We start from the raw sequence: 71,059 nt of genomic DNA, 5'->3' as shown, positions 1-71,059 counted from the left end.
GCCAGCTGAGGACCTGTGCCCGGATGGGGGGGGGGGGTTTCCCAGCTGAGAAGGAAAGGGCATCTGGAAGCGGGGGCCTGGGCAGCAGGTGTTTTGACAGCGGGGTCCCCCTGGAGCCATAATTACGGCCCAGGAGGCATCCCACAGTGGTTCAAGGGGAGAGTGGCGAGGGGACCGGGAGCTGGGTCTTTAGTGCGGAGGAAACGATGGGTCCCCTGGATCCAGGGTAAGGGGGTGGACCCCACCCTGGAAGAACCCACAGAAGCAGATGACAATGGTGGTGTCTTCCGAGAGACTTCTCCAGAGAACCACTCAGCTGATGCTGCCTGTGTACCATTTAGCAGCTGAAGGGTATAAATAGTAAACAAAATATCAAGTGCACCCTAGATGCCAGAAACTTTACGTTAAACTCCCCACATTTGAGAAGGCACTGTTATTATTGATCCTAATTCAGCAATGAGCAAACTGAGGCCCAGGAAGTTTGAGTAACTTCCCCAAGATCACACAGCTTTTAGCCAGTCTCAGCCAAAAAAACAAGGAAACAGTCATGGAATTCCCTTTTGAGGGTTCCATCCTCTGTTAACTGAGTTTCTATAGTATCCACTTGAGGGCTGATGCGCTTCATCATTTATTCATTCAACCAAACATTTTTGAGTGCCAATGATGTTCTGGGGCCTGTTTCATAGGTCAGTTGCAGAAATAGAAGACATGCCCTGCTCCCTGCTGTTGCTACTGCTGCTAAGTCGCTTTAGTCGTGTCCGACTCTGTACGACCCCATAGACGGCAGCCCACCAGGCTCCGCCATCCCCAGGATTCTCCAGGCAAGAACACTGGAGTGGGGTGCCATTTCCTTCTCCAATGCATGAAAATGAAAAGTGAAAGTGAAGTCGCTCAGTCGTGTCCGACTCTTCGCGACCCCATGGACTGCAGCCCACCAGGCTCCTCCATCCATGGGATTTCCCAGGCAAGAGTACTGGAGTGGGGTGCCATTGCCTTCTCTGGCCCTGCTCCCTAGGGGCTCACAAATAGTAGGAGGCAATGTCTCAGCAGAAGGGTATTCCAAGTACCTCGATGGCCCAGCAGGGATGGGAAGGCCACCATTCCATATCTGGGTAGGAGGCTGGGGGTCCGGGGGTGGTAAGAACTCAGAAGCACTTTCCTCGAAGCGAGAACCTCATGTATTAGGAGACAACCAGCAGTGGAGATGGTCTTAGCAGAGGAACAGAGGAGAGGGAACGCGCGAACTTTCCAAAGCTTGGAACGACCGATGCAGGTTACGGGTGGTGGTGGGCTCAGATGCTCCGGAGGCCACGGGGTTCTGGAAGCCTTTTGGGGACACACCAGGGGTCTCTCCCGAGGGTGGTGAGAATGGTTGGTGCCCCCATTCAGCCTGGAAATGAGGATAAAGAAATCTTCCTGGGGAGGTTTCCCTTCCTGCGAGAAAGGGAGGCAGCTCCCCAGGACGTGTGGCCCATCCGTTCAGGTTAGTGGGAGAAGGGTCTGAACATCAATCCCTGACCTTGCAGAGGGAGACCTCGCCAGGCCTCCTCCTGACACCCAGGAAACCCCAGGAGGGACCCACGATGTCCCGGGGCTAAGTCGCTCCGTGTTCTGTATGTTCTCAGGACTGAGAACAGACCATAAATATTCATGGCTGGAAACACGAGCGAGATCTGCCTGCTCCGGGAGAAACCGCCGAGGGCTCCTGGCTTCCCTCCTCCCGCCTTTAAATACCAGGTCAGAGCCCAGGAAGAACTACACCTTCTGAAACCCAGCTTCCTTCATTTGTTTAACAAAAGACATCTCCATGCTCTGTGGCCTCTTAATTTCCGCAGATGTTAAAGTGCAGAGAATTAAAGAATCAATGGGCAATTAAGGAGGCACTGGCAGGTTCTGGCCAAGAGCATATTATTTATTTATTCAGCCAGCCACGCTCGTTTTTAAAGCGCCAACTTTCCATTTTGTTTCTGACATCAAAAATAAATCAAACTAAACTGTACACGTCACAGCTGAAAAAAAATTATTTGCATGATGCATTGCTCCTTTGAAAGAGCAGGAACCACCTGCGAGAGGAATTTTTGTCTGTGTTCGAAAAAAAAAAGAAGATATGAATTAATTCTGGCACTGGCCTCCCCTTAGGATACAGATAGGCTTGATAGAAGCACGATTTTAATACACTAGTGATATTTCCCCCTAGTCTCAAGGTTCTTTTTGATTTCTGAGCATCTATCTTCGTGGATCATCTTGGGAGGGTTCCAAGATTTTAGTTCATTAACAGTGGTTGCTTTGGTGAAATTTCAGAATGGGCAGGAACAAATAACCATCCATAGTGGAGACCTGGGCTGACCAGCCTCTGTGTTTCTTTTCCTGATTCAGGACCTTTCAGATAAGGTGGGGGTTCCCTAGTGACTCTCCCTTTCTACCCCCATCCAGCTGACACCATTTGACATGCCTAACCTGAAAAGAAAGATATAAAATCTCCCCCCACTCCCTTTTCCTTAACTGTTCCCCTATTTGGACCAGCCCTGTCCAAATATGGACAGTGTGGACTTGTCCCTGCACCAGCGACCTTCACTGTCTCCCCAGCCTCCCCACTCTCCCAACTCACCTCACCCTTCTCCAGCAAGGCTTCTATCCACTTCCACTCACCTTCATTCACCCAAGCTACCCCAAAGGTCATGTACTGTTGAAGCCTGGCTTGGAGAGTTTTGAGCATAACTTTGCTAGTGTGTAGTCTTCTCTTGTGTTGTTGAAAGAGGGTGCTTGCTATGACCAGTGCGTTCTCTTGGCAAAACTCTGTTAGCCTCTGACCTGCTTCATTTTGTACTCCAAGGCCAAATATGCCTGTTACTCCAGGTGTCTCTTGACTTCCTACTTTTGCATTCCAGTCCCCTATGATGAAAAGGACATCTTGTTTGGGTGTTAGTTCTAGAAGGTCTCGTAGGTCTTCATAGAATCGTTCAACTTCAGCTTCTTCAGCATGACTGGGAGCTGACTGTCACTCATATCATGAACTCCTTATTACCAAATTCAGACTTAAATTGAAGAAAGTAGGGAAAACCGCTAGACCATTCAGGTATGACCTAAGTCAAATCCCTTGCAAGTACACAACAGAAGCGACAAATAGATTCAAGGGATTAGATCTGATAGACAGATTGTCTGAAGAAATATGGATGGAAGTTTGTGACATTGTACAGGAGGCAGTGATCAAGACCATCCCCAAGGAAAAGAAATGCAAAAACGCAAAATGGCTGTCTGATGAGGCCTTACAAATAGCTGAGAAAAGAAAAGATGCAAAAGGCAAAGGAGAAAGGAAAGATATACCCATTTGAATGCAGAGTTCCAAAGAATAGCAAGGAGAGATAAGAAAGCTTTCCCCAGTGATCAATGCAAAGAAATAGAGGAAAACAATAGAATGGGAAAGACTAGAGATCTCTTCAAGAAAATTAGAGATACCAAGGGAACATTTCATGCAAAGATGGGCATAATAATGGACAGAAAATATATGGACCTAACAGAAGCAGAAAATATTAAGAAGAGGTGGCAAGAATACACAGAAGAACTATACAAAAAAGATCTTCATGTCCCAGATAATAACGACCCACCTAAAGCCAGACATCCTGGAATGTGAAGTCAAGTGGGCCTTAGGAAGCATCACTACGAACAAAGCTAGTGGAGGGAATGGAATTCCAGTTGAACTATTTCAAGTTCTGAAAGATGATGCTGTGAAAGTCCTGCAGTCAATATGCCAGCAAATTTGGAAAACTCAGCAGTGGCCATAGGACTGGAAAAGATCAGTTTTCGTTCCAATCCCAAAGAAAGCAATGCCAAAGAATGCTCAAACTACTGCACAATTGCACTCATCTCACATGCTAGCAAAGTAATGCTCAAAATTCAAGCTAGGCTTCAACAGTACCTGAACTGTGAACTTCCAGATGTTCAAGCTGGATTTAGTAAAGGCAGAGGAACCAGAGATCAAATTCCCAACATCCATTGCATCATTGAAAAAGCAAGAAAATTCTAGAAAAACTTCTGCTTTATCAACTATGCCAAAGCCTTTGTGTGGATCACAACAAAGTGTGGAAAATTCTTAAAGAGATGGGAATACCAGACCACCTGACCTATCTCCTGAGAAATCTGTATGCAGGTCAAGAAGCAACAGTTAGAACTGGACATGGAACAATAGACTGGTTCCAAATTGAGGAAGGAGTACATCAAGGCTGTATCAATATACAACCTGCTTATTTAACTTATATGAAGAGTATCATGCAAAATGCCAGGCTGGATGAAGCACAAGCTGGAATCAAGATTGCCGGGAGAAATATCAATAACCTCAGATATGCAGATGACACCACCCTTATGGCAGACAGTGAAGAAGAACTAAAGAGCCTCTTGATGAAAGTGAAAGAGGAGAGTGAAAAAATTCGCTTAAAACTCAACATTCAGAAAACTAAGATCATGGCATCTGGTCCCATCACTTCATGGCAAATAGATGGGGAAATAGTGGAAACAGTGACGGACTTTATCTGGCGGTGGGGGGGGGGGTCCAAAATTACTGCAGATGGTGACTGCAGCCGTGAAATTAAAAGACACTTGCTCCTTGGAAGAAAAGTTATGACCAACCTAGACAGCATATTAAAAAAGAGAGATGTTATTTTGCCAACAAAGGTCCATCTAGTCAAAGCTATGGTTTTTTCAGTAGTCACGTATGGAAGTGAGTGTTGGACCATAAAGAAAGCTGAGCACCGAAGAATTGATGCTTTTGAACTGTGGTGTTGGAGAAGACTTTTGAGAGTCCCATGGACTGCAAGGAGATCCAACCCGTCCATCCTAAAGGAGGTCAGTCCTGAATATTCATTGGAAGGACTGATGCTGAAGTTGAACCTCTGATACTTTGGCCACCTGATGCAGAGAACTGACTCATTGGAAAAGACCCTGATGCTGGGAAAGATTGAGGGCAGGAGGAGAAGGGGACAACAGAGGATGAGACGGTTGGATGGCATCACCTACTCAATGGACATGAGTTTGAGTAAACTCTGGGAGTTGGTGATGGACAGGGAGGCCTGGCGTGCTGCGGTTCATGGGGTCACAAAGAGCCAGATACGACTGAGCGACTGAATTGAACTGAACCCCAGGGTAGATTCTAGGACAGTGAGTCTCAATCTTTAGCGCACAGCAGAGCTACCTGGATGGTACGTTAGAGCAGATTCTGACTCAATGGATCTGGGGTAGAACCTGAGAATTTGCGTTTCTGGTAAATTCTGAGATTGAGACTTTACTTGAAGAAGCACTGTTCAGAGACAATCAGTTGGTAGAGCAAGTAGGAGGGAGCTAACCCTTCCAGAAACTTGTGCTATGGTGCCATCTAGTGGTCTATGATCACAGTGGCTGCAATCTGTGCCGGGTGAATTGCAGACCCTTGTAAATGACTCAAGAAATTCATGACTTCCGTGGAGTTTATTTCCCTTGGTTAACTCTTCTTTCTTTCTTTCTTCCTTTTTTTTTTTTTTTTAAGGTAAACTTCTTATTGAAGTTAAATGATTCTTTTCATCCTCTGAACAACCACAGGCAGAAATACAACGGGAAGACAAGTCTTTTGAGGCCAGAAACTCAACAATACAAACTTTGGTGCTTGTCCCCCAGATGCTTCCAACCTAAGGCATGACAATTTTAACATACTGGCAGACAGCAAAACAGCCACCCAGGTTACACAGGAATTAATTACTGATTTAATTTAACCCAAAACAGTCCTTAGCACTTCCTGGTAGCCAAGTCAAAGTAGGAAATAAGAGTTCCATCTTTTCACAATCTGAAGCAAGGGAGCATACCTGTTAAAGAGGAATATTGAATACCCCAAGTTCTAGGAGAAGTAGATCTCATATTTAAGAGGGTAGGAGTTAGCTGAGGAGGTTGTTGAAAATGCAGATTCGCAGCCTTACTCTTAACAAGAGTTTCTGGTTAGGACCCCACACATTGCATTTTTAAGAGTCACTCCAGAAAAACACTGAAGCAAAAGACATGAGCCCCTGATTTGAGAAACACTGTATGAAAAAGTGACCTCCTGTAACGACGTGCTTCTCCCCAGCGCGGTCCAACAGGAACCTGTGATCCACGTGAGCCATCTTCACGTGCCCATCAGCCATTTAAAAGCACAAAGAAAGAAAGAAAAAAAGACAAAAAGAAAAAACAATTAATAAAAATTAAAAACACCAGGCCTTCCCTGGTGGTCCAGTGGTTAAGAAGCTGCCTTGAGGTGCAAGGAATGCAGGTTCGATCCCTGGTCTGGGAAGATTGTATACACTGCGGAGCAACGAAACCCATTCGCCATGACTACGGAGCCTGCGCACCCTGGAGCCCGCGGTCCACCACAACAGAAGCCACCACAAGGAGAAGGCCATGCACTGCGGCCGGAGAGCAGCCCCTCTCGCCGCAACGAGAGAGAGCCCGCATGCAGCAGCAAAGACCCAGCGCAGCCAAAGATAAAGAAACAAAAAATGTTTAGAAAGAATAAATCAAACAATTATCCAACTTAAAAAGAAAAAAAAATTAATTCTTTAAGAAAAAAATGTCCAGGGTGTGTATTTTCTTTAACCCACTATATTCAGAATATTATTTCAACAGGTAATCATTTTTCTCATAAAGTATATATTTTACAACACACCACTCAGTTTGGACAAGTCACTTTTCAAGAGCTCTTTGCCTGTGGTCAGAGGCTGCCCCATTGGACAGTGAGGCTCTCGACGCCATACTGTCCATCAAAACTTGGATTGAGGATGGAAATGTTCTGTTATCTGCATTTGGGCATCATTTATTGTCCACCAGGACCTGTGCCAAGTGCTTTATAGGCTTTATGCCTGCTCACCCTCTTGTCAACACAGTGTTAGGGCTCTCAAGACAGGGAGGGTGCTGGGAATCGACAGATACCACGTCCCCATGGTCGATTGCTGCTGTGTCCATGCCTAGAGGGCCCAGGAGGAACTGGGTCAAGAGTCTGAGCTAGGCTGCTGGCAGGGAGATACCCGAGTGAGGCTGGATAGAATCCTGTCAATAGGGGTGATGGGGAGAGACTTAAACCCTGAAGGGGATTCAGGGGTGGGGTGGGAACTGTCCAGTGTCTGGTAGACAGGGCTTCCTGGTGGCAAGAAACAGTGGTGGATGAGGAATTTATTGAAAGGTGACTAGGGAAACTGACAGAGCAGCAGCTGGAAGAAATCGACAGCAGGACATCAGAGTCACCCGCTGAGCATTTTAAAGTCCCAGTACACAGGTAACTCCTGAAGTTAAACCTTGTCCTCCCCCATGGCCCAGCAAGCCCCCTCCCAGGTGCGGGCTCAAGAGAAATGGATACAGGTAGCCACTAAAAACACGAGAAGGAATCACAGCGCTTTAATTCATTACAGCCTGAACGTGGAAACGGAAATGCCAATCGGCCAGAGGCTGGATCAGAGAGCTGTGGCGGGTTCATGAGGAGGAGTTCGCTCAGCAAGACACCACCGAGGCACATCACTGTCACACAGCCCCGTGAGCTCACACACCTCCTGGGTGATCCCGTCCATGCGAAGCCCCCACAACAGGTGGAACAAGGGTGACACAGGAGTGGTGATTACTTCGCAGGGGGGTCCCGACTAGAAAACGTCGTGAGAGGAACCCGGAAACGTTCCTCTTCCTTCACTGGATGATGGCCACCCTAGGTGTAATTATGCAAAAAAATGTGTACGTTCTCTACTCAAGATCTGTGGACGTTACACAAAAATACTCCAAAGGTAATCATTTATACATGTGTGTTTGTATATTACATATATTTACATGACAAGTGAAAGTAGTGAAAGTGTTAGTCACTCAGTCCTGTCCGGCTCTTTGCGACCCCATGGACTGTGGCCCGCCAGGCTCCTTTGTCCAAGGGATGTCCCAGGCAAGAATACTGGAGTGGGTTGCCATTCCCATCTCCAGGGAATCTTGCTGACGCAGGGATCGAACGTGTGTCTCCTGCATTGCAGGCAGATTTTTTACCAGCTGAGCCACCAGGGAAGATTTTACATATACATATATAAAATCGATGCCCAGGCTGTTGAAGTCAGTTAGATCTGCATCTCTGGGGACTGCCCTGGTGGTCCAGTGGTTGAGAATCCACCTGGCAATGCAGGGCATGAGGGTTCAATCCCTGGTCGGGGAACAAAGATCTCATACGTTGCAGAGCAACTAAACCCGCAAGCCACAACGGGAGAGTCTCCGTGCGCTGCATGGAAAGATTCCACGTGACGCAACTAAGAACCAGCGCAGCCAGATAAATAATTTCAAAAAATCTGCATCCCTGAGAACGGGTCCCAGGCATAGGTGGTTTTGGGGGTGATTCCAAGCACACAGCCAAGGTTGGACATGACTGACAACCCCTGGATCAGTGTTTCTCAGACCCTGCGATACACACAAATCACCAGGAGTCTTGCTAAGATGAAGACGTGGGTCAGTGGGGGGCCTGGGAGTCCCTTCAGCTGCTGCCAGCCCACTGGGCTTGGGGTCCACTCTTTGCTGCCCCCACAGGGCTTTCCTGCTTCACCCCAGGCTCCGGCCTGCTCACCTGCTCAGGAACAAGGCCTCCAGCAGGGGGCCGCCGCCTAGACACCAGCCCAAGGAACCTGAAGTTCTGGAATTGCCAACAAAGGAATTTCTGGTTGAAAGAGGCAGGACATACTGACGTTTAAATTTGGGGGAGGAGGGGAACAACGCACAAATGTTTACGGTGGGGGGTGGTCAGCCAACTTTTTCTATAAAGGACTGGGTATTTGGGGCTTTGCAGGGTGGCCTCTATCCAAGGTGCTCAACATACTGACGTTTAAATTTGGGGGAGGAGGGGAACAACGCACAAACGTTTACGGTGGGGGGTGGTCAGCCAACTTTTTCTATAAAGGACTGGGTATTTGGGGCTTTGCAGGGTGGCCTCTATCCAAGGTGCTCAACTGCATGGCTGCAGCACACACGCAACCCCAGACAGTATATACACACAGCTGCTGCTGTGTGCAAATAACACCGCTTACAGACTCAGGCCTGCTTCGTGACCGTGGTTTGCATCACACTATCACCCACGTGTGCTGAGCAGGAACAGGGGAACCTCATAACAGTCCCCCAGAAGAGGAAATATGTGTCTGGGGGACAGGAGAGGAGGTGGCCATGCCCTCTTCTCTTCGTTTTTCTTTGGGATCACGTGTTATGTTCATCACCTATTAAAGAACAAAATACAAAGAGACAAGACGTGCACACAGGACGTACTTGCAGACTGCCTATCGTGAGGCCTCATCTGCTCTCACTTCTACCACCTCTGTTCCACGTGCCAGGGAGCCAGTCCCGCAGGCCAAGCCCCATCTCAGCAGAATGCCTGGCTTCTCCCCCACCTCCCTGAGCCTCCTCTTCCTTCAGTGGAGCCCGCTGGAGGCTGCCTCCTGCTGGGGACAGGCAAGTTGACCTCATAAAGGGACCACATGCAGAGAAAAGCTCAGCCTGGAGTCCGGAAGGCCTGGGATCCAGTCCAGCTCTGCTGATTCTCAGCCCCCCGTGCCCACCTCACCAGCAGTTGCCAGGATCCCACAGGAAGTGCGGGAGGGCGGCTCCAGGCGAAGCACCAGCTGAGAGGACTCACCAAGCCCACCTCCCCAGGTAGAGATGCCTCCAAAGGGCCAGGATGTGCCCCATCTTCGCAGCCTCCCTTCAGGATGCTTGGGCTTATCTGGCAGCTCAGCTGGTAAAGAATCCGCCTGCAACTCAGGAGACCCCAGTTTGATTCCTGGGTGGGGAAGATCCCCTGGAGAAGGGATAGGCTACCCACTCCAGTATTCTTGGGCTTCCCTGGTGATTCAGTCAGTAAAGAACCTGCCCACAATGCGGGAGACCTGGCTTCAATCCCTGGGTGGGAAGATCCCCTGGAGGAGGGCATGGCAACCCACTCCAGTATTCTTGCCTAGAGAATCCCCAAGGGCAGAGCAGCCTGGAAGGCTCGCAAAGAGTCAGACACAACTGAGCGACGAAGCACAGCACAGCACAGCAGGACGCTTGGTATACAGCAGGCGCTCAATGGAGAGGAGAGACCAGTGGGAGCTGGCAGAGCTTTTGTCCATCACCGAGCCAGGGGTGGGGCAAGATGAGACAGCCATCCCAGGTCGAGATAGGAGGGGGCCATCTGTCCCCACCCTGTTAGCTGGGCCTATTGCTAGCAACAAACAGCCGAGATCTGTCCTAGATAATGTGCTTTGTAAAAATACAAAATAAGTTAGCCTCCTAAGAGGAATCGCCAGGAAGGCCCTCAGAGATCAGTGTAAAGTCAAACCTGGCAGACACCTCTGTGCTCACCTAATTCACTGGTTCACAGACGGGGGCTGGGGAGTAAGGAACTTGCCCCTAAGGCCATGGCCAGAACTCGGGGTCCTCAAAGGAAAGTCTGGGGCCCAGAACGACACCATTGATCAGGATAAGCCACATGTAGCCCCCAGACCTCATGACTCACGACAGGCCTGCTTGGGATACCCCACACCCCTCTCCGGGTGACTGCAGCTCTGTTCTGCGCCGTCTTCCCGTGGGGACCTGGGCACACAGTCTAATCTCCACCCGGAACTCAGCGGATGCTGGGCCAGCAGGGCACACGCTGCCTCCTGAAGCTTCAGCCTTAGGACCAAGGGCCCTTCACTAACGGTGCCTGGTGTCAGAATGTGTGATCCTGCTGTGTGGAGGGGGAGGGAGGGCAGTTTTTTGGCAGGTGTCTGCTCCAACAGACACACTAAGCCTGACCTCAGGTCAAAAAGACCAGGTTCTAGATGGCCAACGGTTCATACGTGTTCTGAAAACACAGAAAAGTCAGAAGAAATACAACAAAAAGAGGTGAATCAAAAGCACTTCCCCGGTGCAGGGGAACATGTTCCATCCCTGGTCTGGGAGGACCCCACGAGCCTGGGTACCAGCAGCTGTGCTGCAACTGCTGAGGCCCACGCACCCTGGAGCCTGGGCATTGCAGAACAGGCGAGCCCCACTCTGCAACTGGAGAGCCCAGTCACCCCAGCCAAGAGCCAGCACAACCCAAAATAACTTTAAAACTGAACCCAAGTAACTCAGGAACAAGTATGTAAGAAATAGCATTCTGCCTGTTTTCCTCTGATTATTTCTGATCCTACATTTAGGTCTTCAATCCATTTTCTCTTTGTGTGTGGTGTTACGAAGTGTTCTGATTTCAGTCTTTTACAGGTAGCTGTCCAGTTTTCCCAGCACCACTTAATGAAGAGACTATCTTTGCCCCATTGCATATTCTTGCCTCCTTTGTCAAAGATAAGGGGCCCATGTGTCTGTACGAATGAGGTGGATGAACCTACAGCCTATTATACAGTGAAGTCAGAAAGTGAAAACCAAATACCTTACATTAACCCATATATATGGAATCTAGAAAAGACGGTACTGATGACCTACTTGCAGGGCTGCAACGCGGAGGAGGGTAAAACGTGGGACGAGTGGAGCGCGCAGCTGGAAACACACACTGACGTTTACGACGGCAGCGGGAACTTGCTCTGTGACTCAGGGAACTGAAACGGGGGCTGCGACAACCTAGAGGGCTGAGGGGGAGGCTCAAGAGGGAGGGGACACGTGTACACTCGTGGCTGATCCGTGCTGGCACAGGGCAGAACACCACAATGTTGTAATCATCCTTCAACTGGTAACACATTTTTATTTTTGGTAATAAAATTTTAAAAAAAGAAACAGATGAGCAATAAAGCTCCGAACAGTGAGTGGGCAAAAATCTTTGATAACATGGCTGAAGTTCAATGTCACCGTTAAACCATTCTTGAGATAGAGGCATATGTGAGAAGTTTATAATTCTGAACTGTCTTCTAGATAATTTCAACACAACTCAGGGGACATAGAGTGTGTGTGTGTGTGTGTGCGCGTGCATGCACGTACTTGTAGGAAGGGCAGAAATCTGACATTCTGCTGAGTTTCTTCTTGTTCAGGGAGAAAAGTGCGTAACTTAAACTCACTGATAGCACAGAATCAGGATGTTGAATACTCAATTTACTACAGGGAAAATTTTTGACCAAGCAAATAATGATGAAAGCAAAAAAAAGAGCCAATTAGAAAGCAACAGGAAAATGAACTAAACACCAAATAATATTACAACAGGGATCACAATCAACAAGTCAAATTCACCTGCTGACTTTCCAGATTTCACCAAAAAGGAAAGACAGGAAAACACAATGCCAATACATACAAAATCCTTTAATGTAATTCTCTTAGAAATGGGTAGTACAGGCAAAAAAGAAAAAAACTGGGGGAGGGGGTGGAGGCAGACAGCAAAAAAGGAAAACAGATTTAATTTACAAGCTGAATTTAATAATTACATAAAATTTTATACCAAATCAACAATAATGCATTATTTTCAGGTGTGGCAGAACATTTTCCACAATCCCCTCCCCCCAAAAAAATCATTCTAGTTTATCTGGAGAAATAAATGCACCAGAGAACCCAGAATTTCTGAGTAAGAGTTTACGCATGAGGCTGTCGTTACTGGAGTGATGGTGATGAAGGCAACAGTCCAGCCCTGAGCTGCCCAGACCAGCAGCCGCCAGCCCCCCGTGACTGCGGAGCACCTGAGGTGCTGTGAGTGCACACACATGGGATCCCAAAGACCCAATACAAAAACATAAATACCTCAGCACTTCTAACACCCATTACACATGGCAATAGGTTAAATAAACTTAATTTCATCTGCTCTTTCCTTTTAACTGAGACCCCTAGAAAATGTCAGACTATACTAAAATGTTTCACACTCCATGTCACTGGACAGAGCCGGTCTAGAGACGGGTCTGGGTTTTCAATTTTCTGTCCACATTCTTTGACGCCCACGGAGACTGTTTTCCTTTTAGATCAGATTTTAAATGTTTCCTGTCTGGCCTAGGTGCCATGAGTTTCTCCTGGGTTTGTTTACATAAATTTTAATTTTTCTAAGCGGTAAAGTGATGGATCTCTCCCATCTGTGTTTTTCCAATTCTCAGTTCTGACTCTCCTAGAGGCAGGTCAGTGAGCCACTGTGGTGTCTAGGGACACAGGAGGACGAATGATCCTTCTCACACTGCCATAGAGGAGTTGGGGTTGAGAACCTGGCTTTCAGCCTCAATCCGCTCCACCTGCAAAGCGAAGTCCCCACTGTCTATCTCTGTGGTCAGGCCCTGGCTCACCCCAGAGGTTGTCAAGAGGACCAAGTGTTGTTTAGTCACAAAGTCATGTCCAGCTTTTTTGTGACCCCGTGGACTGTAGCCCACCAGGCTCCTCTGTCCATGGGATTCTCCAGGTAAGAACACTGGAGTGGGTTGCCATTTTTTCTCTCCAGGGAATCTTTCCAAGACAGGGATGGAACCTGGGTCTCCTGCATTGGCAGGCAGATTTTTTACCAGTGAGCCTTTTGAGGACCAAGGATTACTGTAAAGCAGCACGGCATCTGACAGTAAGTTCTCCATAACTCCAGCTCAACCCTGACCTGAAGCCTACAGTGGTGCAGCAGTAACCCCAGAACTCTGACACCGACAGCCTACGAGGCCCCAAGGACCAGGGGGCTACAGCCCACACAAGCAGCTGCAGTGAGAACAGGCTAGCTCTCCGGCTCCTGCGCTCAGCCATCCACTCTTCCCCACACCCCGGGAGATCATCCCTGTCCTCTCCAGCCCCAGCTTCTCCCATTTAAGAGTTCAAGTTTACACTTAAGCTGGCCCCGGGTAATTCCAAGCACACACCACCAACCAGAGGGACGCCATCTGGCCTGGCAGACTAAGGACCTCCATGAACCTGGAAATCCACTCCTCAGTAAAGGCAACACGAGTACCAACAAAATGGTCAAAATTAACTTTTTCAGAACTCTGGAAATTAATCCAAGGCCCATGGCAATCTGAACAGCGTTTATCCAAAGCATACAGGCTCCTCAGTAACTTACGTTTCTCCAATACTCCAGCCCTGAGACACCAGGCATCGCCTCCCCTCTGTGAGCCTGGGCCCTCGGCCCTGATCCCGTCACTTCTCAGCGCGAGCCTTCCCCGAGGAAGCTGTCTTGGCTGGGCCGCTCCGGTTTGGCCTCCGCTCCGTCACCTCCCCTGACCCCTGCCCTACACAGAATCACGGGCTCCGGCTGTCACAAACCCTGCACTGCTTCCCAGAGAGAAGCCACGCCTCCATCCCCAGCAGGGAGAGCCCTCTTCAGACCAGCCTAAAGGCTGCCACACACCACTTCCCGCTCCAGCAATGCAAGCTGTAGAGAAAAAGCTTAGCCTCGCGTATAACCCAACTTGACCAAAGTCACAACCCACTTACGGCTGGAACTGAGGGCTACTGGCAGACTGAGCTTGCTGAGGACCAAGCTCCATTCCAGCAGGGATATTTCCATTTCATTGCCTTATGAGGCTGATACCAAACAGTGGCAGAATTTTTCTTGGGCTCCACAATCACTGAGGATGGTGACTGCAGCCATGAAATTAGAAGACGCTTGCTGCTTGGAAGAAAAGCTATAACAAACCTAGACAGAGTACATGAAAAGCAGAGACATCACTTTGCCAACAAATGCGCATATCGTCAAAGCTATGGTTTTTCCAGTAGTTGTGTACAGACACAAGAGTTGGACCATAAAGAAGGCTGACTGCCAAAGAATTGATGTTTCTGAACTGTGCTGCTGGAGAAGACTCTTGAGAGTCCCTTGGATGGCAAGGAGATCGAACCAGTCCATCCTAAAGGAAATCAACCCTGAATATTCATTGGAAGGACTGATGCTGAAGCTCCAATACCTTGGCCACCTGATGCAAAAAGCTGACTCACGGGAAAAACCCTGATGCTGGGAAAGATTGAGGGCAGGAGAAGGGGCCAACAGAGGAGATGGTTGGATGGCATCACCAACTCAACGGACACAAGTTTGAGCAAACTCCAGGAGAGCGAAGACAGGGAAGCCTGGTATGTCGCAGTCCATGGGGTCACAATGAGCCGAATGCCACCAGTACCACAACCATTATCTGATCATGGAAACTGAAGCCTGCATTTTATCCACTCGGTGCCCAAAGCCAGGGAGAGAGGCTGCAGCCCTGGGGAGAAGACCTTCTGTGTGAAGGGCCCTGGGGCTCTCTCAGCTCTCCAGAAACCCTGGAGGGGTGGGCAGGCCCAGAGGCCGGGGCTCACGGCCCTGAGCCGACCTTTAAGAGGAGAGGCCTTTAGATCAAGACTTGGTTCTGCTCTTAAATCACTTCACAGGTTTATTAAAATGCACAAAGAATTTGGGCAACCAGTGCTCTCTCCTCAAGCCTGGCTGTCTGAGACTATCACAGGAGGAAGCCAAGGGAAGGCTGGCCGCCACCTTGTGGAGCAAAGGGGAGGAAAAAGCCAGATGGAAATTTTTGACTAAATTGTCTTCAAAGAGCCATGAGTCTCCTAGAAGAGCCCGCCACACTCATAACCACCCCACGACTCCCCAACTGTGTTCACCATGGGAAAAAACAGAAGCTACAGTGTATAAAATTTGAGATTTATATGTTTGTGTGTTTAAGTTACTTAAATTACACAATGCTGCATGAAGTCAGTCTAAAAAAGAATCAACACACACCACTGCAAGGTAATCCAATGAGTTTTTTTTTGTTTTTTTAAACAAATTTGTACAGAAAAAAAAAAATCCCCGGGTCACACCCTATACCATACGCTCACCCTGTCCGGCTATGCAGGAGGCGATGGGAGCTGGGACAAGCAGCGGCCACAGATGACATGGGATGTGGAAAAACTGCGAGTTCCCTTTGTTCTCCAGTGTATCTTGTACAAAATAATTACATTTTTTTAAACATATTTACAGAGTTTGCACAAATAGAAAACGGTTACAAATTACAACCAGGCTTGGCAAGATAAGATCCCCCTCCTCTATCACTGACTGAGGCCAGAGGTACGATTGCTTTGTATTTACAGGTGCATTAAAAAGTCTGTCTTCTTAGAGACCTAGATGGAGTTCATAAAAAATGGTTAAATCATAAATTCATTCGTAAGCTATACAAGCAATTGATGCCCATCAGTCAGTTCATGTCTTGCTCCCTGAAGAAAGACTTGAAGGTAAAAGAATCCCTTCCCCAAAAGCAAGCAACACATCCCTTGGCCTGTCCGCTTACAGGGGTTTGGGTTTGGGAGGAAATAGGATGGAGGCAGGAAGGGAGGGAGGGAATGGGGGAGGGAGGGCCGGACAACCTAGTTGAGACAGTTTTCCTTTCATTTTTTTTTTTTGTTTCATAAACAGCTTGGAACCAGGTTAAGCCGACAGGCTTGTTACTCGCCATCTGATGGCTTTGAAAAGAACCCACAATTCTCTCGTCTCAGAGACAGAAACAGCTCAACATGACCACAGTACGGGACGAAAGGACTCTCTGGGGAGGACAAATGTTTGTAATTCTGCTGTAAAGTCTCTGCCTTGAGTGCCAAGCCCAATTTCAACAGTGCAAAACAGACTCCAGAGGCAGTGTGGGGTGGGTCAGAGGCTCGAGTAGTAGCTGTCCACCCACTGAGCAAGTCCTCGCTCCACCAGCGACCGGTTTATCAACACCACCTAGGAGAGAGAAGCCCTGGAGAGCGCGGCCGTGGCACCGGGCCAGCGTCTGGGCCGGCGCGGTTCCCCCCCTCAGCCCTGGCCCCACCACCAGCACCTGAATGACTGGGCCAGGCCCGCCAGGGCTTCATGGACAGGCCCTGCCAGCAGGCGAGCAGGCTCTCCACGCTCTAGTACCAGGAGCCGAAGGGGAAAACCCCAAGGGACGAGGTCCGAGAGCGCCCAGGGATGTCCTGCCACGGGGGCCGCCACAGCTCTGTGGGGGTTCAGCTGCACCTCCGGCCGCCATCCCTGGATGACAGCGGCATCCCCACCCTGACTGTGGCCACCGAGCGTCCTGTGCGTGATGGGGGAGAGGAGGCCCGAACTTACTTCATCTCCAACCACGCTCCACAGCTGAATCAGAGGCAGGCCGGTTGGGCTGTAACTCGTCACCTGAGAGAACAAAACCCCCCATGGTGTTTGTAAGCTACCCCAGGCCCCTCTCCAAGACTGCTGGCCAACCCAGGGCGGGGGCCACGGGCAACAGGCGCCCAAGGTCCGCTCCCATGCAGCCGGGAGCTGAGAGAGGCTGGAAGTGCCGGGCGGGGGCTCCCGGGACAGGCCCGCCCGCCCCACATACCTGAGCCAGCAGCGCTGTGTTCCCCGTCATCTCGCTCATAGCCGCGTCCGCCTCAGGCGAGAAGTGGTCATCGTCTGAGGAGAGGGAAGAGCAGCATTCAGCTCTCACCGAGGTGGGGCACGCGTCACAAAACTCGCAGGTGTTTTCTAGCAGACTTCACACGCTGCCACGGACTTACAGACCTCACAGGACAGAGCCACACCTGAGCTGGGTGCAGAGCCCCAGGCCTCCCTGGGAACGCTTGGGGTGCCTGCTGCATGCCACCCCCAGGGGCCAGAGGGGCACAGGGACAGAGACTCTGCCTCCAGTGGAAGCATCGCCGCCACCAACACTGATCCAGGGGCTGAATGGACTGCTATCTCACGGAATCAGGAATACATGTTACAGGTGAGAACATGTGAAACACGGGTCAGTGTCTGAAGGTCAACCCACTGCCACAGTGAGGCAGGTGCCATTCAGACCCAGGAAGTTGGCCACACAGTCCACTTTGGGTAGCGATTCCAAGCGGGCGGGGTGCGCGGACAGCATTGTCAGATCATACACGTCCAGAACAAGGACACACCCAGGGTGAGAGGCAGGGAGGACAGGGCTAAGTCTGGGAATATCTAGGAACAGAGACGTGTCTCTAGGAAGCCTCTCAAAGCTGCAGGCCTGGGTGGAGGCTAGAGCAGTGGGCCTGAAAGCAGGGGTCTGGGGTCCAGGGACCAGCACCACGGGAGAACTTGTTAGAAATGCATGTTCTCGGGCCTCCACCCAGACCAGTCCATTGGAAACAAAGTGGTCGCAAGCTGTGCTGCTTAAGCCTGGAAGGTGAGGACAGGGTCCCACAGAGAAGACCGGCTCGCCCCGGCCCAGGCCCAGGCCCAGGCCCAGGCCCCACCTGTTACCTGACAGAGGCATCACGCTGTCCAGAAGCACCTCTGCCCCCTGGAACGGCAGGGTCACAAAGTCAGACCTGAAAGACAGGCCAGGCCCGAGCTCAGCCTGGACACCACGCTGCCCACCCCAGGCCGACGTGCCCCTCCTGCTCAGCGCCGTGACCCTGAAACCCAGGGAAGCCACACAGCAGTGCACACGCCAGGCACCACACCGCTCCCAGCTCCCCTGCACAGGCCCGGCCTCTGAGGCGCTGCTTGCATCGCGCGCCCGAAGCGAAGTCACCCCCTTGTGCCGAACAACACCCGGGCTTCTTCCACCAGACGGGGCTCTCCACTCTGTCTGGCTGAGGTGGGCATGGGGTTCATTTGCATCATCCTCTCCCAAACAGAGTGGGCAGCAGCAGGAAGAACCCACCCACGCTCCAGGCGCCGGCTCTGCAGACGTCACGGCCTACTCGACTCACCGGATCTGCCGCAGCACGTCGACTTTCACCCTCTTGTAGCCGCCGTAGTCGACGTAGCGAATCTCGACCTCGTTGGTGTCCTCGTAGGCGGCCACCACCTGGGCTCGCCACCAGGCCCCATCCGCGCCGGGGGCAGCGCAGATGACCGTTACTGTGGGCAGACGAGAGCGTGTGCCCAGAGCCGGCATGGGGCGGGGCGGCCACAGACCCTCCCCGGGCCCAGCATGGACCAAGGGCAGTATCTGCCAGCCGTGCATCTCTGCTGCCCCCAACACCCCCCAGACGAGAAAGCACCCACCCACACCTTTCTCTGAGACTTAATGAGGCCAGAGGTGGACACAGATTACCTGAAATAAGCCAGGTAAATTCCAGAATTCAGGGAATGGACCAGCATCTGCCTTATACTCTGAAGGGAATGTCCCAGAAAGAATCCAGAGCCTCAAGGGCAGCAGACCTCTGGCTGGCTGCCAGGGCCTGCTCTGGCCCACCGCAGACCAGACCGAGGGCTCCCGAGCCCAAAGCCCACTTCTTCTGGCCTTTGCTTCAGGATGGTGCTGAGAGCACTACACTTGGGGCCGCCAACCAGGCCAGAGCAGGTGGCCCTGAGTGCCACCAACCCCAGCCTGGGGCAGCAGGGACAGGGGCCCGTGACACGGCTGGCCACACTGTGTCCTGACCCTTAAGGGCAGGCCCCAGTACAGTCCAGTCACCTCCTGGCCTCCAGTTCTGTCTTCACTTCTGGGTAGAACCAACACCAGAGAACCTGACAATATTCCTCCAAAATGAAAACCTTAATATAAAATGCCCCCCAAATTTCAAAAGTTTTCCTTATGTCTTAAAGCCCACTGGGGGCTTCAGGTTAGGACTCCCTGATATGGTAGGTTAGCGACATCAGATCTCTGCTAACGAGGATGACGAAGATAAAAGAGCTCCGGAGCAGGGGCCACCTGGGCAAGTCACTGACTTCAGAGCCTTCGTTTCCTCACCTGTTAACTGGAGATGCCCCAACCCACCGTCACCGGAAACCGGGACCATCTTCGGGCCTGGCATCTGCAACAGGCACTGTGCCTGTCTGACATACACAGTAGCCACCCCAATTCCCAGACCACGTGGGCATCCCCCTCCCTCAACAGGCGGGCAGCAGAGCTGGGATCTGAACCGCCGTGCCAACTCTGTATTCTGACCCCTTCTTTCCGTCAGCCTATGGAAACACCAGCTTGAGCTAGCCAGGAAATGGGAGCCCAGCGCACCCTATACCGACACCAAGAACTCAGGGATGCTATTCCCATGAAGAGCCCCAGAACAGCCTCCTGCTGGTTAAAACCATGGGCAGAACGAGAGGAGACCCTCAAAACTTCTCCCCGAGCCTGGCCAGAGCCCGGCGCCCCTCGGACCTCGGGGGCAGCACTTACTCTCCACCGGGGTGGGCAAGGTGGGGATCCCAGGCTGAGAGTAGCAGAGGTACATCTGCTGGTCCAGGCTACGCAGCGCATGGAAGGTAGGGTGTGTGTGCTGCTGCACAAACAGGTGCCCGGCGTTGACCTGGTTGACCACGATTACCTCCACAGTGACGCCATCCGGGAGCATGAGCTGCAGAGAGGGGGGTCACGTGCATTCAGCAACCCTTCTCACACCTGGGATAAACTCTGAGGCCCCAGGGCAAGAACCCAAATTGGCACATCTTGGAAAAAGGCATAGCAAACCAAAGCAACACGGCTCCTAGACAGCACAGGTCCAAGGAAAACTCTCTTAAGCCGTTCAAAGTGTTTGGCTCCCCTGTGGCCCTGGCCCTGCAATGCCCCAAGTAACCACGAGAGGTGGCCTCAGTTCAGCTGGGCAAGGAGGCTCCCAGGCATCCGCGGTGGATAGAGTATCTGGCTGCCCACGGGCCTGGGCACAGCTTCTGCCCAGGCCACCTCGTCTCAAGGCTCTTTAAGACCCAGGGACGGCAAATAGGAATGGGGCGGCCACTAAGAGCAAGAGGAAGGGACGGTCCAGCCTGAGGGCCACCCTGCCAGCTCCCTGCAACGGCAGCTGACCCCAGGAGCTCCAGCGTGACCGCTGACGTCTCTCCAAGCTAAGGCAACGAGGCGCTGTGGACACAGCAGGGCATCCACTCCACCTCCCAGCCAGGCGGCCACAGAAAGAACTTCGGGTGAGAGCTCCACGCCGACCCCCCGGCCCTGCGGGCTATCTCCAGCCCCACCAGCCACTCACAGCACAAGGAGAGGAGGCCTCACCAACCGCTCAACCACTTGAAAAAGACAGAGTGGGTCTGGGGCCACGCCTCACGGGAAATCCCGATGATTCAGAAGTGAAGCGTGGAGTGGCGGTCAGCCCACTCCCGGATATCCACAAGAAGGCAGAGGACATCTACCCCTTCCCTCAAAGCACAAGGGTACTGGGAGGGAGGAAGACACAGAATGAAAAGGCCAGCATCCTAAACATTTTCTTGGAGCGCACACCCACCCTACGTGTGAAATGCAGTGTTCTTAGCCTTTAGAAACCTACAGTTCTGCTCCCAGTGAGAGTAGGCTCATAGAGCTGAAGGCACACAGCAGGATGGGGTGAGAGGCCCCAGAGACCCCACAGCCCCAGCACACAGGCCCCAAAATGCCAGCTCCTCCTCTGCTAGGGCTCCCAGGGGTGGAGATGGAGTGGGGGTTCTTTCCCTTTATGACCCAGGTGTCCCTTGTGAGGATGGAAGGGGAAGAGCCTCCTTCACCAGGGCCACCGCTAGACCCAAATCCACAGCCGGGGTGGGGGGGGGGTGTCCCCGAACCAGGTCCAGAGTTGATCAGGACAAGGCACGGCTCTAAGGCGTCCCGAGTCAGCCTGCACACAGCCAGTCAGCAGAGAGCAGTCCTTTCTAGGCAAGTGCCTTGAGAACAGACTGCCCAGGTGGCAGAGGCGGGGAGAGTGGTCCTTCCAAGCAAGGACTGAGAGGCCTCTGGCTTCCTACAGCACCCTGGTCCCCAGCCCAACCCAGAGAACTAAAAGCAGAGCTGACCGCTGGCCGGAGGTGACAGGCGAAGGCCTCAGTGTGCCCCAGGCCTTCCTTGCCCACAGCCTCGGGAGCTTCCATCTGGGGCTGGCCGGGAGGAAGGGGCATGCTCACCCAGGAAGTCATTGGAAGAGAAGGCAGTGCCAGTGAAGGCAGCGGGGGGGCATAAATGTTGGTGAGGTTCAGTTCTTTGAACTTCTTGCCGATCAAGCTCAGTGCCTTGTCCACGTGCTGCTGAGAGCCTGCGTGTGGGGCAGACCACAGTCACAGGCTGAGACAGAGAGCAAGCTGAACTCACGCCCACCCACACCGCACTCTCCCCAGAGCTCAGGCGCACCTTTAAGGTGCCGAAATGTCAAGCCTCACCTTAAGGTGAACCGCATCTAAAGCTGGAAGCCTGTGGCCCTTTCACACTGGGCCTCTATTGTCTATGATTGCACCAATGCAACAGGAACTTAGCTGATGGGGAGGCCCAGCCTTCGTCCACCATCAGCCCAGGACCCCTGGCCAGTCCCCGAGTGCCCACCCCTTTCCCGCCAGAAGATCTGCGGGATCCCGAGTCTCCTTCAAGTACCGTAAGTGAAGATGAGGCTACAGGGAAGACTCGCCCACTCCCTTCACCCGGGGTGAGAAGCAGGGCTTTCTATTCAGAGACTTAGATTCCAAAAGGGACCAAGTGGGACTCAAATGCTTCAAGTCACTTAAGTTCCAGGTAAGAAAACTGTCATAAAACCCAGGCAGCGGCTGCCACTGACCTTCGATGTGGCAGACCTGGATGTTCTGGGTGTAAGGCAGGGTGGAGATGTAGATCTTGGCACCAGATGTCTGCTTGAGAAAACTCACGTAGCGTCCCTGCTTGCCAATCAGCCGACCAACCAGGTGCTTCGGGAGAGAGAGAGGGGTGAGAGGGTTAACAAGCCAAACCCGAGCATCCCCAAGACCCACCTCTGCTTCACACCAAGTCAGGCTCACATGTATTCTCGGCACTCACTCACCAGGCACTGTTCTGAGCACTTACTGTTACTCAGTAAATGCAGGAAACAAACAGCATCTGTTTATCACCATTTTACAGTTGATGGAACAAACTCAGAGAGGTTAAGTTAATTTGGCCAGGATCTCACAGCTACTGGCTTCCCTGATAGCTCAGCTGGTAAAGAATCTGCCTGCCACGCAGGAGACCTCGGTTTGATTCCTGGGTTGGGAAGATCCCTTGGAGAAGGGATAGGCTACCCACTCCAGTATTCTTGGGCTTTCCTTGTGTCTCAGCTGGTAAAGAATACGCCTGCAAAGTGGGAGCCCTGGGTTCAATCCCTGGGTTGGAAGATCCCCCGGAGACGGGAAAGGCTACCCACTCCAGTGTTCTGGCCTGGAGAATCCCATGGACTATATAGGCCATGGAGATACAGTCCATGAGGTCGCACAGAGTCGGACTCAGCTGAGCGCCTTTTCCTTGCACACAGCTGCTAAGCAGCTGCGCCAGGCAGTGGCTCCAGAACGTGGCCGTTTCCATTTCCCCCCCAGCGATGGGGCTCACGTTCAGAGGCTGCAAAGGCAGCATCTTCTCCTCCTAACCACTGGGATGTTTCTAAGCACAAGGTTGTATTTTTGAGTCCTCTACCTCTCCAAGTCTGCTCAGGTCCAAAGAATGGGCTCAGTTTGAAAAACCACTACCATATTGTAAAGTAATTAGCCTCCAACTAATAAAAATAAATAAAAAGAAAAAAAGAAGAGAAAACAAAGGTCTAAGAAAGAACCCTTGGGTTCCTGCTGCCAACTCCTGAGCACACGTCCCCTGCGGGCCAGAGGAGCCAAACTCAGCCCAATATAAGACAAACCCTGAAGCAATCCCCAATAGTGGAGCTGCCAGGGACACGGTCACTCTGCACCCAGAGCTGCCTGGGTGTGCCCTTTGCAACCTCTGAAGCAGACAGAAGAGGGCACCTCTGCCCTCAGGGTCACTGGGGGAAAGACATAACCAAGGGAGCCAGCCACGCAGGTCAGAGCGGCCCACCTGACCTCGAGGTCACACCAGGCCAAGCCTCCACCTCAGCAGGAGGCTAAGAGCCCAGGAGAATGCAATTGGCCAATTATTTCTGAGTCCCTGAGACAAACATCAAGATCAAGCTAATAAGATGTAAGTTAGAAAAGCAAGAAGCTAGAAATCACTTAAGCACCCTGGAATTGGGGAACTGGTGAAGTAAACTGACATTCACACAATGAATCATGCAGTTAAAATTCCATTTTCAAAGAATAACACAGGAAAATTAAGTTGTTAAATATTTAAAAGCATTAATTAAAGCAACATAATCTTAGTTTTGTTTAAAAACCACAGGGTGTAAGATGAGAAGGAAATAAAAGTCTTCCTAGTCACTCTCGGGGGTAGGATTAAGCTGATTTTTATTTTCTTCCTACACTGCTATATTCCTCAAGCTCTCTAAAATACGGATTTATGCTGTGCTCAATTATAAAATACAGTCGGCGTTGGGGAGCGGGAGGAGAGCATGCTGAGGGGACTCCTGGCCAGCCCCTGCCTTCAGCCTGCTTTGCTAGCATCTCCAAACTGATCCGAGCCCCGCACGCCAAGAAGAGTCCCAAGGAGGGGAGGAGCCGGGGAGTGTGAGGACGCCGCTCCCGAGGTCAGCTGGAGGGATTCCGCTCTACGGGAAGCTCTCCAGACTTCCCACCCCTTCAGCCTCCAGCGCCCTAGGGGCTTCTCCTCGTTTAGGTCCCCCCGCTTGGCCCCCTCTCCCAAGCCCATTGACCCTGGGCCCAGGGTCACTTAGCGCTCACAGCCCTTACCTTTGGCACCTCGATCTCCCAGATAATCAGGTCGACCTTCTTGGGGTTGGAGCCTGCCTGGGCATTCTGGAAACCGTCAGGCTTCCTGAGGCCACAGCAGCTGTCCACCGAGTCCATGCTGTTCCCGTCTGAACCTGCAGGGGAGGAAGCAGCACGCACAGACACGGGCCCAGAGCAGTTAATAACGGACAACTTCCAAACTCGCACTCCCGGGAGGCCCCCGCCCCTCGCCCCCTCCTCAGGCTTGGCAGGTGACTGTCAGCTCGCAGTCTGGAAGGCTCGGAACAGCCCCAATGAAAGGCGGACTGGGGGTGTAGATACACCTAATTTTAGCCTGTCACTTACAGTCCCACTTGCTGAACTGGCAGCCGCGCCCAGCACAGCTGCTGGAGCAGAGACAAGGGGTAGACTGGGAAGAAACACGTCGGCTCAGCAAGGGGAGTCCACGGGCAGGGAGGGGCAGGCCAGCCGGCCCCCAAGGCCTCAGCAGCCTGTGCCTGGTGTGGGTCTCGGCGGAGCTCAACTGGTCGCAGCCGGGCCACATTCAGCTAAGTGGCCCCTCCCACCAAGGGCCCTGGTCCCCAAGGCCCCACGCTGGCGCAGGCCTTCAGCTGAGCCCAGGAAGAGGGGGCGCCAGGAGGAGGCCCCCTCCCTCCCTCTGCTGAGGCCTGACTCGCGCACCGCTGAAGGCTCTCAGGGCTCCCGGTGGGTCTTCAGTCCCGAGAGGACACCCCCACTCAGGGTCTGCCAGGGGGCCCACAACCAAGACACAGGGGTCAGACGGCTTCAGAGAAGTGGCTCTGGCTGAAATATGGAAGGCTCGACTGCCAGAAATAGATCACTCCTGAGATGCTACTAACTAGGTTATTTTCCACACGGTTTCTCTAAGCCCTGGACGTAATCCCCTACCGAACGAACCCAGCCCTGCCTGGACAGAGGAGGCAGGGCCTCCTCGCAGCTACGATGAGGCACCTCCCTCGACGCTAGGGGCTCAGACAGGCTTCATGCGGGGGAAAACTGCCCTTCTGGAGAGAAGTCTGCTTGGCCAACCTGGCCGATGCGGGCTCGGCTCATACTCGGCCCCCAGCTGCCCCCAGGACCAAGCAGGATGGGCCTCCACCCTGACGACACTTAGAGGGGGCTCAGACCACACCGCAACTCCACAGGCTCCCCTCAGCCAGTGGTCCCTGGGCCACTCGGAGCCCTGACTTCCTCAGAAGATGCTGCATGCGGCTCCCACCAGCCCCTACCTGCCATCCCCAAGCCCCCCACCCACCACCCCTCCTTTGCGGCCTGGACTCATCCCAGCAGCCACCACTGCCAAACTGGGGTCTGCATGATAAGGCTGAGGGGCTCCTTTATTTCCAAAGGATTTCCGTCCATTTTAAGATGCTTTAAAATAATAAAAAAATAATTTAACATCCCTGAAGTTGGGTGCATCTTATGGCCTCTGACTTTTCTACACTCATGATTGGCAGCACTTTTTTTCTATCACAGGTACACACAAAACAGCAGTGTCTTAATCGGTAATAGCATCTTACAGGTGACAACACGTGGTGCACACCAGATGCTGCTGAGAGCAGTAAAATTCCCCAGCAAGAGCCCCAACCTTCCTGGGGCTGAAATGACAGGGAACACCTCCAGGACAAGCAAGCTGGAGACGCACAGAGGAACCCGTGGCCTCTTTCCATGAGATAAGTGGGAATACCCCAGGGAAGCTGCAAAACCAGGGTCAGGAGCTGCTGACCTGTAAGTTAGCGGTCTGAACTGTCTACGCTGGGGTCAGCACTCGAAAAACCCATTGGACACTTCATTACCAAAGTGCCCCTTTCCCGGGGGCGGAACTGCAGCTGCACAGAAAGAAATGGCTGAGGCTCTCTTGAAGGAATAGGTGACAGCAACAGGCGGAAGGCGCGAGCCTCCCGCAAGGTTCGAGGCTGTGGCCATTCTCTGGGCACTTACCCTGAAAGAGCTTCTGGAGAAGGAAAGCAGGTGAAGACATGGGAACAAGCACATTATTAAAAGGAAATAAACCACCGAAAAAGCTCACCCATTCTTGGTACTCAAGGGGATTAAAGCTAAAGGGGCCTCTCCGTCTTTAAAAAAGCTATTAAGAAGCTAGTGTGTAAAGACAGATCAGTACACTTAAGTTACTGGGTGAACCCAACTTTGAGCTGGTTCCTTCAGAAGGGCTGGGGAGGGTCCCTTGCTACGGAACCAAGTTACAGCTCCCATGGCTTTGGGGTTCAGGGCAGCGTTCACTTCTCAGTTGCCCACCAGCTCTCTGCTGTACCCCAATTTCTGCAAGCCGCTGGGACACAGTGTAGAAGAGCATCTGACTACAGAAGCAGCAGAGCAGACCAGCCGCCTTTCCCAGCTGAATGAGGGGAGACACCCTGCTCCTCTTGGGGATACCCCAGGCCCGCCTACCTCCCGAATGGTCTGCTTCCGCATCCATGGTCCATCCGTCCTCAGTCCCCAAGTCCGACAGCTCCCCCTTCAGCACCCCGTTGCTGACAGGCACAGTACTTTCGGGCAGCGGTGGGGTGGCAGCCTCGCCCCTGGGGCTGGAGGAGGTCTCCGTACAACAGTCTTCAAGCCCCGAGGTGCTGGCAGAATCTGAGCACTGCCCGGAGGCGGCCCCGGAGGGGACAGCCTGGCCGCTGTCAGACATGCAGGGGACATGGGTGTCCTCTTCCCCCGGGCCGCCTGCCTCATCCAGCAACTCGCCCAGGGGGGTGGCCAGCGGCGGGCAGGGGGCCAAGGAGATGTGGTGTGCAGAGTTCTTTGGCTTCCTGTCCTTGGTGGGGCTGGACAGAGGGCTGCTCAGGCAGCTCACGTAGGACTTTGGTGCTGGCTGGTCTGCCGTCGGTGGCTCTGCAGAGGGGAGGGCCGTGTCCCCCAGGGCCGCGGCCGCCTCCACGGCAGCCACGGTGGGCTCGGAGGCCTCCAGGCCCAGGGGGGCTTTCTGGCTGGCGGAGGCACAGCTCTCCTCCTTCGGCCCTTGGGGCTGGGCGGCTGAGGCCTGGTACACCCGGCCCGCGATCCTGCCCACGGTGGTGGCCAGCACCTCCTCGGTGGCCTCCAGGATCACTTTGGAGATGATCTGGAAGGCAGCCTGCTCAATCTTCTCGCTTCTGTCCCAGGTCTCCTCCCCGCCCTGCTCCCGGGGAAAGACTCCATCCCAGGCTCTGGCCGCCCGGCCTCGGGGCGCCAGCGTCTCCTCGGGCGCCACCTCCGCCACGTCCTCGTCCAGCAGGCGGCCCTGGCCCTTCTCTCCCGCTCCAGCCACCCGGCCACTCTGTAACTCTAACTCGGGGGCCGGCTCCCAGGCCACCGGCCCTTCCTCCAGCACATTCTCTCCCAGCACCGCGTCCCCGGTGCCTTCGGCGCCCCCCTTCTCCCGGGCCTTCTCTCCGGGGCCTGGCTTCTCGGCGGGGGCTGCAGGCCGGCCCAGCACGGCCTCTCGCTTACACACCTCGACCGCCTCGTGGGGGAACGGAAGGCCCTTGGGGGCTGGCAGGGGACACTCCAGAGGGACAGCCTTGGCTTCGTCGCCCGCGAGGGCGAGCTCCACCTCCTTGCGCGCTCCCGGGCGTAGTCTCGTGTCGGTGGGGTTGGGAAGGCTGCCCGAGGACTCGGACCTCCGGCAGACCGGGTGTGCTCGCAGCAGGGCCGACGGCTCCAGCGAGGGCCTGCCGCCGCCGCACAGCTCCCTCTCGGGCAGCGGGCTGGCTGCTCCAGGCCGCGCGTCTTCCACGGGGAGCGCCTCCTGGGTGGCAGGGCCGGCTCGCAGCACCACCGCGCCCGCCTCCACTGCTCTCTCGTGGCTGTCGAGGGGCTCTTTTTTACGGGCGAAAAACCACCACCAGCCGAGGAGCGCCAGCACTCCAGGCAGGGCCAGGGGGAAGAGTGAACGTAACTGGATCGTCATCCTGGAGGCGTGGAGTAATTACACCTGCGGGAAGAGGAGAGCGAGGGGCAGCCGTGAGAGCTGGCAAGCGCTCCTAATGGGACTCACCGTCCAGGAAGGCCGGCCGCGCGCCCTCTGGCCCTGGAAGGCGCAGCCCGCCCTCTGGGCACACCCCGGCCGGTGACCCACGGGGGGGAGGGGCACTGCCCCCGGCCTTCTGCTCCCTCATTCAGGCACACTCCCCTGAAACACACTGAGCCCGCTCCTGAAACCAAATCCCTTCCTGCATCACTTCTTGATGTCCAATTGTCCCTAGGTTCCCCTGCAAGGGACTAGCTGTGTTTAGTGTCTTCATTCTCTAAACTCCCAGAACACCTGTCTATTCAGGTGGTATTGGAGCACTTTTAAATACCCATGGAAATCCATGTGGACACATCCCTCGCAAGCATCCCCCAAATCATCAGTCAAGGAAACAGTAGTTACACCACAGTTAACTCAGAGCAAATGATGAGTGAGATCTTTCAAGGGATGGGGGTGCCCCCAAGGGGAGGGACCAGCAACACACACAGGGCTGTGGAAATCGAGTTGTTCGAGAGTCAGGCTGTTGAGCAGGTTCAGTGAGGCTCCTGCACCCACTGCAGAGGCTGCGCTTTTTTCTGCAGTCAACAGAGAACCAGGTTTGGTTCGCAAGGAACACACACTCCCAAACTGTGCTTCCTTATTTCAGGAGCACGTCGAATGAAAGGAAGCTGAATACCTAGTCTGTCAGATCCAGGCAAGGAGGAATAAGAGCCCAGGAGAAGGCAGTAGACAAGAGACAGGAAACAGCTTTCTCCACCTGTAAGATGGGGACACACTTTGTAAGGAATGGCTGGTATAAGATCAGTTGACACATACATGAAGTGCTGGTAAAGCAGGGTTAGCTCTCATGAGAGGTATGTGATGAACGTATTCTAGAATACACACTTGCATGCATTGCCTCCCTACCAGCAAAATTTATTTTGTCTGCAAAAATGACAAGAATCCTTAAAACGAAAAATCCTCCACTGTTATGGTGAATTATTCCTTAATGTGGTTTGTGCTTTGTTGTGGATATAAGTGAATGCTTCAACAATTCTTTAATTGTTAAATTTGGACAAGTTTAATTTGGGCTTCCCCTGTGACTCAGCAGTTAAGAATCCACCTGAAATGCAGGAGAGGTGGGTTCACAATCCTTGGGACAGGAAGATCGCCTAGAGAAGGAAATGGCAACCCACTCCAGTATTCTCGCGTGGGAAATCCCAAGGACAAAGGAGCCTGGCAGGCTACAGTCCATGGGGTTACAAAGAGACAGACACAACTCAGTGACTAAACAACTAGTTGAATTTACTCACATCAGTGCACTCTGGAAATACCAGAGCATATTCTTGTTCCCTAGGTGGCTTTAATGCTCAGCCAAGGCAAAAGAAAGTTCAACCACTGCAAAAACAGTCCTGGAAACTTTGCTTCTCAAAGTGTAGTCTATGGACCAGAAGCACTGAGCATCATCTGAGAACTGCTACCCACCCCAGGCCCACTGAATCACATGCTGCCATTTAACAGGACCAGCAAAGGATTCCCCAGCACATGGCAGCTGGTGAAGGGGTCCAGTAGAGTGTTCTCCAAAGTGAAGGGGTTGGGGAGGGGTCATTTCCAGAAACTCCCTTGTCTGTAAAGAGAAACCTTCTTGCTAATATTCAAAGATGAAGCAGTGGTACTGGAAAATACAAAAGCAAAGCTAAGCAATGGCCGGGGCTCAGAAGACTGTATTAATCCCTTCAGGCAGAAAGCTTCAACGATGCTACCTTGGAGCTTCAGATTCAAACACAACCTCATGAAATGCTTTCCCTTGCATTGCTTAATCCTCAACTACCTGGTTTGGAATACATATTACCATCCTAAAGCTTAAAATAACTCAAGGGGCTGAACTTGGGTCTACTCCACATTAAATCCAAAACCCAAGGGTGTGTGCAAACAAGGCACTGTACAGAAGAAGGAAAGAAGTTTGTACTTCTCTTAAAACTTAATGATCCTATCCTATGATGCTCAAGTCCCACACCCAGAATCTTTCCTTTAAAAAAACATCAGGCAGATGTTTGTATGTATTAAGAATGTTCACTGGGAACTCAGGGTTGTTGGGAGGGAAGGGTGGGAGGAAGAGATAGTTAGGGAGTTTGGGATAGACATATACACACTGCTCTATTTTAAATGGATAACCAACAAGGACCTACTGTATAGTACATGGAATTCTGCTCAATGTTATATGGCAGCCTGGATGGGAGGCACATTTGGGAGAGAATGGATACATGTATATGAATGGCGGAGACTCTTCATAGTTGTTCAACTGAAACTATCACAACATTGCTTGTTAATCGGCTATACTCCAATATAAAATTAAAAGTTATAAAAAAAAGAATGTTCACTGGGGTATCATTTGAAGCATAACTCAGAGGAATGACTGCTAAATATATTGCAGAACCTATGGACATACCAGTTTTGGAGAAGGAAGCTGATCTCACATATTGACATGGGAAATCTGCCATGATACAGAAAACAAAAGCTGTAGACCACTGTGCATTTGTGATTATGTTCACATAATCCCAAGGAAAAAGTGGGAAAGATCCATATCAGGCCTCTCAGTTGTGGAAGAGGGGGAGGTTTGCACATTGATCTTGCATCCTGCAAATCTTCCCAGACTTGCCTATTTATTTATCCTTATCTGTAAATAGAGAAAGTCTTCTTTCTTTCAGGAAGAGAATTTTAAACTTCTTTAACAGGGATTCTCCAACTTGGCTGCCTGTTAGTATCATCTGGGAAGCTTTAAAACCCCAAGGTGGCACCCAGATCAATTCAATCAGAATCTCAGGGTGAGACCTGGGCGTCAGGTTTTTTGTTTTTTAATCAACCCAGGTGATTTCAATGTGCAGTCAAGTTGGGGAATCACTGTTCCATAACCTGCGCACACCCCAAAAAAGGTGAGAGATTAAGGAGACTTGCTTTGTGTTTAATGTCTTTCACATAAAAAATTTAAAAAATGAAATTTGAGAAAGAAAAGAGGTTAGGGGGGAAGGGGGCACTCAAGATAAGGCGGCATGTCCCTGGTCTGTTATCAGATCACATGCCACAGGCAGTGGGGCTCTGGGGCTGGGGCATGAACCAGGTTTTCTCCTCATCAGCGAATTCATACTCCACTACTTCATTAATGCGGCAACCCCAGAGTTGACAGCTGAGTCCCGTCGCACTCTAGTCACCCCTACTCTCAGGTGAGGGACGAAATGGGATGGGACGGGGAGGAAGAGAAAGAAGCCCATGTCTTAACAACCGAGAGCGGGCGGTCTCCTCACTCTACAATCCACGGGCCCAACTTCTACAGTCTTAAATATTAGGGTGTAAGTGGTGAGCTGCTATCCCAGACACAAACAGCTGGGAGAACCTGCCCCCACCCTCTAGAACTAAAGCTGATGGCGGGGGTCTGCGCTCCCGCAGGCCCCGCCCCACTCCCAGATCAGATCTGTGCCCACCATAAGGCGGGGTCACAGACACAGAGCCCCGCCGAGCTCTGGTCCTGCACCCAAGACATGCACACCGCAACCCAGCCCGTGCCAGGCCTCCCCTGCCGCCTCCCCATTCTGCTCCCATCCCAGTGCAGACTGGGGCCACGACACATGCCACCTGCCCACCTCGCCCCTCAGCCCAGCTGGGTCCGCACAAGCTGAGGCTCAAGCTCCCAGCGAGAGTCACCACCTCTAGCCCCACCCAGCCCAACAAGCCACTCAGTTAATGACAGCTCAGGAGACACTTTCTCCATTGCCAAGCCGGACAAATACCCAAAAGGGCCTCAGAGAAGGCGGGTAATGCTGCTCCCGTGAAGCGATGTCACCCACCCCACAGGACCCGGGTCGTCCCAGCAGACCCCTAGTGCCCACCACTCACCCGGCACTCAGCCGAGGAGCAGCAGCGGCTGGCCCTGCGCTGCCCACCTCCCACAGAACTGCCCGGCTCCTGAACTAAGAGTGGGCAGACCCCCAGGCAGGAGGGGAGTGCAGAGCAGCAAGGGCACCGGGACCAGGGCCAGGAGGCCCTGGGAGGAGCAGCCACTCACCCAAAGGCGCGCGGGCACTCAGGGCACCTCACAGGGAGCCCCGCTTCCCACCAGTCAGCAACTCTCCCTCACGTCCTTGGCTCTTCAGTTTGGGAGGGCCCTATCTGAGCGAACGTCACTAGATAGACTTGCGAATCAGTGAGGTGCCCATCTTCCCTGCTTCACAAGGTCTGATGGGCCTGGACAGGTAGTGCAGGAAGCGCCCACCGCTCCTTAACCCCGGACACACACACACACACACGTGCGCGCGCGCACACACACACAGACACACACACTGCAGCCTCCGTCGTCACACACACACACACACACACACTGCAGCCTCCTTCGTCACACACACACACACACACTGCAGCCTCCGTCGTCACACACACACACACACACACACACTGCAGCCTCCGTCGGCCCACCACCACCTTCCTCCTCTGGGCACAGGATCATGCGTTGCTCTCTTGGCCCTGGTCCTGTGCATGTGTGACTTGTGTTCTAACCTGACCCTCTGAAGATACGAGCGGCATTTAGCACCACAGGTCTGACGGCCTCACACTCACTGGGAAGGCAGGTTCCTCCCCGAGGGCCTCCTACCGGGAGGCCAAGGACACTGCCTCCCACTGGGAACAGCCTGGCAGAAGAATGCAGAAGGGACCTTAGCACTGCTGGGGAGGACGGCCTGGCTATTTTGAATCTGGAGGAACTGAATAGCTGCCTGTTTATTTTTAGCAGGTCCATTTGCTGGGGAATAGATGCAGGCTGGCTGGCTTCCCAGTGGTCACACAGAGCCCAAGGCTGGCACGTGCCACAGCCCCCCAAGGCTGCAGCATTCACCTGGACTCCCCAGGACCTAAAGAGAGTTCTTCCTTCTCCCAGAGACACCTGCAGCTTCTCAGAAGAGCTTGTTGCTGCTGCTGCGAAGTTGCTTCAGTTGTGGCTGACCCTACGCGACTCCACAGACAGCAGCCCACCAGGCTCCTCTGTCCCTGGGATTCTCCAGGCAAGAATACCGGAGTGGGTTGCCATTTCCCTCTCCAAAGCATGCATGCATGTTAAGTCACGTCTGACCCTGTGCGACCCTATGGATAGCAGCCCACCAGGCTCCTCCGTCCACAGGATTCTCTAGGCAAGGATACTGGAGTGGTTTGCCATTTCCTTCTCCACAGAAGAGCTTACCCCTAGGGAAATACTGATCTCACCCTCAAGACTGACGACCAGTCCAGTCACTGCAGTATAGAGCCTTCTGCTAAATAAGAAGGCAAATTTCCAGGAGCTTTGTTAAACAAGAAAACAAGTGTTGGTCCCAGTAACTAAGTCAATTTGGCTGCAGTTATTGTTAGAAAAAGAGTGGCATGTGACTCATGATGGGGTGGGGCGGGGGAACTGATCGTAACACAAGAGCTGAGGGAACACCAAGAGACTCACAAGTCCAGTGTGGGCTTGGGCCTGGATCCACTCCTGTGTTCTGAATGGACTTTCATACACTCTCCAAATGGAAATCGGAACGTTTCTTCCATTATTCCAGCATGATGAGTTCCCTTTTGCTGAAGATGATCCCGGGGTGTTCACCAACAGGGGGCGCAAGACACCCCATCGAGAGTGTCCAGCACATCAAACTCTTGCTAAGGAGCTTCTCCTCTTAAGGGGGGCCTTCCAAGGACAGGAAATGGCTACGTGACCCAGAACCTAAAGCCCAGCACTTGCTGCCACCGCCTTCAGAAAACAGCAGGCTGCTGGCTAGGCCAACTTCACCCCCACCGGCCCACCCCCCCTCACCACCCTCCAACCCGGAGGAAGGTCACACACACAGAGGTCTTTCCATAGGACTACCAGGGTGTCTCTGGATTTGTACAGGATGCATTTACCCAATTCCTCATCAGGTTGAGGTTATGCACATACATTTAAACCATGCAAATAAAAGCTTCCTGTCACCAGAAGCTGACAATGCCAATGGAAGACTCTGGGTGTCTCTCACACACAGAACTGCACCAAGCTGAGCCCACCTTCAGAAGTGGCAAAAAGAACTCACCCCAGGAGGCCGTCTCAAAGAAGGCCAGGGTCTCCTTAGGTTGTAATGGGGCTGAAGACAGAAACTGAGCTCCTAAACCAAGATGCCCTGGGGGGCGGAGGGGCCAGCAGAGAGGAGGAGAGAGTCGGGAGCCGGAGCCGGAGCCGAAGGCTGGTGGGGGAGGACAAAGCAGTGTGACCTCTGCCATGATGGCGGCAGAAAGAAGCTGTGGCAGCTGAGACTCAGCCAAAGCAGAGCAGGTCGCCAGACGCAAAGGCCTGGGCCATCCCCAAGGGGCGACCGCAGGCTAGGACTAGAGGCCACTTAGTCACAAGGGGCTCCTGGGCACTGGCAACAGGACCAGGGTAACAGAGGAATGGAACCTTAAATTTAATGTTAACTTAAAGGTACAGCCACGGGCAGCGAGTGGCCACCTAGCACACGGAGCACAAACGCAGTGCCAGAGGGCGTCCTCAGAGACCTGGAGGAGACACGAGAGTGGACAAACGCCGTGATGGCCAGAGCCTACCTCGCCGGGCAGAGTGTGGTGCTGCCCCTGAGGGTGCGGGATGGTGGTGCGCTGGGCCGCAGACCCTCAGCAGCATGACTGAGGCCCTGGGATCACAGTGCTGCGGCCATCCTCAGGCAGTTGGTCTCGCCCAGCGCGTGCTCACAGGGTTGTTACCTTCATCCTTAGGGGGCCTGGCTGGGCTGTGACTCGTGTAAGCACCCTAGAGATTCCACACTAGCTCACAGAGAGGGCTGTCTCCACACCCTCCATTGTGATGGCCCAGCTCAGCAGCAGGGCAGCCAGCGCGGCCAGCCCCGCCACACTGCCCACCCTGGCGGGACCCACGGTCTTCCCGGCTGCCCTCCAGGAGACTGGAGGCTTCTCCCAGTAATGTCTGGGTGAGACAATCTGCTCAGGGAAGCCTTCTCCTGCTGAAGCAAAAACTTGGGGTCTGGTACCAGAGCTCCAGGTAAGAAGCCAGAAGCAAAACATCCCATCTGGACGTGGTCTCAAATCAAGACCTCCTCCTCCTCTGGCTCAATTCAAAATTAAACTTCCAGTTTGGAAAACTTCAGAAACCAGAAACTCACACAAGGACACAAGGAATGCCCCGAGTCCCCCCACTCCTCCGACTAAACCCACAACCATCTAGCCTCATTCAGCTTCAGGTGATAAAAACAGCATCTCCTACAAAAACCCTCCCACTGCATCCCCTGAACGACAATGTCACATCCATCCTGCCCCTCATCCCTGGCTCCTGGCAACCTTCTTGCTTTACCAGTGAATTCTGACAGGTCTCTGAGGACGGTGACAGATCAGGTGCCAGGGAAGTGCTCCCAGGCACATGGAGTTCCCACCCATGACCACAGAACACAAGACTGCCCCAAAGATATGAAGGTGCGCCTGGACAGCAAGCTCACCTGAAAGTTATTAAGGATGGCACATGCCTTCCAGAGGAATCAGAAAAGATGCTGAGGAGAGGCAGAAGGCACGAAGAGGTAGTCAGACACTGACTTCCCAAATGGCAGACAGTGCAACAGGACTAACTCAGAAATGACATAAACGCATAAGGTAGTTTCTACTCAACAAAAAATTCATTGGTGCCAAAGGTACACAGTTCAGTGGGGCACAGACATGAACCAGACAGAAACACGGCCCTCTTTCAAGCCCTTCCGTTTCTCTGGGGGAAAAGCCCCCAATGACGTCTTCCTCAGTTGGCTTGGTCCTGCCACTGACCAACTGACAAGTTCAGCCCAAGAGTCAATCAAGTGTCCTGGTTGGGGGGGAGGGATCTGGCCACCAGATGTCCCAAATCTGACTGTCCCGGGTAAGAGAAGATGTGAGCATGAACGGCAGCACTGGGACAGTCAGGCGGGGCGGGGGTGCCTGTTCAGCACGAGGACTTTCATTCTTGCCACTACCTGGTACCCAAATCTGGATCCCCTCTCATTTCAACTACTCGGAGAGTAAAGCTGGTCTTTTGCGGGCATGGATCTGAGGGCCTGGCCTCTGCCATCTTTCCACCAACCCTTCGCCTTCAGCCACACAGCCCCAACCCATGCTTTCAAAGGGACCTGTCCTTGTGCTCAGAGCGGCTTGCTTCTGGCTGGCTGCCCACCTTCGCACATGTCCAAGGCAAGACTAGGGAGTGAAAGAAGAAAGGAAGGGAAGGAAGCAACACAAGCAAAGGGGAGCAGGAGGCTCCAGGACGCAGGGGTCCCGGGATGCTGAGCACGCGGTGAGCACGAGGGGCTCCCACCAGCGGACTGCAGCGGCCAAGGCCTGGGGAGAGCCAGAGGCTGGAGAGAGAGTCAGAGAACACCAAGCTAAAGAAACACAGGAAACCAAGGAGGGCAAGAGGAGGAAGGGGGAAGACCAGAGGGGAAACTCGGAGAACCAAGAACTCTGCAACCATGACAATGTAAATACCACAACCCTGTAACGTGACCAAATGCTGAGCTGCCCCTCTACTGAGAGGGCAAGGCCGGGGCGGGGCGGGGGGGAGAATGGGTAGGAATTGGCCAAGTCCTTACCTTCCAGAGTAGAAAAACAAAACAGACAATACTTTTTAAAAGGAAGGACGGGAAAAAAGAAAGAAAGTAGTAACACTACTTAGAAACACAGCCGGCCCTCCTTACCCATGGATGCAGAACCCGAGGACAGAGCCTACAGGGCAGTGAACATGCGCGGGTTTGGATATGCGGAGGTCTGGACCTGACCCCCCCAGGAGACCCAGAAGTACTCGGGAGGGAGGCCAGCCCCCTCCAGAAGGGGTCAGGACAGGTGGGCAAACACTCTGGGCAAAGGGCTGTTCTTTCAAACCTTAGCAGAGTCAAGTCAAATCTTTCTACAAGCAACCCTATGATAAAAAATTAATACATTCCTAAGTATTAACTACGATGGATATTCTATTACGAAACAACTTTTACCTATATGATTAATACATATTAGCGCTAACCCATCTATGTACAAACTTATACTGCTTTATTTTCAAATAATAACTGATAGCAATCTTGCTTCAAGAAACCCCAACCACCCCTCTGACACACAGCAACAATCAGAAAGAGAACATGCTTACTGAGGTCAAGCTAGCCTCAGGCAGCAGAACCCCTCAGAGCCAGCAGTTTAATAAAGATTAAATACCCACAGGGAGCCAGGTTCCACCGCAGATGGGGAAGCCCTCAGGAAGCAAAGATGGAGGGGGGGTAGGGAGTCACATCTCAAGTAACAACACTGCAGAGATGGGGAACCCATGTAAGAAACCCGCAGCCTCTCAAGTTCAGGGCACCAAGCCCTGGGCATCCCCTCATGCAGTGGATTAACTATGCTCCTGTGCACACTTACTGCCACCCTGCTTATTTAACTTATATGCAGAGCACATCATGAGAAACGCTGGGCTGGAGGAAACACAAGCTGGAATCAAGACTGCCAGGAGAAATATCAATAACCTCAGATATGCAGATGACACCACCTTTATGGCAGAAAGTGAAGAAGAACTAAAGAGCCTCTTGATGAAAGTGAAAGAGGAGAGTGAAAAAGTTGGCTTAAAGCTCAACATTCAGAAAACTAAGATCATGGCATCCGGTCCCATCACTTCATGGCAAAGAGATGAGGAAACAGTGGCTGACTTTGTTTTTTTGAGCTCCAAAATCACTGCAGATGGTGATAGCAGCCATGAAATTAAAAGACAGTTACTCCCTGGAAGGAAAGTTATTACCAACTTAGACAGCATATTAAAAAGCAAAGACATTACTTTGCCAACAAAGGTCCGTCTGGTCAAGGCTATGGTTTTTCCAGTGGTCATGTATGGATGTGAGAGTTGGACTATAAAGAAAGCTGAGCACAGAAAAATTGATACTTTTGAACTGTGTTGTTGGAGAAGACTCTTGAGAGTCCCTTGGACTGCAAGGAGGTCCAACCAGTCCATCCTAAAGAAAATCAGTCCTGGGTGTTCATTGTAAGGACTGATGCTGAAGCTGAAACTCGAGTACTTTGGCCACCTGATGTGAAGAGCTGACTCATTGGAAAAGACCCTGATGCTGGGAGGGACTGGGGGCAGGAGGAGAAGGGGACGACAGAGGATGAGATGGCTGGATGGCATCACCGACTCGATGCACATGGGTTTGGGGGGACTCAGGGAGTGGGCGATGGACAGGGAGACCTGGCGTGCTGCAGTCCATGGGATCACAAAGAGTCGGACACGACTGAGCAACTGAACTGAACTGCATCCTGAATGGTACCATCTGGGAGAGCTGAGAAAATGTGTAGTTTAAACGAGGAGCCTGGGCCAAGGAAAGCCAGATGAAGCCTGCCGGGGAGAGGGGGAGCTTGAGCTCCAGGGAGCACAGTGAAGGTCTCTGCAGAGGTGGCAGCAGCGTGAACAGCAAGGAGCAGCTCTGCCAAGACCTGAGAGGACGGGAAAGGAGGTGGAGAAGTTCCAGCGGGGAGAAGCCAGGCCAGAGTCCTGCGGCAGTCACAAGGCTGGTTGACTCAAGAGCCGGCAGAGGCGGAGGTCAGGACAGGACTACGGGCTGCTGCCCGAGGAGCCGTTCCTGGCACCGTTGGGCAGACGCTGAGCTAAAGGAGAAGCACCTGGGGGAACAGGCTCACCCAACTCCCTTCAGAGAGGGTGCCCCAAGAGCCAAGGGACTGCAGGTTCTTAATAAACAGAAGCTGACTGCAGAATCCACTCCAGGACAGAGCGCCTCTGCGGCTGGTGGCACAGCAGGGATGCACAGGGTGAGACAAGAGGTTCCCTGAGCAAATTCATCTGCCAGGAAGCCCCGGGGGCACACCCCTCATTAGCCGTGGGGAACTGAAGCTAACTGTTACCCTCAGCCCTTCACACCTTCAAACGAATCTGTCAGAATAACAGGGCCCAGGCCCCCTCCACCAAGGGGGGTTGGGGACAGAGGGCAGCAACGGACAGACAGACACACACATACACGCAGCCCCACAGAAGCCCTGGCCACTTCTTTCAATCAGACTTTGCGAAAACAATCTTGCTCTCCAGCCAACATAAACCATAGGCAACAGAGGACCTTATATGGCTTGAAGCTTCCTTAATCAGAAACAGGGAGAGGGGCTGGAGCTGGCAGCTCCGAGTTACAGGAAAGAAGGAACGCGGGAGGGGCAGGGGGAGAAAGGAGGGCAATGAGGAACAAAACGTATTCATCAACCCCCTTTTTCATCTCTTTTGGGCCTCAGTGACTCCCCAGGAAGAATTCTCCGTGAACGGCATGAGTTTCCCTTCTCTTGCAGTTTTCCTTTGGCTTAAGCCAGAGGACGCCGGTTACCAGGCTGCGGTCCTTTAGTGGCCGGTCCTCAGGCTGGGTGAGTTCCATGGAAACAGAACCCAGCCGCGGGGTCGTCTTTCCCCATGATGGCAGTCCTGACCTACAAGCATCTGCTCAGAAGGCTGCCTTGGTCACATGTCTGCCTGCCCAGGAGACAGGGCTGGGTCCCTGCCACAGGTCGCAACAGGAGTGGCAGCCCCGGGGACCTCATGAGTGGACACTCCCACACCCATGGCCCCCACGACGGTCTCCAGGGGGGCTTTCTTCTCCTCCCTCCCTGATTAAGAGAGGTGGCGGCTTTGGCACTAGGACCTGCCCCACACACTGAAGCCGCATGCACTTGGCCCTCCTAAAGGAACCACCTGCTAAAAATAGCATGACAGCACATGCTTGGCAGGGCAGGCCGCACCAAACTCAAAGGACAAAGCGAGGAGGTTATTCTCAGGCCCAGCCCATGCAGCTCCGGGCAAGCCACTCCTTTCTCTCTGGAGGGACAGGAAGGGGGAGGTGAGTGGGGTGGAAATCCACAGGGCGGGGGAGGGGGGTGGAAACCTGTCCTCCAAGCCAAGGCTGGAGGGAAGTGATGGGGGCGGCAGGGAGGCCTGGGGCAGAGGGCTGGGCCGCCTCCTCCAACAGGGACCAAGCTGCTCTGGGCTGCAGCCTGCTGAGGGCCAGGGGACTGTCCCGTGACCCTGTGCGAGGTCTGACAGGCCACACTATTATTAGCCAAGGACTGAGTGGCTTCACAATGGCCTTTTCAGCCAGGTGACCAAACTAAGCCATAGAGTCTTCAGAGCAGTTTTCCTGGCCCTAAGGCAGGGCTACCTCGCTTAGGAGGCTGTCTGCTCTTAGTCACTGCCATTATTGTGCAGCTCGAAGGCACTGGACGGTTGCATAATTCCAATGATAAAAACACTGGAAATATAAGGACGTTAAAGATCCTTAACTCCAAAAACAAAAAAAAAAACCAAAAACAAACAAACAAAAAAAAGATCCTTAACTCCCGTTTCCCATAAAATAACACTGAAAGAAATGAGATACAAATACCTCCTTCCCAGGGCTGAATGAGGCTGGAATGATCTAACAGTCTGACTCAGTTTGCGGGATAAATAATTTTATGTTTCAAAAGCCTGGTTTCACTTTCTGGATGAGGATGGAAGGGTAACAGGGCAGTTAATAAGAAAAAGCCTCAAAGGGCCCGACCCAGCCCAGCCCTGTGTCCTGGAATCAGCTTCCTTTTCGCAGGGCCTTGGCTTCCTCATACACAAACTAGAAATTCTTAACCTGATAGGGATGAGAGAGAATAAAAAGGGAATAATGTGCAAAAACCCTCCTAAGTTATCACGTATACAGCAGATGCTCAATAAATGTCTTAGAAATCTTCTACTGTCAGGCTCCAAGAAAAGAGTTCATATTATACGCCAAAGGCCAGTCTAGCAGGGTTCAAACTAAGCACACCCAGGACTAGATGAGGGGCATATGGAAATAAAGCCCACTCCCCAGAGCCAGACCCACACCAACACTTGGGGATGCCCACTGGGAACCAACTCTGCCCAAAGCCTTCGGTAAAGACAGGCTTCCTGCCGCTGAGACGGCCTGCAGGGACAGAATGAAAACGATACTTGTCTGTAAGGTGTGCGCAACCTGGCTTAGAAAGGCCACGCTGGGGTCCTGCAGAAGTCACCAGGCGACTGGAAGGACCAAACAGCAAGTCTGCTGACACGATGACTAAGGCCAATGAGCACAGGCCTCAGAGAACCAGCGAGGACCTTTACGATGATCAACACTCTCTCAAGCCAAGATGGCTTTCCAAAGGCTTAGTGTCTAGCCCTTCGCTTTTCACGCCCATCCCCAGACCCCTTGCTACACGCCTTGCTCAAACCGTTTCATAATTGATCACTGCCCTCCAAACTGGCAGACCAGAACTTACTTCTGGACATGCCATGGAAAGAGCTGATAAATAACTTGTCACCAAAGATGTTGGGTTTGTGCAATAAAGAAGACTAAGGTCAAACATGCTTTATAAGGCGAGACAATGAAGCTTTTAGAGTTGGGCAAAGAACTAAGACCAGTGCTATCCAACAGAGCTTTCGGTGATGATGTAAACATTTCTGATCTGCACTGTCCAGTACCGCAGCCTTGGGCCACATGAAGCTATGTGAGCATGTGAAATGTGACTAATGTCACCAAGGAGCCTAATTCTTAAAATTTCCTTAATGCTTTAAAAAGCTTAAATTTAACTAGCTACCCATAACTAGTAGCTATCTATAGGACAAGGCAGCTCTACACCCTCAGCCCTAAGGATGGATTCAGGAAAATAAAGATATAGTAAAATAAAAACATTTAATACAGTAGCACCTGAGAGCTAAGTGAACTTTAAGTGCACTTAAAACAGTGGATTGACCTTTGGCTTGTACTATCCTGGCATCCCTGGCCCAAACACACCCCACCCTGCAGGCAACTCCACCCCCCAGCAGTTGTAAGGGGCAGACTAACTCCAGGGCTCCCAGAAGCACAATCTGAATGCATTTTATGCTGACTAACTTTATTCCCCCAGCTGCAGAAACAGACCTGCCCGGAACTCCAGCCAGGTTTCAGCCTTGAAAGCTGTAGAGACCTCAACCTCCACCCCACTCTGCCATCCCCAATCAAGACTTCTGTTAGCTAAACCCTCAGGGATGAAACAAGCCCCCTCAGCCCTCAGCACGCCACAGCTTTACTTCCAGAACTTTCCTGGGGCTCTACTCTGTTCCTAAGTGCATGGGCCTCAGTGAGGACCAGCTAAGCGGAGGCAGCCAGCCTGTACTGCCAGATGGGGACAGAAAGTTTAGTATCAACTTCTGCAAATTTATCAAACTGAGCTGTAGAAACATTCAGATGGCAAGAACTGGACAGAACAAGGACCACTTAGCAGAACCATACAGGAGGAGGAAAAGGACACCTTGAAAGGTCCTTAAGACTGAAAGCCAGTCCTCAGAATGCTGAATGATAACGCACACTCCTTTTACTACAATAATCTGCTTAGGAAGCAACAGAAAGAACAGAACCATGGACCTGACGACTCCTTGTTCTTCTCACAAAAGCCCTCCAGAGGGCTGAGTGTAAGTCCAAACCCAAATTAAGTCAGTTTCTCTATCCTTCAATTTGCATTTTTATTTGCCACTGAAACAATTCCGAGTGACCTCCAGCATCACCCTCACCCTCCTCAACTGTACTCAGAAGTGTGAGGACTAACGGATTAGGGAGGCGTCTGCTTGTAACTCACCTCGAAGAGTAACTATCAAGGAAAAGGCGTCCCCTAAATTTTAGCTTCTGTCTCCACAAGTGACTTCTTCAGCCACTCTGTCCTACCCAAAGCACTGTTCTTGTTCTGCACTGCCCAAGTTTAAAATTAGGTACGAGGGCCAGCAGGCCAGTGAAAATGCCACACACAATCGGTACTTGATGTTAATAATTGAAGGTGAAATCTGTGTGAGGCATTACACCAGAAAGGGATGTAGAAGAAACAATGTGCCCTAGGAATGAAGATCTGGGATTAAAATATATCCCACACAGATCAGCAACTCAAATAACATGAGATGATTTCAATGGGCTAAGAGGCCAATAAGGACCAGCCTCCTCCCCAGAGGAGAGAAACCCTAGATGGCAGGCTGAAGGTATTAACTCACCCCCAAACTTCCCCACCAGAGCACAACAGTCCACACTGCAGAGAAGCCCCCTCATTCAAGACTCACAGGGAAGATTAGGAAGGAAGCACTTGGGGAGAATGGGCTGGAAAGCACCAGCTCACCAGGCACGTGGCTTGAGCCAGGAAGCTGGCTGGCAATGTGTAGGAAGCCAATTTTTCCTCCTTCCAACCAAGTTTCCAGGTGAGAGGTTGGGGAATAGAGTCCATTTATTAATATTCAAGTCACTTAACAGATTCAAGAGAAACAAAGTCAATCTCAGAGACTCTTTAGAAGGGGGGAAAAAAATAATGAGTACCCAACATGTGCCAGGCACAGCACCGCACCCCACAAATATCTATTTGTCTTGAGGATGAAAGAAGACTGAAAAGCTTAAAACTAGCCTACACCCACAAACAATGATTTTGACCTGGCCTGGGCTCAACGCCCAAGAATAATTTGCATTACTAGGTAGAACAAATTACTTTAAAATATTGACGCTGAACAACCTTATACTGGAGACATATCTCCTTGGCACCTGAGCAGCCACTTCCAACAGCCAGCCTCACTGACACCCTGCAGTGGTACTTCCTAGAAACAGCTGGGAGGAAGAACTGGTAGTCAAACCAAGAGCTAGACAGTAGACCAGTCCCACTCACAGGCTGGGAGGGGATCAGTTATCTGCAACTTCAGGGGCCATCACCTGACAATACGTGGGACAATAGAGCCTATTTAATTCAGACAGGCACCAAGGCTTCAGTGATTTGCATACCTGTAGGATCCAGAGAACCTACTACAGCCCAAGGCCATTCTTCATCTAAACACACACCCAGGAATTACTACCCGGAACCCGTGAAACAAGTTCAAAAGTTAAAGAGGAAAGGTTCAACACAAGTCAAAAAAAGCTCCCCCGAGTACTTCACTTGTCTCCAGAGCTAAGAATGTCTTAAAACATCAGCAGGTGAATCCCTTGGACTTCAAGAACAGAGGAATTTGACAGACGGGCACATCATGCTCCCCCCTCTTCACTTCAAAGATGCTCTGTACCTTTAAGAGCAAAGGGGATGGGCACTGCTAAGAGCTCAAACTTCTAATCAGAATTAAAAAAAAATTATTTGGGAAGGACTTAGTTCCAAGAATACGGCAGCAAGGTAAGGTTACTAGTTCCCAGAATTGATAGCTTTTTGTGAATGGGGTTTCTTAATCAATCATTTCGACAAAGGAGGTGGGGGTATTGGAAAGCAAACCAACCAACAGATATGACTGTACCGAATGTCCAGCCACCCAGATTAACCTACAGGAGATACATTTAAACACCAGACAGCCTGTACTTCCGCAGGGGAAAGACAGCTAGTTCGACCTCACGGCTCTGCCCATACACCCGACACGACTTGTGAGGCCTCCTCTGACACCTGTAGTTCTGTGCACCCGGCTGGCATTAGGGGAGGACGAGGGGGGCAAGAAGGCGCCTGCCAACCTCGGCATCTCCGCGGGAAAGGGGGACGGCGAAACGCGCGGTCTTCCCAGCCAGTCGACAGGGCACCACCTGCCACCAACAGCTCCTGTCCTTCTCTGGGCCTCCTCCGGGGGAGGAAAATAGGAGCGACCGTACCCACGGTGGCACAAAACAGGAGAGCTGGTGAAAGCTCACCCCCGAGGCATCCAGACCAAAGCCTGCCCATGCACACTGGGACCTGGGACCCCGAAACCAGCGTGCTCCCACCGGCCCGAGCGGGGCGCGGGCGCCATGCGGCTCGGGAGCCAGGCGCCCCGGGGTGCGAGGTCAGCGGGCGCCCGGGACAGTACAGCCTCCCCCTCCCCGGACACCCTGTAAAGGGCCTGGGAGAGCTTGTCTTCGAGAGACACCAAGCCCTCGATACCGGGACCCTAAACCTCCCTCCTCCCATAACAAGGTTCCAAGCACAGCCCATCTCCGAGCTCAGCCTCGCGGTCCCGTAGACCGAGCCTCCGTGCCCTGAGTTCGCTGCGTGCCGCTCCCAGGGGCTGGGCTGCCCGCTCGGGTGTGCCACCGCCGGGCCTCGGTGCGGCGCAACGTGGGGCACGACGGGGGAGCCCAGAAGTTGGGGGAGCTCTCTTTAGTGACCAGCTCAGCTCCAACCCCGGAGGGGGCGGGGGAAGGGCGCCCGCGGGCCTTCGGACACTCCCGCGCCCTTGTGAGCACCTGGCCCTGCCCGCCGCCGCCGCCTCTCCCGGCGCAGGCCGGGCGCAAGCGACCTTTGAAAGGGAAACGCGCGCGAGGCCGGGCGACCTTGGGTGGGACGCACTGGCGTCCGCGCCCCGGGAGGGTGTGAGCCGCAGCTCCGGGAAAGTTAAGCCGCGGAGAGGTGGACGGAACGCCGCGCCAGCGCTTCCCGCCCCCCGGGGACGGGGACGCCCGCGGAGGGCCCCGCGAGGCTGCAGAGGGCGGCCGCGGCCGGTCACCAGAGGGGCGTCAGGCGGGGCCCGGCGGGACGCGCGGGCGGCGGGAGGCAGAGGGCCTGCCTGACAGGCGGCGACGGCCCGGGCGCCTCCGCGCGAGCTCTGCGTCGGGCGCCTCAGCGCCGCCCCGACGGCGCCGCCCCCGGGGTCCCCGCAGGTGCTGCCCGTTTCACCGGCGGCCCCCACTTACCGCCCCTCGGCCCCCGTCGGGGTGCAGAGTCCTCGCGCCGCCGCCGCCCCCCCGGCCCCCGCCTCTGCGTGCGGCCCCTCAGCGGAACGCTCCGGCCGCTCCCCCACGTGCTCGGCCGGGCCGGGGGAACACAGACACATTAAATACCGAGGACGCGCGGCGACGTGCCCGCGGCGCGACGCAGGCCCCGCCCCCCGCCCTCGTGCCCCCACGCCAGCCCGCCGCCCCTGCGCGTGCGCGCCGCTCCCGGCCGCGCCAGAGGGGGCGCGGTCTAGAGCGCTCCGCCGCCGCCAGCCGCCCGCCGCCGCCGCCGCCGCCGCCGGGAGCTGCCCGTGCTCTCGCGAGATGAGCTGTCGTCTCGGTGGGGCTCGGGAGACAGGCCGCGCTGGATGCTCTGGAACGCTTCTCGCGCGTTTCCGTCGGCGAAGCTCCGAGCTCTGCGCGCGTTAGCCCGCCTCGGCCGCGGGCGGTCTCCGGGGCTGGTGAGACCGTCTGCCTTCTCCAGGATAGGGAGGCCCCTGAAACAGGCAGAGGGGCCGCTGATGGGCAGCGCTCCCCTCGCCTTCACTTAAATAGATATATTCAGTGTGATTCATCATTGCATTGTACGCATGATTTGGTGGTATTTAATAGTTGCACGATAATTGCATAGTGGGAGTGCCCGTCACAACTCAAATGTCACTCTTGCCCCTTTTCACAACTTCGTGATGTCGAAATGACACACTTTGCTCTAAAGACGGTTGGGATTTGGAATAATTCTTGCCAAGAGGAAACAGGAAAATAAATTGCGCCTCCGGTAGGCTGCAGTCCATGGGGTCGCTAAGAGTCGGACGCGACTGAGCGACTTCACTTTCACTTTTCGCTTTCATGCATTGGAGAAGGAAATGGCAACCCACTCCAGTGTTCTTGCCTGGAGAATCCCAGGGATGCGGGAGCCTGGTGGGCTGCCGTCTATGGGGTCGCACAGAGTCGGACACGACTGAAGCGACTTAGCAGCAGCAGCAGCAGCGACTTAGCAGCAGGAACCCCCGGTACAGGTGGACAGGGTCGGGTTCCAGCTGGCCAGGGAGGTGAGGACAGGAAGTGAAAAAAGCTCATGTTAAGAACTATTACTTATGAACATGCTTAATCCTCCCTAGTTTTCAAGTGCAAATTTAAATGATGATGAGATAACATTTGCCTATTGAGTTTTAAGTATAAATTCATATATATATGTAAATATGAATTCCAATTGTATGATGTTATTAGGGACAGGAGGGAAACAATTAGGAAAGAAGTAATAAGAAGAGAACTATTTTAATTTCTGTGGTTCAGAAAGGCCTGAGGTGAAATTTAAACTGAAACCTGCCTGATGAGAAGGAGCTGATCTAGCAAATTGTACTTAAGAGTTGGATTGGGAAGTATTCCTGCAGAGGCAGCTACATTGCCTGTGTTGCAGGAAACAGTGTCTGACCAACTAGATTGGTGTGAATGGACTGCAGTGAGGTGGGGAAAGTGCTGGAAAAGTTTGGAGGACTGTCAAGGGAAGGGTTTTTTTTGGGGGGGGGGGGTGGTGAGGGAACTGGGTCAGTTTATAAACCATAGTAAAGCTTTGATTTTATTTTACTCTGTTCAGCTGCCGGGCATGCTTCTATTCTACCCCAGGGCCTTTGCACTAGTTCTTCCCTCCCACTGGAATATTCTGCAGAATTCAACTCTCTCACCTCTTTCACCTCCTACTCAGTCTCAGTGAAACCTTTCTTGGAGACCCTGTTTAATAGCTGTAAACACATACACACAATTCCCCGTCTCTTCACACCTTCTTTATTTTTCTCAACGGCATTTACCACAATCTCTGTACTATTTCTTTTCATGAATGGAGGCATTGTTGAGGGTAGAGCACAGAGCAGGCACTCAGTAAAAATGTTTAGTGAATGAATGGGAAGCCATAAAGAGGATGAAGTAGAGAGCGACACTATCATTTCTGCTTTGAAATGGGAGCTGGAGCTGCTGCAGAAAGGACAGGCTAGAGCAGGGGGTCCCCAACCTCCAGGCTACAGAGGTACCTCCTGTCGGATCAGCGGTGGCCTTAGATTAGAAATAAAGTGCACAATAAATGTAATGCACTTGAATCATCCTGGAACCATGACCCCCCCGCCCCCACCGATTTGTGGAAAAGCACTCTTCCATGAAAACAGCCTTGGGTGCCAAAAAAAGTTGGGGACTGCTGGACTAGAAGATGACTGGCACAGAAAAAGTGAGACCAGTTGGGAGGCTGGTACAGAGGTTCAGATGGAAAAAGATGTGGCCTGAGGCAAGAGCCATGGCAGTGAACCGGAAGTGAGACGCTTTGGGCTCGAGGTAGATTTCAGAAGTAGTAGCAACAAGACTGGCTCATGTTATGGATGGTAAACAAGAGGGAACCAGGCTTCCTCTGGCCTGGGTTACGGGTGTGAAGTGGGTGCAACCGAGCGAGATGGGGGCAGAGAATCACTCATTTCCTTTTGGGCCTGTTAAGTCTAAGGAGAGAAGCTGTGGTTGGACTGATGGAAAGTTCTGGCCCAACAAACAGGTAGATTTTTGTCACTGTAAATTATAAAAGTGGCCCTCTGGTTTTCTACATCTCGTACATTTTTATGTATGTTTCTTGTTTGACTCAGCTTTCAGTTCTGGGTCTTTGTTGTGAAGTTTCTGAGCCTGTCCTAAAACTGAGTGAGGGGTTGATACCTGACCATGGGGAATTTCATCAAAGCATCCTCAAACATGCTTTCATCAAAAGCAGTCCAGTGGTTAAGACTTGTGTAAGACTCCACACTTCCAATGCAGGGGGCATGGGTTCAGTCTCTGGTTGGGGACCTAAGATCTCACATGCAGCTCAGCTCTGCCAAACAAACAACAAAAAACCAAGAGCATCATCTTGTGAGGCTCTCTTTAAACATCAGTCAGTTGTCTTCTCCCAGCAGCCTCTCCGTCAAGGGCATGTATTTGAGTAATGCCTGCCTTTCCTACTGGAAGCGTCTACAGAAAGAACTTTTTCAAGTGCTAACAAATATGAACCGTCTCCTTTACGGGCAATACAGTGAAGGAGTGGCTTTCCTCCTTCAGTCTCACTGAATGAACAAGTGAAACTAACCTCTCTGACTCTCCATTCTGCTCCCTGTTCCCGTAGCTGCAGAGTATTTGATTCTGCCCTGGACCGTGTGTGTCTGCAGGAAAAAATAACCTATTTCCTTCCAGAGAAGTCAGTGGAAAGATTTGGAGGGTAAAAATACCGGCGACTGATACTTAGTGAGCACATAATGCCCAGCACTGTGCCCAGCACCTTTTTCTAACCTGCCCCAGCCTCATTCACACAGAAGCAGAGACCGTTGTTTTTTGTTTTTTTTAACTGGAGGGTCATTTCTTTACAATGTTGTGTTGGTTTCTGCCATACAACAACAGTGAATCCACCAGAAGTATATACCTGTGTCCTCTCTCCTTGGAAACTTCCTCCCACCCCCCACCCCTTCTCCCTCCTCTAGGTTGACCCAGACCACCAGGTTGAGCTTCCTGTGTTACATAGCAACTTTCCACTAGCTACCTATTTTACATATGGTAATATATTTGTCTCAGAGCAACCCACTCAATTCATCCCACCCTGTCCTTCCCTTGTCAAGTTCACAAGTCTCTTCTCTATGTGTACATCTATATCCCTGCCCCGCAAATAGGCTCATCAGTACCATTTTTCTAGGTTCTATATATATATATGTGTGTTAATATGTGATATGTGTTTTTCTTTTTCTGACTTTCTTCATTCTATATAACAGCATCTAGGTTCATCTACCTTACTAGAACTGGCTCCAATTCATTCTTTTTTATGGCTGAGTGATAGTTCATTGTATATATGCACCACAACTTCATTATCCATTCATCTGTTGATGGACATCTAGGTTGCTTCCATGACCTGGATATTATAAATAGTGCTTCAGTGAACTTTGGGGTACCTGTGTCTTTTTGAATTATGATTTTCTCAGGGTAGTAGTGGGATTGCCCAGTAGTGGGATTGTTGGGTTATATGGTAGTTTTATTCCTAGTTTTTTAAGGAATCTCCAGACTGTCTTATGTAGTGGCTGTATCAATCTACATTCCCACCAACAGTGCAAGAGGGTCCCCTTTCCTCCACATCCTCATCAGCATTTATTGTTTGTAGATCTTTGATGATGACCATTCTGACCAGAGTGAGGTGATACCTCATTGTAGTTTTGACTTGCATTTCTCTAATAATGAGTGATGTTGAGCATTTTTTCATGTGTTTATTGGCCATCTGTATGAGAGACAAAATTTTTTTTTTTTTTTTTTTTTTAATTTTTTTATTAGTTGGAGGCTAATTACTTCACAACATTTCAGTGGGTTTTGTCATACATTGATATGAATCAGCCATAGATTTACACTTATTCCCCATCCCGATCCCCCCTCCCATCTCCCTCTCCACCCGATTCCTCTGGGTCTTCCCAGTGCACCAGGCCCAAGCACTTGTCTCATGCATCCCACCTGGGCTGGTGATCTGTTTCACCATAGATAGTATACATGGTGTTCTTTTGAAACATCCCACCCTCACCTTCTCCCACAGAGTTCAAAAGTCTGTTCTGTATTTCTGTGTCTCTTTTTCTGTTTTGCATATAGGGTTATCATTACCATCTTTCTAAATTCCATATATATGTGTTAGTATGCTGTAATGTTCTTTATCTTTCTGGCTTACTTCACTCTGTATAAGGGGCTCCAGTTTCATCCATCTCATTAGGACTGGTTCAAATGAATTCTTTTTGACGGCTGAGTAAAATTCCATGGTGTATATGTACCACAGCTTCCTTATCCATTCATCTGCTGATGGGCATCTAGGTTGCTTCCATGTCCTGGCTATTATAAACAGTGCTGCGATGAACATTGGGGTGCACGTGTCTCTTTCAGATCTGGTTTCCTCAGTGTGTATGCCCAGAAGTGGTATTGCTGGGTCATATGGCAGTTCTATTTCCAGTTTTTTAAGGAATCTCCACACTGTTTTCCATAGTGGCTGTACTAGTTTGCATTCCCACCAACAGTGTAAGAGGGTTCCCTTTTCTCCACAGCCTCTCCAGCATTTATTGCTTGTAGACTTTTGGATAGCAGCCATCCTGACTGGTGTGTAATGGTACCTCATTGTGGTTTTGATTTGCATTTCTCTAATAATGAGTGATGTTGAGCACCTTTTCATGTGTTTGTTAGCCATCTGTATGTCTTCTTTGGAGAAATGTCTGTTTAGTTCTCTGGCCCATTTTTTGATTGGGTCATTTATTTTTCTGGAATTGAGCTGCAGGAGTTGCTTGTATATTTTTGAGATTAATCCTTTGTCTGTTTCTTCATTTGCTATTATTTTCTCCCAATCTGACGGCTGTCTTTTCACCTTACTTATAGTTTCTTTTGTAGTGCAAAAGCTTTTAAGTTTCATTAGATCCCATTTGTTTAGTTTTGCTTTTATTTCCAATATTCTGGGAGGTGGGTCATAGAGGATCTTGCTGTGATTTATGTCAGAGAGTGTTTTGCCTATGTTCTCCTCTAGGAGTTTTATAGTTTCTGGTCTTACATTTAGATCTTTAATCCATTTTGAGTTTATTTTTGTGTATGGTGTTAGAAAGTGTTCTAGTTTCATTCTTTTGCAAGTGGTTGACCAGTTTTCCCAGCACCACTTGTTAAAGAGGTTGTCTTTTTTCCATTGTATATCCTTGCCTCCTTTGTCAAAGATAAGGTGTCCATAGGTTCGTGGATTTATCTCTGGGCTTTCTATTCTGTTCCATTGGTCTATATTTCTGTCTTTGTGCCAGTACCACACTGTCTTGATGACTGTGGCTTTGTAGTAGAGTCTGAAGTCAGGCAGGTTGATTCCTCCAGTTCCATTCTTCTTTTTCAAGATTACTTTGGCTATTCGAGGTTTTTTGTATTTCCATACAAATTGTGAAATTCTTTGGTCTAGTTCTGTGAAAAATACCGTTGGTAGCTTGATAGGGATTGCATTGAATCTATAGATTGCTTTGGGTAGAATAGCCATTTTGACAATATTGATTCTTCCAATCCATGAACACGGTATGTTTCTCCATCTGTTTGTGTCCTCTTTGATTTCTTTGATCAGTGTTTTATAGTTTTCTATGTATAGGTCTTTTGTTTCTTTAGGTAGATATACTCCTAAGTATTTTATTCTTTTTGTTGCAATGGTGAATGGTATTGTTTCCTTAATTTCTCTTTCTGTTTTTTCATTGTTAGTATATAGGAATGCAAGGGATTTCTGTGTGTTAATTTTATATCCTGCAACTTTACTATATTCGTTGATCAGTTCTAGTAATTTTCTGGTAGAGTCTTTAGGGTTTTCTATATAGAGGATCATGTCATCTGCAAACAGTGAGAGTTTCACTTCTTCTTTTCCTATCTGGATTCCTTTTACTTCTTTTTCTGCTCTGATTGCTGTGGCCAAAACTTCCAACACTATGTTGAACAGTAGTGGTGAGAGTGGGCACCCTTGTCTTGTTCCTGATTTCAGGGGAAATGCTTTCAATTTTTCACCATTGAGGGTGATGCTTGCTGTGGGTTTGTCATATATAGCTTTTATTATGTTGAGGTATGTTCCTTCTATTCCTGCTTTTTGGAGAGTTTTAATCATAAATGAGTGTTGAATTTTGTCAAAGGCTTTCTCTGCATCTATTGAGATAATCATATGGTTTTTATCTTTCAATTTGTTAATGTGGTGTATTACATTGATTGATTTGCGGATATTGAAGAATCCTTGCATTCCTGGGATAAAGCCCACTTGGTCGTGGTGTATGATTTTTTTAATATGTTGTTGGATTCTGTTTGCTAGAATTTTGTTAAGGATTTTTGCATCTATGTTCATCAGTGATATTGGCCTGTAGTTTTCTTTTTTTGTGGCATCTTTGTCAGGTTTTGGAATTAGGGTGATGGTGGCCTCATAGAATGAGTTTGGAAGTTTACCTTCTTCTGCAATTTTCTGGAAGAGTTTGAGTAAGATAGGTGTTAGCTCTTCTCTAAATTTTTGGTAGAATTCAGCTGTGAAGCCATCTGGTCCTGGGCTTTTGTTTGCTGGAAGATTTTTTATTACAGTTTCGATTTCCTTGCCTGTGATGGGTCTGTTAAGATCTTCTATTTCTTCCTGGTTCAGTTTTGGAAAGTTATACTTTTCTAAGAATTTGTCCATTTCATCCAAGTTGTCCATTTTATTGGCATAGAGCTGCTGGTAGTAGTCTCTTATGATCCTTTGTATTTCAGTGTTGTCTGTTGTGATCTCTCCATTTTCATTTCTAATTTTGTTAATTTGGTTCTTCTCTCTTTGTTTCTTAATGAGTCTTGCTAATGGTTTTTCAATTTTGTTTATTTTTTCAAAAAACCAGCTTTTAGCTTTGTTGATTTTTGCTATGGTCTCTTTAGTTTCTATTGCATTTATTTCTGCCTTAATTTTTAAGATTTCTTTCCTTCTGCTAACCCTGGGGTTCTTCATTTCTTCCTTCTCTAATTGCTTTAGGTGTAGAGTTAGGTTATTTATTTGGCTTTTTTCTTGTTTCTTGATGTAAGCCTGTAATGCTATGAACCTTCCCCTTAGCACTGCTTTTACAGTGTCCCATAGGTTTTGGGTTGTTGTGTTTTCATTTTCATTCATTTCTATACATATTTTGATTTCTTTTTTGATTTCTTCTATGATTTGTTGGTTATTCAGAAGCGTGTTATTTAGCCTCCAGGTGTTTGAATTTTTAACAATTTTTTTCCTGTAATTGAGATCTAATCTTACTGCACTGTGGTCAGAAAAGATGACTGGAATGATTTCAATTTTTTTGAATTTTCCAAGACTAGATTTATGGCCCAGGATGTGATCTATTCTGGAGAAGGTTCCGTGTGCACTTGAGAAAAAGGTGAAGTTGATTGTTTTGGGGTGAAATGTCCTATAGATATCAATTAGGTCTAGCTGGTCCATTGTGTCATTTAAAGTTTGTGTTTCCTTGTTAATTTTCTGTTTAGTTGATCTATCCATAGTTGTGAGTGGGGTATTAAAGTCTCCCACTATTATTGTGTTACTATTAATTTCCTCTTTCATACTCGTTAGTGTTTGCCGTACATATTGCGGTGCTCCTATGTTGGGTGCATATATATTTATAATTGTTATATCTTCTTCTTGGATTGATCCTTTGATCATTATGTAGTGTCCTTCTTTGTCTCTTTTCACAGCTTTTATTTGAAAGTCTATTTTATCTGATATGAGTATTGCGACTCCTGCTTTCTTTTGGTCTCCATTTGCATGAAATATTTTTTTCCAGCCCTTCACTTTTAGTCTGTATGTGTCTCTTGTTTTAAGGTGGGTCTCTTGTAGACAGCATATATGGGGGTCTTGTTTTTGTATCCATTCAGCCAATCTTTGTCTTTTGGTTGGGGCATTCAACCCATTTACATTTAGGGTAATTATTGATAGGTGTGGTCCCGTTGCCATTTACTTTGTTGTTTTGGGTTCACGTTTATACAACCTTTCTGCATTTCCTGTCTAGAGAAGATCCTTTAGCATTTGTTGAAGAGCTGGTTTGGTGGTGCTGAATTCTCTCAGCTTTTGCTTATCTGTAAAGCTTTTGAGTTCTCCTTCATATCTGAATGAGATCCTTGCTGGATACAGTAATCTAGGTTGTAGATTATTCTCTTTCATTACTTTCAGGACGTCCTGCCATTCCCTTCTGGCCTGGAGGGTTTCTATTGATAGGTCAGCTGTTATCCTTATGGGAATCCCTTTGTGTGTTATTTGTTGTTTTTCCCTTGCTGCTTTTAATATTTGTTCTTTGTGTTTGATCTTTGTTAGTTTGATTAATATGTGTCTTGGGGTGTTTCGCCTTGGGTTTATCCTGTTTGGGACTCTCTGGGTTTCTTGGACTTGAGTGGCTATTTCCTTCCCCATTTTAGGGAAGTTTTCAGCTATTATCTCCTCGAGTATTTTCTCATGGCCTTTCTTTTTGTCTTCTTCTTCTGGAACTCCTATGATTCGAATGTTGGGGCGTTTCACAGTGTCCCAGAGGTCCCTGAGGTTGTCCTCATTTCTTTTGATCCTTTTTTCTTTTTTCCTCTCTGCTTCATTTATTTCCACCATTTTATCTTCTACCTCACTTATCCTATCTTCTGCCTCCGTTATTCTACTCTTGGTTCCCTCCAAAGTGTTTTTGATCTCATTCATTGCATTGTTCATTTTTAATTGACTCTTTTTTATTTCTTCTAGGTCTTTATTAAACAATTCTTGTATCTTTTCAATCTTTGTCTCCAGGCTATTTATCTGTAACTCCATTTTGTTTTCAAGATTTTGGATCATTTTTATTATCATTATTCTAAATTCTTTTTCAGGTAGATTCCCTATCTCCTCCTCTTTTGTTTGACTTGGTGGGCATTTTTCATGTTCCTTTACCTGTTGGGTATTTCTTTGCCTTTTCATCTTGTTTAGATTGCTGTGTCTGGAGTGGACTTTCTGTATTCTGGAGGTCTGTGGTTCCTTTTTATTGTGGAGGATTTACCCAGTGGGTGGGGTTAGACGATTGGCTTGTCAAGGTTTCCCGGTTAGGGAAGCTTGCGTCAGTGTACTGGTGCGTGGAACTTGATTTCTTCTTTTTGGAGAGCAATGGAGTGCCCAGTAATGAGTTTTGAGATGGGTCTATGTGTTAGGTGTCACCTTGGGCAGCCTGTATGTTGACATTCGGGGCTATGTTCCTGTGTTGCTGGAGAATTTGCGTGGTATGTCTTGCTCTAAAACTTACTGGCTCTTGGGTGGTGGTTGGTTTCAGTGTAGGTATGGAGGCTTTTGGACGGTCACTTATTGCTTAAAGTTCCATGTAGTCAGGAGTTTTCTGGTGTTCTCAGGTTTTGGGCTTAAGTTTCCTGCCTCTGGATTTCAGTTTTATTCTTCCTGTAGTCTCAGGACTTCTCCAACTATACAGCACTGATAATAAAACTTCTAGGTTAATGGCGAAAAGATTCTCCCCTGTTAGGGACACCCAGAGAGGTTCACAGAGTTACATGAACAGGAGAAAAGGGAGGAGGGAGATAGAGATGAGCAGGAGGAGAAAAAGGGGGACTCAAGAGGAGAGAGACAGATCTACGCAGCTGTCTGTTCCCAGAGTGTTCTCCGTATCTCAGACACCTACAAGGATTCACAGAATTGGATTGGGAAGAGAAGGGGAAAGGAGGAAATAGAGGTGTTCTGAGGTAGAAAACAGAGAGTCAAGATTGGGAGAGAATAATCTTCGGTTTAAAGATAGGGCTTCTCTTTTTTTTTTTTTTTTGGTAAGGTTATAGTGTAGTGAAAATGAAAATGAAGAGTAGTAGAGGAGTTCTAGAGGACTTTAAAAGAAATAAGAGAAAAAGAAAAATAGAAAATAAAAGAGAAAACGGAAAGGAAAAAAAAGAAGAAAAAAGTAGAAAAAGAAAAAAAAACAAAAAAAAAAAAAAAAAGAAAGAAGAAAAAAAAAATTTTTTTCCCCCTAATTAAAAAAATCGTAAAAATCTATGAAAATGAAAGTTAAGGAGTAATGGGGGAGTAATAGGGAATTTTAAAGGAAAATAAAAGAGAAAAAATAAAAAAGAAAAAATATAAAAAGAAAAAAAATTTTTTTTTTTTTTTTCCTTACTTAGAAAAAAAAAAGTAAAAATATATCTAGGAGTTTCTCTGGAGCTGTTGCGGTCAGTGTGGGTTCGGCTCAGTTTCAGATAGCTCCTCGTTCCAGCTTACACTTCTCGATATCTACAGGGCCCTTCCGTGAAGTCGGTGTTTCCTAGAGGGATTTTAATCTGTTGCACCAGTCCCTTCTGAAGCGGTTCCCTTTGTTTATTTGGCTTCTGTTTGCCGGTCTCTTCAGAGCCTCATTTCCGCCCTGACACAGGCGGGCGGAGGTGGACTGTTATTCAGTTAACTAGTTCCGTTGCGCTGCTAGGAGGGGCTGACGCTGCGGGGATGGGCTGGCGCTGCGGGGCGGGGCTGACGCTGCTGGGAGGGGCTGACGCTGCGGGGATGGGCTGGCGCTGCGGGGCGGGGCTGACGCTGCGGGGAGGGGCTGGCCCTGCGGGGGCGGGCTGGCGCTGCCGGGAGGGGCTGATGCTGCTTTCTCCGTCTGCGCTGCTCAGGCTCCCGGCTGTTCCACATGGAGCGCGCCCCGCGCTGCGCTAGGTTCCAGCCCTCGGGTGTTACACAAAAGCGCGGAAGGAAAAGCTGCGCCTGCTGTCTGTGCCTTCCCCGTCAGAGCGGTCCAGGCAGCGAGGGGCTTGATGGGCGCACTATCCCCAGGTGTGGCGCACTCACTCCCTTCCGCGGACCTAGTCTCAGTTTCCGCTGGCGCCCGACGGGTGCGCGCGCCTTCCGCCCTCTGCGTCCCCAGCCCCAGTCCCCGCCCGCGCCAGTCGGGTGTCTGCGCCCTGTGTCTCGCCGCGACCTTCCCCTCCCCCCTGCCTCCTGCCTCCGGCGGGGCTGGGCGGGTCCGCAGCCTGCGACCTCTTCTTGGGACTTTCTCCGTCCCTTTGTTCTGCGAACGGCCGGCAGTGTGTTCCGGCCGGTTAATTTTCTCTCTTTTGGTCTCCCACAGTTCAAGTTGGCACCTCACAGAAGCTCCCTCCGATTGTCCTCAGGGCACTCAGGCCCGGACCCTAGCCCAAGCAAGGCCGCCTAAGACTCCCTTCCCGGGACGGGTCTCCGTCCTTAGCTCTTTTGTCTCACTTTTTATCTTTTATATTTTGTCCTACCTCCTTTCGAAGACAATGGTCTGCTTTTCTGGGCGCCTGATGACCTCAGCTAGCGATCAGAAGTTGTTTTGTGAGGTTTGCTCTGCATTCAGTTATTCTTTTGATGAATTTGTAGGAGAGAAAGTGGTCTCCCCGTCCTACTCCTCCGCCATCTTGGCTCCTCCTCGAGAGACAAAATTTTTAACTTGACAAATCTGATTCGGAACCCATGGATTAACCAGTTCACTATACTAAAGGGAGATCTAGGAGTCCAGAAGGCAGTTTTATATAAGAACGTGTCTGCTATGAATTGAAGTGTGACCCCCTCCCCTCCCCAATGATGAAGTCCTAACCCCCAGTACCTCCAAATGTGACTTTATGTGGAAATAAGGCCATTGCAGATGTAATCAGTTGAGCTGAGCTGGTATTGGAGTAGACTGGACCCCTAATGCAATGTGATTGGTGTCCTTATAAGAAGATGGCCTTGTGAAGACAGGGAAACAGAGAATATCCTGTGACGACAGTGGATTGGATTTATGCATCTGTAAGCCAATGAATGCCAAAGATTGCCCTCAGACCACCAGGAGCAGATAATAGCCAAAGAAGGATTTCCCTGCAGACTTCAGAGGGAACAGAGCCCTGCTACCATCTTGATTTAGGACTTAATCCCTCCTGGACTGTGAGACAATACATTTCCATTCTTTTAAGCTGCCCAGTTGGTGGTACTTTGTTCCAGCAGCCTTAGGAAACTGATATAGTGCCCTTCTTTCTTGAACCCATAGATGCCAGGTGGTGCAAAAGAATGTGATGTCACTCAGCAGGTGATAAAAGGGGGTTGTCCCCTTCTGCCTGTCTGGACCCATGTGCCAGGTCTTCACAAGGCAGAGGCCTCATCCAAATGGCTATGATGAAAGGGCCACCAATAAGTACTAGCCAGACTCAGACACCATTACCGCTACATCGTTCTTGGGAATTTTCCAGCATCATTTTGAAGCTCTTGATTCTGGTCCTATCCAGTGGGTGTCTGACAGGGCTATGGTGAGCCATTTCCCAGAGCCCTCTCCACTCTTCCCAGTTTTTTCCAGTGTTGAAGTGGAGCCTGAGGAACTCTGCAAGCTACTTCAGACAGGATGAAGTCCTACTCCGAACCAGTTTCGGTCCTTCAGCTCTAGCTCAGCTTGTGCATATAGAGCAGCAATCAGAGACTGTTCCCTATCTCATTTTATTCCATGAGAGGCATCTCTTTGGGGTTAACTGTCAGGATCCATGAGGACCCACATGCTAGGTGCTGTGTGGATATTGAATTGCTTGGACTCTCTAAAATTTCAGTGAGCCCTCTCTGGCAAGGTTTATAATCTTTATGAAATATTTTCAATACTTTGCATAACTTACTGTGCACCATTGCAGCCGGGATGGACTGAAACAGCAAGGTCTGGAAGTCTCAAACAATGGCAGAGAGATAGGAACTTCCCAGGGGATGAGACATTTAGCCAAAGTGACCCGCCTCTAGGATGGTGCACAGCACGGAACATTATGGCAGCTCGGATACCACACCCAGATTTTCCACTGCCCCCAGGCTCTGCATACTCTGCTATTTCTCTGGAACTGTCTCCTTGTTCTATCCATTCTAAAACCTGGCAGTTTTCTTAGTCATCTCTATCTTCTGTTTGATCAGGCATTCCAGTTTCCCGTGGACTAGCACATTTTACCCAGGACTGCCACTAGCCCATCCAGTGACACTGCAGATAAGCAACAAGCGTCCCTTCCCCCAGACAGACAGCTCTGTGCCAGGCGCCATGGTGAGCACAGCCTGGATTTTAGCCCCTACCTGACCTTGGGCTGGATACCCTTGTGCAGAACTTGTCCTGCACAAGCGTCCGTGACATTCCTGCAGTTGGAAGGCAGCCCTCTCAGAGAGAGTGCTGTCCACTGTGACACAGTCATCTAACCAGATGTCAGTAGGTTTTGGCCATCGTACTGAAGTGACTTTGTTCATCTTATTGCTGCTGAAGCCTAAAGCATTGCCTTGATCAGCACAGGTACACTTGTTACCTCAAGTAACTTTGCCTAGCCTCTCCTCATCTGCAAAATGAAGATAATAATAAAACCTACTTCATGGGATTGTTGTGACAACTAAAGGAGATATTCAGCATAAAATACTTGGCACAGTGCTGAGCCCAGGAATAAAAACTTACTGCATTTCAAGTGCTTTTATCACTCAATCAAGAGCAAATCAAGATTCACTCGCAAATAAGTACTAGCAACTACTTTTTAATATGTGTTTATCTGGCTACGTCAGGTCTCAGTTGCGGCACTCATGATCTTCATTGTGTCATGTGGGGGCTTTCTAGATGTGGTACACAGGGTCAAGTGCCAGGGTTCGGTGGTTGCAGAGCCCAGGCTTAGTTGCCCCATGGCATAAGGGATTTTAGTTCCCCGACCAGGGATTGAACCTGGGCCCCCTATCTTGCAAGGTGGATTCTCAACCACTAGACCACCAGGGAAGTCCCCATTAACAACTATTTTGTGCCAGGCCTGCTGAAAAATGCTGTGGTTACCAAGGTGAATACCCACAATGTGGTAGAGAAAGCAGATGCAAACAGACATAAAGATGGCACAGCAGGGTCATCTGTGACAGAGGTCAGTACAGAGGTGGGATGAGAGGTGGTGAATGTCAGCAAGTTTCATTCTGCTTGAAACACGGTTAAGGAAGCTTGAATGTATCACTGGTATGCCTCTGCATTTGACGATTCACCAAAATAAAATGTATTACTTCAGTTCACCCCCAAACAAATGGCTTAAAACAACCCTTGATTATCAGCTCATCAGGAAGGTTTGTTTTTCCTCCAGATGTTGGCTGGGTGACTTGACTCAGGTTGGAGAATTCAAGATGGATTCACATTTGTCTGGTGCCTCGACTGTTATGGCTGGGACAGCTGGGCTGGCCGGGGATTTCTCTCTCCCTCCCATGTGCTCTCCAACAACAAAGCTGAGCCTGTCTATATAGTGGCTTGGGGTTCCGAGAGGATGAAAGCTGAGCCTGCCAGGCATCTTAAGACCAACGTCCAGACCTAGGCAGCATCGCTGTGCTATATTCTATCGGTCAAAAGAATTTAGCATGACAGCCCAGGTTCCAGGGTTCAAGGGAAGTGTCAATAGGCTCCACCTCTGGGCGGGAGAAGAGGCAGAGAATTGTAGATATGTTTACCCACTCCCTGATAGCTCAGTTGGTAAAGAACCCACCTGCAGTGCAGGAGACCCCAGTTTGATTCCTGGGTTGAGAAGATCTGCTGGAGAAGGGGGAAGTGAGTTAACAGGACTGGTAACAGAACGATTTCTTCTACCTGTCGTGGGAACACCCAATGGACTTCGAGGACTGCTTGCCACTCCCTGAAAACCTCAGCAATTAAGCTGTGGAGTTGGGGCATGACTTTGTGAATTTCTTCAACCTTTTGGAAAGCAACTTAGTAATCATTAACAAAAGTCATAAAAACATTCATATCCTTTGACCCAATAACCAGATTTCAAGAAAATTATCCCAAGGGAACTGATTCAAAAGAAAAGCCAAGTGCATACACGCCAAGTTCTTCATTGCCATTTTCTCTAGAGTAGCTAAAAATAAACAGCTTAAAGGTCCAGTAGTGAGGAAGTGGTTAGCTAAATTACAACACAAATAAGTACTTGTTGGAATATTATGATTCCTAAAATGACAATTATTATCACTATATGAAAGTCTGGAAACATTTTTAAACAAAATGCTAAGTGACAAATTCAGAATTCAAAAATGTCTCTACATAAACAGCAACTAGAGCCAGACAAGGGAAAAAAAAGTGTTAGGATTTTGGAAGTGATTTTGAAATTGATTTGTTTTCTTTAAAAATATTCTTTATTATTTTACATCAAAATCAGAAGAAGAACATAGGCAAAGCTGTATGGGAAAGTGGTTTATTAAAAAAGAAAGGACACATCATAAAAGACAGGGAATAAATTGCAGAGCTTTTAAAAAAGCAAATGCGTAAGCTGCTCCCTGGAGATTCCAGTTCAGAAAGTCCCAGATAGGGACCAGTTTTTTATATATATTTTTTCAGAGCTCACAAATCATTTTGATGTACATGGGGAAAAACTTCATCATTATCCTTTCAAATGCTCTAATAAACACTGATCAGAAATAGCAATACAAGGAAAACTTATATATTAATAACTAGAACACTTTTTCCCTGATAAAATTTGTTCCTACTTGTGGGCCTTTTCCATTTCCAGTTATTTAGTTATACTCTGATAAACTGTAGCCTTTGTACATAATCCAGAACACAGAAAGGACTGCTTTCAGTAAACATATGTGGTTCTGTACAATGTAAGGAAAAAACATTACAGAAGAGCTGATGGCCTGGAGTTTAACAGGAAGAGTAATAGCAGCAGAAAAAAATGTCATCTCTGTAACAGGCAAAAGATAGCAAGAGAATTTCAAGGACGTTCTCCCACTGTGACCAGCTGTAGTCCTTTCCCAGGGAACAGAGGTAATAAGTAGGCTCACGAAGACTAATAATGCAGATTTTTCTTTCTTTTTATCATGATAGCATTAACCCATAGGGTGCTATTGTTAAACACAAGAGTGGGATCAGAAAAGGCCAAACAGAGCCTTGCTCTACCCAGCTTAATTCCACAGAACGTAGTGACAGAGACAATAGATTTCTTTGCGACAATTCTGGAGTTAACCAATTTTCACAATAACTCTTCCCTGAGACCATCGTTTCCCAAAGGGAGCTATTTGTAAACAACAGTTCCTCAGAAGCCTGAAAGGTATTGCTTGAAAAAGAGTTCTGTGATGAAATAAATTTGGAATGCAGGATTTAACTGAGGTAGAGACGTTTCTTTGCAGGACTTCTCAGGGCCTTTGTGAATCTCTGAGAAATAATTATAGTATGAAATATGAAAACCTCCTCTTAGTCGATGAGACATGCTTTGCAAAACACTTTCATAGACCATATGGCTTCCAGTAAGAATTAAATAAATGTTCATTTTTAAGTCAAAGAAAATCAATACATGGTATCACAATCCTAGGTTTACATTGTGAGATTTGCATGTTTTACATAAGGAAAACTAACTTTTGTGTGAAAATTGGGAGATAAAAAGTTGACTACCATTTCCAGACAAAAGAAACTTGAAAAAAAAAGATAGGAAACAATTAGAAAATTAGATTCTAAAAGTACCGTTCATAATAGGATCAAAATCTACAAAGCTATATAGGAATAACTCTTAATTCATATATATGGTCAAACGTCTATGGAAATATTTAATGGCTTTATCGAAAGACCTAAAAGGATTCCTAAACAAACAGAGAGATGACACCATGTCTGTGGCTGGGGAAACTCAGTGTGGTAAAGTTATATTGTAATAGTCTCCATCTTTCATTTCCTTTGCTCCCAAATGAAGACTTATACTTCTCATTCTTTCATTTTCTTGTTTCCTACAATGCCCAAAAATAAAGAGGGTAACGGCTCTTTCATTGCCAGAATGTCTTCTGCCTATCTTAGCAAGCCTCTAGGGAAATGTTTCAGGGCTCCATCTAAGGACGCTGAATGTGAGGACTTCCCTGGTGGTCCAGGGGCTAAGACTGCGCTCCCAATGCAGGGGGCCTAAGGTTCAATCCCTGGTCAGGAAACTAGATCCTGCATGCAGCAACTAAGACCCAGAACAGCCAAATAAGTATTTTTTTAAAAAAGATAAAGATGCTCAGTGGTATCCTGGTGATTGTTTTTAAAGTTTCTAATACAATTCACAAGGTCTTAATGCATATTCATTTAATATCAGATTCTGTAAGAGGCCTAGGCAATTTATTTGTGTTTTCCAACCATTAGCTATCTCTTTGGATACCTCAGCTAGAAAGAACTTTTCTTGTGTTCAAAATTGCCAATTTAACTTACTAGACAGGGTACAGTAGAGATAAATGAAGGAGGGGGATGGCTGCTGCTTCCCCTCTGTCTTCCTAATCTCGTGCAATTTCCTCTTTTGGCCAACTCCTACCTGGAACCATACAGAGAAAGGGATCTTGGGAGCTGCACATCCCAGCTTAGTCAAATAGACACAGTACAAATTCTGTCCTTTATCCAGAGAGATAAACAACTTCCTGTAAAGTTTCTCCAGTGAGGACAACCAGATGCTATAGCACCTGACTTAGCTGTTAGTTGGCTCTCCAACAGTCTGACCCTCCAGTTACTTCTCAATGGGCAATTTTTCTCACCTCCTTCCAGGTTCCCAGCTCTGCAGCCCTCTCCTCTTACACCTAGTAGCCCTTGATCCTTCTCCCAGATCTGTAGGCTCAGCCTTGTCACAATTTCTAGGACCAATTCTAACTTTATATTATTATTTAAAATATTTATTTGGTTATGACAGGTCTTCATTGTGACACACGGGGTCTTTGATCTTGTTTTAGTTGCAGCATGCAAAATCTTTTAGTTGGGTTGTGTAAGATCTTTTTTTTTTTTTTTTCCTTTTAATTGCTGCATGTGGAATCTTTAGTTGCGGAATGTGAACACTTCGTTGTGGCATGTGGGATCTAGTTCCCTGACCAGGGATCAAACCCAGGCCCCCTGCGTTGGGAGCTTGGGGTCTTAGCTACTGTATACCACCAGGGAAGTCCCCGAGTTCTAACTTTTGAAAAAGAAGATTAAGGATATTTAGTCTAAGGCTTGGGGATATGACACAAAGTTAAGTTTGCTCTGAGATCAGCTTTGACTTCTTGCTCTGTCCTAGGTCCTGCTGATTTCTGGTCCTGGCTGATTTCTGCCTTACCCCTGGGGCCAACAAGGCTCTTTTGATTATCAACTTAGTCCTAGTCCTCCCAGGACTAAGTCCCTGCCCTGCTTTGGGCTCTACCCAAGACCTGCCTCTGAACTCCAGCTGGGAACAATGGCTGATATCTGCAAACATTCTTTCCCCAGACCAGCTCCTACAAGTTTGGTTTTCAATTGCAGCAAGCCCATGACATGCCTGAGCAATATTCTTCCAAGCCATTTTGCACCCCTGCATTGTACAAGTGACTCTTGTTCTCCAGAATCAAAGGGTCACCTGTTTGTTGTGCATAGCCTCTTATCACATACTCACCTTCCTTTCAACATTCCCTAAAATTTAATTCTTCTGTCATGACCAGTTTTTGTGCCATACTCAAAGAACTTCTTCAAAATCTTTTTTTTTAATAGAATACAAGTGGACCTATTCATCATTTCCAGCCCAGCGCAGCTGACTTTGACAATTATATTTCATTTTTCCATCTAAATTTCCCTTCAGTTTAATGACAGCATCAGCAGCTAACTTTCTCTTACAAAGGAAAAACCATCGTGGTTATTGTTATTTTTCAATTACCTAAAGAACGTTTCCGTATGCTCCACTATAAGCAAAGAACCACAGTGTCGTGGTGAGATGGAAGGTTGGTTTTCACTCAATTAGTTTCCACGTGCTCAAGGTGTTTAAGATGCTTGTCCTGGCGAAATGACAAATGGCTGCATGTCATGGATCTTTGAGGTCACTCAAATGTATTTTAAGTGGTAACAGTGACATCCAAGAATGCCAAGGGTGTTAATTTATTGCTCTGTTGCTGCCTCTTGTAGCAGATGACCCTGATGCCTCCTATTTTATGCAAAACCTGCTTATTTTTGATTGCCCTGTTCCCCAGATTCCATGTTCTACCTGCCAAACGGGAGAGCCTCCCAAGCACCGGCACCTGTGGGCTGCCTTCCCAGAGTATCCTGGGTGGGTGTGTCAGGGCCAGGCTCCGCCCCTTCCAGGGCAGCTTGTTTCTTCAATGCTCTGGACCAGATTGGCTGGGGTGGCTGCCATTCCCAATAATGCGTTGAATACTGATCTACTGACTCATGGAAAGAGTTTTAAACACCTCTGTTGGCCCCAGTGAAACATATCAAGAGAAGATAAAGGAATCCCTAAGAGAGCTTAGATCATTAAATCACCTCCTAAGGAGTCATCTAAACTCCAACAGGTTTAGCAAGATTGTCATTGACCACATTATAGCCGTCAAATTAGGTTCTAGTTCAAACATATGATCCAAAGGCACGTTTATGCACTTACAGCTCGCTGGGCTCTTGTGTAATCATTGTAGCTATATTTAAGTCTGTTTTATAGAAGTTGGAGCAGCACAGTTTTATTGTTCTAGGTGATTACAGATTTTTATAATCTTTTCTCCTAGCAAGTATTTTTGACTATATCTCTGACTTATTTAGTGCTGAGTCCTTGGTTAGGAGCCCACTGTTCCATTGTAATAGTATTCCTATGAAGAAATAAAGTACGTATTTATTTTTCCAATTAATTTGTTCATTTTCAAATGATCCATTCTACTACCAAGCATTTTAGGAGCAGTCTGCCTCTGATTTTCATGCTGAGTATGTGTGTGTCTCTGTGTCTCTGTGTGTAGCCGATAGTGATGGAGGGGGTGGGGCGGGGGTGTGGAATGGATATGATCCTTGGAGAAGAGGTTCTGTTCTAGGACTAATAACTGTGACAAGTTTACCAAAAGACAAAAAAAGTTGGGAGCCTGCTTGTTGGGGTGATTCTGAGCCAGGTTCCTTCACAGGTTCAATGCCTTCAGCTTCCCCTAGTCTTCCTCCCATAGACTTTCAGCTCATTCTTGTTCTTTTTCTGGACAAAATATAGCCATTCTTTTTTTTTTCCTGACCCTGCTTTGGCTAGAGGCCCTAGCATCTTTTCCCTGAAGGCTTGGTCTCTCCTAAGCACCTCCCAAGGATGTCCACATCTTAATCCCCAAACATGTAATAGGCTATCTTGCATGGTAAAGGGAACTTGGCAGATATCATTAAGTGCAGGATCTTGAGATGAGGAGATTATCTTGGATTATCTGTGTGGACCCAACATAATCACACGGATCCTATAAGAGGAGTGCAGGAGGGTTAGAGCTAGAGGAGGAGGTGTGACTATGGAAGGAGAGGTTGGAGTGATGTGGGGCTAGGAGCCAAGGAATGTGGACAACCTCTAGAAGCTGGAAAAGGCAAGGGAACAGCGTCTCCAGAAAGAAGGCAACCTGACCAATATCTTAGCCTAGTAAGATCCATTTGAAACTTCTGATTTCCAGAACTGTAGAATAAATTTGTGTTGTCTTATGCCACTCAGTTTGGGGTGACTTTTTACCACAGCAATAGGAAATTAATACAGTGGCCCAGCTAGCACTGACGAGAAGGCAGAGACAGGGGGCTTATCTAGAGCCATGCTGCTCAATATGGTAGCCGTAGCCACATGTAGCTATTGAGCAGTTGAAATGTGGGTGGTCTGAGTTAAGATGTGTGGCAAGTATAAAATACACACCAGATTTTACGGATTTCATTAACGTTTTGCATTTTTCTTGTTGTTCAGTCACTAAGTCGTATCCAACTCTTTGTGACCCCATGAACTATAGCTCACCAGGCTCCTCTGTCCTCCACTGTCTCCCGGAGTTTGCTCAAACTCATGTCTGTTGAGTTGGTGATGCTGTCTTACCATCTCATCCTCTGCAGCCCCCTTCTCCTTTCGCCTTCAATCTTTCCCAGCATCAGGGTCTTTTCCAGTGAGTTGACTCCTCCCATCAGGTGGAGCTTCAGCTTCAGCATCAGTCCTTCCAATGAATATTCAGGGTTGATTTCCTTTAGGATGAACTGGTTTGATTTCCTTGCAGTTCACAGGACTCTCAAGAGTCTTCTCCAGCACCACAAATCAAAAGCATCAGTTCTTTGGTGTTCAGCCTTCTTTATGGTCCTGCTCTCACATCTGTACATGATTATGTTTTAGATACAGTGGGTTAAATAAAATATGTTATTAGATTACTTTCATCTGATTCTTTTTTTACTTGTTTAAATGTAACAACTAGAAAACTCAAAGTTGCACCTGTAATTTGCATTATATTTCTCTTGATCAGCTTTGTTCTATGGATTTGGAAGAATCTCACTGCTGGGGTTTCTGATGTTACTGTGAAACTGGACTGGGTTGGCCCAGGGCTCCGATTCAGCTCAAAGGCCTCTGAGTACTCCAGAGGCATCAACAGTATCTCTGCTGAGTACTCCAGGTCACTGCCAGAAGGAGGACCAATCCTGAACTGCCCTGAACCTGCCTGGCTTGAGTCCTGTTAAACCTACCTTATGTCTTATAGGCTGGAGGCCATTGCTAAGAAAAATAACACAAAAATAGGTATGGGTCTTGGAAAAGTCTATGCCAATGAAAGACCCGGACTCTTTAGCCTCATTTAGCCTCATGGTAATCTGCCGCTTCTCTCTCTCCCAAATCTCATCTGGTGGGGCTCCTTTCTCCTAGTAGCTGGTCTGCCAGGGATCCCACCCTCTATCAATTCTCACTCTTCCAAAGACAACATTCAAAGGGGCCACCATAGCCCTTAACCTAGGCAAAAGGGACCCAAGCCATGAGCTTTAGAGGACCCTACAAGTCACAGACACAACCGAGAGGTGTATTAAGTTATGTGAGAATGCCCGTCATTTGGAGTTTGGCAGTCAGTGCTGCCACAGCAGAATTCATAAACCTAAACATTTGTTCTCATGACGCACACTGTTCAGATCCCAAGAGGTTACTTCCTTACACTTCTGACCCTTTGTCCTTGAAAGACAAAGGGCCTGAGGCCAAGTGTAGATGTGTCAGTTGTGCTCCCACTAACATAGAGCTAGAGACCGCCTCCAAGTGCAAGGTGGAGGAAGCACTTAAGGAAAAAAGACAAATCACTTAACTTGTCAAATCCTTCCTCTCAGCTAGCTTGAATGCATAGATTCCTGCATAACAAGCTATCATTTCCCCAGAGGTGCGTGGTTCTGGTATTTGCAACTGCCGCAAGTGAGCGCTGAAGGGTATTTTATATCATTAAATAATTCATATTACTTTTAAATTTGTACATATGCAGGTTCAGATGCAACATTCAGGAAACAGGAATTGGCAACCAGGTGAACAAGTACAGGGGCAACTAGACGCACACCGAGTGCTAAAATGATGTTTTCATTAACATTTGAATAAAATGTAAATTTTTCAAAAATTTAGATATACATTTTAGTTTTATTTAAATAATTTTGAAAATGAGCACAAGATCTTCATAGAGATGTAAAATACAAAGGTGGAGCTCAGGGACTTCGCTGGAGGTCCAGGGGTTAAGACTCTGCACTTCCACTGCAGTGGGCACGGCTTCAAGGCCTGGATGGGGAACTAAGATCCCACATGCCACATGGTGCCGCCAAAAAAAAAGTGGAGCTCAGAGAAGATAAAAGCTGAAGGGAAAGGAAATAGAAAGCAGTCTGCTTACTCAGAGAACAGATCTGTGGTTGCCAAAGGGGAGAGGGCAGGAGGGTGAGCAGGTGAGCAGACGCCAACCATTATATACAGAATGGATAAGCAGCAAGGTTCTACTATACAGCACAGGGAGCTGGATTCAATATCCTGTGATAAAACATAAAGAAAAAGAATATATATGTGTGTGTATAGGTATATTGTATGTATAACAATCACTTTGCTGTACAGTGGAAATTAACACAACGTTGTAAATCAACTGTGCCTCAATTTTTAAAAAAACATTCTACTTAAATTTCTCAAAACTAGAAACAATGCAAGTGAGCGGACTTCTGCTGAGCATGATCCACATTAGAAAAAAAAAGGATTTTAGAAATGTTTTGCTTAATAAAGTTCTCATTAATAATCAAAAGAAAATGAACAAAGAAACCTTCCAACTCACATTTGGAAAGATGAAATCCAAGCAACTTCATATTCTCCAGTAAATGAACGCTTCATTATTGATTAAAACGATGAGAACAACAACAGCAACAAAAAGATTTGTTGATAACAAAGTTATAACTCAGGAAGCCAAATGCAATTCTGGCCTGTCCAATAATAGCATATGAAGAAAATTGCATTTATAAAAGCTGAAATTGAATGTGAAAGCCAAAAACATCTGGAGCTTACTGTGCTTATTGGACAGTGATCCTGAAAAATAGCTGTCATGTCCTTCTGACAGCGTAAATATGTTTCTAGCAAGAGCGAATTCCATTCAAATTAATGATTACAATTTTCCATTGCACCAATATGGCAGAGTTAAATTTAGTATTTCATTTTACAGCAAAATTATTTTAGATGGAGAAAGAGATCCTAGAAATAATATATGTAATATGTAATATGTAAAAATAATATGTATTTTTATATCCTCTGTCCAAAAGCAGTATTTTGTTACCGCTATGACAAAATTTTACATGATCAGCTTTGGCCAATTAAGGTGTCTGTGTCTGGAATCACTTAGGTTCTTGACTAAAATGAAACGTCACTTGCATGCAAAAAAATATATATGAAACTACTACAATTAATTTTTAAAAGACTGAATAAACAGCAAAAACAAAAATAGTATTCAACAGAGGCAAATGATATTCTTAGATTATGTATGATGTTCTTATAAAATAGTATGTGTTCAGATGACCAATGGGCACAAGAAAAGAAGCTCATCACTAATTACTAGAGAAATGCAAATCAAATTTACAGGTGGCACAAAAGGTACCAGCTCACACTGGTCAGAATGACCATCAATGAAAAGCCTAAAAATAACAAATACTGGGGAGGATATGAAGAAAGGGGAACACTTTTACACTGCTGGTGGGAATGTAAATCAATGCAGCCACTAGGAGAATAGGATTGAGATTCCTTAAAAAACTTAAAGATAGAGTTGTTCTATGACCCAGCAATTCCACTCCTGAGTATATATCCAGACAAAACTATGATTAAAAGAGAGACACGCACCCCTATGCTCATAGCGGCACTATTTACAATAGCCAAGACGTGGAAACAGCCTAAATGTCCATCAACAGATGAGTGGATAAAGAAGATACGGTATACACACACACACACACACACACACACACACACACACACGTATACAACGGAATATTACTCATCCTTAAAAAAGAATGAAGCAATGCTATTGTAGTTACATTGGCTGGATCTAGAGATTATCATACAAAGTGAAGTAAGCCAGAAAGAAAAACAAATATCAAGTGATATCGCTTATATGTGAACTCTAAAAGACAACCCAAATGAACTTATCTATGAAACAGACTCACAGACATAGAGAACAGACTTGACTTCTGGTTGCCAAAGGGAGAGGAGGTAGAGAGGGTCAGATTGGGAGCTGGGGATTAACAAACTGTTCTGTATAGAATGGATCAACAGCAGCAAGGTCCTGTTGTATAGCACAGGAAGTGACATTCAATATTCTGCAATAAACCATATGGAAGAGAATTTTTTAAATTACAGGATAAAATAATATGTGTCCAAATTTAATCAAGAATAATTACACTTTTTTTATGGCAATGGGCAAATCAA

At 49.1% G+C, this 71,059-nt stretch overlaps 1 protein-coding gene across 4 annotated transcripts; it reads right to left on the bottom strand.

Moving 5' to 3' along the window:
• Positions 1 to 15,604: 15,604 nt before the first annotated feature.
• On the bottom strand, positions 15,605 to 46,127 carry AKAP1 (A-kinase anchoring protein 1). Of its 4 annotated transcripts, none has more exons than XM_043902739.1 (12): positions 45,977 to 46,110; positions 29,017 to 29,097; positions 26,777 to 28,304; positions 24,347 to 24,480; positions 22,303 to 22,429; positions 21,662 to 21,789; positions 19,956 to 20,133; positions 18,544 to 18,694; positions 18,089 to 18,156; positions 17,202 to 17,275; positions 16,952 to 17,014; positions 15,605 to 16,579 (listed from the first exon to the last, which is right to left on the bottom strand). In XM_043902739.1, the coding sequence occupies exons 3-12, from the start codon at positions 28,278 to 28,280 to the stop codon at positions 16,505 to 16,507; spliced, it is 2,502 nt and encodes an 833-aa protein (XP_043758674.1). In that variant the 5' UTR covers positions 28,281 to 28,304; positions 29,017 to 29,097; positions 45,977 to 46,110; the 3' UTR covers positions 15,605 to 16,504. The 4 variants fall into 4 exon arrangements, with proteins under 4 accessions (XP_043758674.1, XP_043758675.1, XP_043758673.1 ...); XM_043902740.1 differs by lacking the exon at positions 45,977 to 46,110 and adding an exon at positions 33,793 to 34,088; XM_043902738.1 differs by lacking the exon at positions 29,017 to 29,097 and having other exon boundaries at positions 45,977 to 46,127.
• Positions 46,128 to 71,059: the final 24,932 nt, after the last annotated feature.

This window comes from Cervus elaphus, chromosome 5 (assembly GCF_910594005.1).
Source record: "Cervus elaphus chromosome 5, mCerEla1.1, whole genome shotgun sequence".
NCBI lineage: Eukaryota > Metazoa > Chordata > Mammalia > Artiodactyla > Cervidae > Cervus > Cervus elaphus.
This window is presented reverse-complemented; position numbering and strand designations above follow the sequence as displayed.

What these genes read in the sequence shown, in the direction of transcription:
- AKAP1 (XM_043902738.1), bottom strand. Translation starts at nt 28,280, where the DNA reads ATGACGATCCAGTTACGTTCACTCTTCCCCCTGGCCCTGCCTGGAGTG. An exon ending in CCAGGTCTGCCACATCGAAG is followed by an intron (nt 21,790 to 22,302) that starts GTCAGTGGCAGC and finishes CCCCACACGCAG; the next exon opens with GCTCTCAGCAGCACGTGGAC. An exon ending in CTCTTCCAATGACTTCCTGG is followed by an intron (nt 20,134 to 21,661) that starts GTGAGCATGCCC and finishes CCCTCTCTGCAG; the next exon opens with CTCATGCTCCCGGATGGCGT.